At 44.2% G+C, this 72,089-nt stretch overlaps 1 protein-coding gene across 4 annotated transcripts; it reads right to left on the reverse strand.

Moving 5' to 3' along the window:
• Nucleotides 1-2,402: 2,402 nt before the first annotated feature.
• Nucleotides 2,403-47,134, reverse strand: PELI1 (pellino E3 ubiquitin protein ligase 1). Of its 4 annotated transcripts, XM_054195184.1 has the most exons (8): nucleotides 36,244-38,960; nucleotides 33,453-33,617; nucleotides 9,600-9,744; nucleotides 8,408-8,537; nucleotides 6,807-6,908; nucleotides 4,186-4,383; nucleotides 3,885-4,073; nucleotides 2,403-3,031 (listed from the first exon to the last, which is right to left on the reverse strand). In XM_054195184.1, the coding sequence occupies exons 2-8, from the start codon at nucleotides 33,505-33,507 to the stop codon at nucleotides 2,465-2,467; spliced, it is 1,386 nt and encodes a 461-aa protein (XP_054051159.1). In that variant the 5' UTR covers nucleotides 33,508-33,617; nucleotides 36,244-38,960; the 3' UTR covers nucleotides 2,403-2,464. The 4 variants fall into 4 exon arrangements, with proteins under 4 accessions (XP_054051159.1, XP_054051161.1, XP_054051160.1 ...); XM_054195186.1 differs by lacking the exons at nucleotides 33,453-33,617; nucleotides 36,244-38,960 and adding an exon at nucleotides 46,766-47,134; XM_054195185.1 differs by lacking the exons at nucleotides 33,453-33,617; nucleotides 36,244-38,960 and adding an exon at nucleotides 18,072-18,214.
• Between the last annotated feature and the right edge of the window lie 24,955 nt (nucleotides 47,135-72,089).

A 72,089-nucleotide genomic window follows, 5' to 3' on the forward strand; every position in this document is an offset into this window, starting at 1 on the left:
AAAGGGTTATCTTAGCCTAATGCTACCCAGAGGAACAGCCGGTTCTGCTGGGGCTGCATCTTCTTCTGCGGTGTACACTATCGGCTCCACACCAGCATCCAACACGGGGAGAGTACACCGCTTTCCATGCGCCTACCACCATCCCGGTCTCAGTCTGTTTTCACAATCATACTGCTTTGCAGCCAGCATCATGTCTTTTTCTGATTTTTCATATCCCCGTAGTCAACAAGATCAGAACCAGAGAAGACGCATCAATCCGATTTTGTGGAAGATGGAATCAAGAGCTCTTGGCATTTTACAAGAGCCCAGCCATTTAGTTAAAGAGAAGAGATGATTTAACTATGTCTTTTGAACAGGAATCTCGCCTTTGTTAACGTAGGGTTAAATATAAAACACATTGAAAGGTCACATCTGAAAGAAGCCCTTCAAATCCATGACTGGGACAACACGCAAACGCTTTTGAGTTACTTCTTTTTCTGTGATGTTAATCCACAAGTGCAGAACAGACCCCCTGCGTGACAGCAGAATGGCCATCTCCAGCCACCCTCCCCATCCCTCGGGAACAAAGCAACAGACAATCCCAGCATTCCTGTTTTTGAAAAGTGTTTACTCACGTACTTTGAATAAATTAATTTGCAAATAAAAATTAACCTACAGTATAATATAGTTTGAATAAAATGATTAGAACAACTACAATACAGGGGTTCCTTGCTGCATCAGTTCCATTAATTAATGCATATAATCTGGAAAAATGTCAAAATCAGTTATATTTCTATGGCAAGGGAGTAACAGCAGTTACTTGTACATGACAGCTAACTGAACTTATAATACAGGTTTCCTGACACATGCATTTCCTGAGTGAACCAAACAATATATATAATTTCTTTTTAAAAATGGAGAAACAATTGACAATCAAAGTAAATAATTCATGACATCTAAGCAACATAGGTTTCTCTTTAAACCAAGAAAATTTTAGAACGGCTTTGAAAGGAAAAAATTATAGCTATGCTATAAACTATAGAAGTTTGCTACTGTCAATTATACAGTACGGATTTTGAAAAAGAAAAAAAAGGTATGAAGCTGGCCAAAAAAAGCTCAACTCAATCCTAAAAAGGTCAGGTTTGTGTGTTTGCCATGAAGCACAGTGGGTTAGCAGCAAAGCTGGATGTAGTGCACTGGCCTTTTCTGGTGGATACAGAGGGAAAGGAAGGGGAGGGAGGGGAGAGCGGAGAGAAACCGCTAACTAGAGCGCATCTTGCGCAAGCATCCCGCACCGAGCTCTCTGCCTCCAGCCCAGCCCCAGCTCTCCCCTAACAGATCGCCAACCGTGTCAAGTCACAGAAGGGTGCCAGGACACAGACGCCCATCCCGTAGGTACCAGGCTTCAACTTTGTTCTGCGTGTGGCCCAGATGCGCACCGGCACCTCGCAGTGGGGTGAAGGCAAGCCCGTGAAGCCCGCGGTTCCCACGTGTCAGATGAAAGGCAGAGCATCCGACCAAGAAGCCTGACACAAGTTGTGACCACGGCCGATTCACAAATTGCCCCCTGCTCCCCCACATCTGCCTCTCCCCTCAACCTACCCCCCCTGCTAAAACCAGCAAGGAACAAAATGAGCCTCGTCTTTTGGGTTTGTTGATGTTTAGCATTGGGAAAACCCTCACAAATGTCACTAACGCTAAATAAAGAGATGTGTTAGCATGAAGGGAGAAAAAATCCTTAATCTAGACTAAGTTGCATATTCAAAGAGTCTGGTAAATATTCTCCTCGTAACCAGATCTTAAGTACAGTCCTACCAAAAAGACATTTTAAGAAGTCCTTCTTAGCTACCTTTCAACATGGTTAAAGCACACCTTTATGCCATCATAATTTGCATTAGCTTTGTTTAAAAAGCATTTTAACTATTCTAAGAACTCAGTATTTTAGATTAAAAAAGATTTTTCTACCATTTCCATCTCACGTCCTTCTCCATCCAGAACTACTCTACACATCCAATCGCTGGATGTAACACACTATGACCATGCTACTCTCTAAACATTCTACGGATTTTCAATAATAAAGATAAATAGAAAAGAGTTAATATACACGTCATATTTTACAACGTTTGCATCCAAGCTGTAAACTAATGTTCTTTGAACTATTTACCCTCCATATACAAAAAGAATGAAACAACTTTCAAACACTGTAGGCATGTGATTCAAAACCACTGAACGGAAGGCATCGAAGTTCACTCCACACTTCCTTCACCTCTTCAGAAGTAGTTATTAACTAAAAAAAAAAAAAAAGCAGGAGGTTTCCCCCTTCTCCCCCCCTGTTTCTTCCAGACTTTTGTTGTAACAAAAAACCCCCCCAAAATTCTTCATCTTAATGCAAACCAGCAAAGCCCAGAGAATACGAAAAACAGTTGGTTTAAAAATCAGAATCGCTTAGCTTATCAGTTTACTGCAGTCCTCGGTAACACGTGTGTTAGTCAAGAGGTCCTTGGAAAATGAGTCTGATGTAGCCTTGCTCACCAGCCAGCTGATGCGCACAGAACGGACAGGCGGCGTGAAAAGTGTGGGTACCATGAGGAAGAGGAATTTGGGACCAATAAGCAGTTGTCTTTTCTGAGCACACGTGTCCACACGGGCTGAACGCATGAGTTGGAGGTCCTGCATCCACATAAAATCCCGCTTCACATCCAAGCCACAGAGGCACGTAGGGGCCAACAGAGCGGCACATGGGACACTCCCGATCCTTGCCGTCTCTTTCCTCTTTGTTTCCCCAGTTGTGATAGCCATGCACGTGGCCACAGTTCAGATACACCCACGGCTGCTTTTCGTCTACAACATCTTTCCTCTTCATGCTGGGAAATGCCAAGGTGTTAAACCCCACAGGACACTGGGGCCTTGCTGCATTTATTTCCTGCCTGAGCGCCTCCAGGTGCTTGACAGTGGGAGTGCGTGAAAGCCCTTCCGCCGTGCGCCACAGCAGCGTTGCTCCACACAGGTCTATCAGAGAGCCATCTTGGAGCTGGTTCGTTTCGTTCTCAACCTGGTGATGGACAAAGAGAAAGAGACATGTCACCTAAGGTCACCTGGAGAGTAACATAATGCACTTTCATAACACAAATCGGCCTGGAAGACACAGACAAAATGTTTCAAGCAGCTCCTGACTGTCGTATACAAGACAGCCATAGCGTGCCCTGTGTCAGCTTCTCCCTCCTCTTTTTTTTTTTTTAATTAAAAAAAACAACCTTCTTGACAAGTCTTGTTTAGTCCTCCACCACATCTTAGACTGTTTTCTTCAAACACACCTTCACAAACGGCTTTCCTCTCCTCGTCAGCTGTCAGCCTTCCTAGCTAACTGCATCACTTATTTAAGTGTTCATGTAGCATTTCTTTTTGCTAATTGATCCCAAGTCATACCAAAACCAACCCCCTCCTGGAAATGTCATCAATGCTTTGGAAACAAGAGAAAAAAATGCAAAATGCCAAGTGGGAATGGATATCCAGGTATATAGGCATGTGTCAATAAAACTATAATTATTCTATAGAAAAGGAAATGCGTGAAAACCTTAACAGCATGAACTCAATCAGGAAAGTACTCTTTAAAGTGTGCTCATGACTATGACAGTGCAGATGAGCACAGCAGACTGGCAACTCAATGTAGGAGAGCAGTCTAGATCTGCAATTAAATACTAGTTTGCAGATAAACTCTATCAGTTATTCAGGTTGAGCAAGACACCTTCATGCATGGACATGGACACATAAGAAGTCAGCATAGCTAATTACAGAGGTGACTTCTACACGGAATGAGGCAGATTCCAGCCTCTGTTTATGCCCAACCACTTTATGGCTGTACCCATTTTCAACAGGCTGCATAAAACATCGGTCACTACTCTTACCATTTTTCCCCTCTGCTGAGCTGATCTGGTTTCACGGAGGCTGAACACATTCCCACACACAGATATCTCTCTCCACACCCCTGGCTTGGAGTCTTCTGTAAATCCATTACGGGGATGCATTACAAGAACTCCATTTGTGGTTAGTCCATCCATTTGCCCATCTGATGTCTTCCACTTCGCAGCTTTCTCCTAAGAGAAATCACATCAATGAAAACTTTTGATTTGGTTGAAGCAGAGCTATGAATTGGTTTAAAAATAAGCCTGCACTAAACTTGGAGGAACAAAGAAAGAGTTTCCTTACCCCAAGAAAGATGTTTTTTGAGGAGTCAAATCCCGCAGCGTATATTCTTGCTGTAAAAGGAGGGTTACGCTCGCATATGATTCTGCAGGCAAACCTTGATATAGTGCTCTGCACAGACTGCGTATCAGAATTACTCTGACTTCCAGGAACTGTATCTGTCACGACAAAGTCTATAGGACTCTCCGTTGACCGACCAATCTGGAAAGGGATAAAGAAACCCACAAACCCATTTAGAAGTTTGCCTTTGGGTCTAGAAATATTCACAAACTCAAAACATTTAAAAGTGATAAGAAAAAATCATGACATTCCAGTTTGAAGCATTCCCCTCCACCAATCTAAACTGAGGCTTCTAAAGCCTAATCTGAATTGATGAGTTATTCCATCTCCATGAGACCAAAGTTATTCTGAAGGCTGAGTACAGCCAACTGAAGGAAGGGGAAATAAAACGATGTAATTAAGTCAATTCTGAGACAATTTCCCATTGAAGTTCTTCTCATCAGAAAGGTTACACTCAGGTGAGCTGGACCAGCTGCAGCAGTGCCAAAACCAGCAAGGAAACAGTAGTTAGATGTAAGAAAAGTGATATTCAGTCACTTTGCACACCCAGACTACTCTGAATGATGCAGACAAGGTGGAGGTGTAGATATAGGAAAATCAGACTTTGTGAGCTGCCTCCCCAGCTCCACTGGGGCACTGAGAAGCAGCAAATCTGTTAGAAAAGACCAGGTACAAGATGTTTGTGGCAAGGAGGGGTTACATTAACATGCACAGAACACAACAACTGACTACAAACAGATTTTTCTAGTAGCCGTGCCTTCTTTTCTGGATGCATGTAAGAATAAATTTTGCAGTTCCACAAAACTCTAGTAGCTTTGATAGAATTCCACGGGTTTCACTGCTTTTCCAGTCAACTCATCTCATCCTTTTCCTTATAAAGCATGAAAAGAAGTTACATCCTAGAATGGTCTGGGTTGGAAGGGACCTTGAAGACCCCAATCCCCCCTGCCCTGGCCAGGGACACCTCCCACCAGACCAGGTTGCTCAAAGCCCCATCCAGCCTGGCCTTGAACACCTCCAGGGATGGGGCAGCCACAGCTTCTCTGGGCAACCTGGGCCAGTGTCTCATCACCCTCACAGGAAAGAATTTCTTCCTCATATTTAATCTAAACTGAAACGGGGTAGATTTAAAACTGTTCTCCCTTGTCCTATCGCTCCACTCCCTGATCCAGAGTCCCTCCCCAGCTTTCCTGTAGCCCCTTTAGGGACTGGAAGGGGCTCTAAGGTCTCCTCAGAGCCTTCTCTTCTCCAGGCTGAACAGCCCCAACTCTCTCAGCCTGTCCTCACAGCAGAGGTGCTCCAGCCCTCTGAGCATCTTCATAGCCTCCTCTGGACTTGCTCTCCCTCCCAAACATTCACGTAGCCAGGTTTAAAGCCCACTATTACCTTTCACTCACTTCCAGAGGTCTCAACAACCTCTTATAAAATAGCTGGTTATATTAAGATCAATTAACTGCTGGGCAGGAGACCCAACACCCTGAGGTGCATTTTGGTGAAGGCCGGATGAGGAGCTTTCACGAGACTGAAACTGCTTTGTCAGAATATATTTTTCTATTCCTTCTTAGGCAGGATAACGCATCATACACAGGGACTGCCGCTGGCGATTTTAGAGCAGCATACATGCCGCAGCACGCCGGAAGAGAGAACACTTACACAAACAATAGCTTATGCTGCAGTTAGGTCATTACAGCCCTTTTGCTCTGTTGCAGGTACTTGCAGTTGCACAGCAGCTTCCTCCACCACTTACCAACACCTCCTACCTCCTTAGATCCTGCAGTGGCGTCACAGCTAAATGCTGTGACAGCAAAACTCCTTGCCATAAATTAGTGACAACCACCAAATCAATGCAAGATCAGTTCAGGAATCGGAAGGAACAACGCACACAATAAAAAAAATCCCCCAAACAAAACCCTGCCTTTTGAGAAAAAAAACAGGAAACAATTATAAGATATGAGCGCACACCACAGCTGCAAATGTGTTTGGGGTTCCTTCTCATACACACAGGAACTGCAGCAAAGTTGCTCTGAACTGCCAGCACATCAGAATTGGGCCTCCTCTCTCCACACCTCCCAGTGCTTTAGACTTACTTCTGGGTTTGCTTAAAGGAGTTAGGGGGATTTTTCATATTAGTTGTGTCAAAAGCTTTTCTGTATTTTCACACTGTATTTCTTCTACCCTGTCTCCAGCTAGCTGATCCCAAATCCCTTCGTAAATGCTAGAAGCAAAGTTCCAGGTGCTTAAAAAGAACCATGCACTTTATTCTTCATTTTGCAAGAAGGGACTAGGAGACAGGTTACGTGACTTGCAGACCGGCAATCAAAGGCAAAACCATAATCCTGTGTATTAGTCACACAAAACCAGCTTTCACCTCTGACCAAGCCTAAGAGAGATGCACAGATATACATCCTTAGGAACAAACAGAATTAAATGTCTCTGAATAATAAAGCACAGAAAGCAACATATGCAAACTTTTGGGTCTGAAGGAAAAAGCCTGTTGAGAGGATGTCTTATTAGAAACAACCAAAAGTGAGAAGACATTTATATATCATATTGACTTCACATACCTGGAACATATCTGTGTTGCTGTCATGTGTATATTCAACTACCACTGTCTGGGCCCGAGACAAAGTGTAAGATATGCTGTGTTGGTCCTTATTACTTATTGCCTATGGAAAAAATGCCAAATATTATTCAACAAATGAACAATAACTCTGAATGCAGCAGCAAAGCAGAAAATATATATAACCAGGCTCTTGTTCTGCTCAATTAATGCATTAAGGCAGATGGTTGTTAGTGACACACCTGTAGTTAAAATTCACAAAAAAACAGTCCCAGCCATTTAAAAAGCTGCAGGATTGATTCAGCAACAGACCAAACTGGTCCCTTTACCGCTTGCTGCAACAAAATACACGTAACCAAATCATATTATTAGTCATGCTTCGTGTAAAAGCAATGCTGGCCTTGACACAAAAAAAAAAAACCCAAAACAACTGAGTGCAAAGGCTAAAACTGAATGTAACACCTTCATGGCCTTCTCAGCTTGAACTTCTCCAAGAGCAAAGTGAGGACAAAAAAAAAAAAACTTAGGGACTTCACTCTAAAAACAGGATCCCAGTTCACACTAAAATCAGTGATGATTAATAAGATACATAGACAAAAAACATAACAGGCACTGGTGGTGAACAGGGTAAGATGGGAGAAACTCAGCACAGGTTGCAGAAGCTGTATCAAAGTAATCTGGATTTCTAGATTTTCATTCTGCAACTACCTACTAGGAACTGAACAAACACTAAATAGCACTTACTTGAAGACCATAAAGAATTAGCAAAAATAAATGTTCCTTTCACAGATCTCCCAGAGATGTAATTCTATTACAGTAACTTTAGTCAGCAAAATACTTTTGATTTCAGAATACTTTATGCCATACCCTGAATTCAGGAATCAATATTCTTAAGTGTCAAGGTATTCAGGGCGTCAAGCACTTAACACTACTGTATTTGTTCAAGGGCCTGATCTTGTATTTTACGATAATGCCTTAGCTATAATATATTATATATAATAGAATAGCTATAACATATTAGTTTTCACATGAAATACAATTCAACTTCAGGACCTAAGCCCTTCCTTTACTGCTTCTTAATGGGAACTCTGAACTTGATTACAAGCAGTATAAAACGTGTCCTGCAAAACCCACCTGTCCTTGTCCCTGGGGAACTCCTACCCACCGGACAGAGTAGCAAGTGCACACAGAGCTGTGGCAAAGGATCATTTAGAAGTCAGCCCCGTGTGAAGAAAAGTTAGCCTTAAAGTATGAATGAGTGTGAAAACAGGAAGGCTAGAACAGATGTCTGTAGTGAGTTTGGAAGGAAAACAAAACAGAAAGTGTTTTACATGACTAGCCTGTGCCCTGAACATTCATGTTTCAAATATAAACATTTGTCTTTCTGCACACAGCAAGGACTAGGCATCAGATTTGTTCTTGCTGAACGGTTTCTTGCTAACCCTGACAGGTACCAAAAAAACCTTGGATAAATATGAACCATTCTTTTCACAGACAGAATTTCATGCTTTCTACATCATTTCATCTCAGCATAACAGCAGACTTCACTGAACTCTTTAGACAGCCCCAGGAGAAATAAGACTTAACTAGACAAATCCAGCTTACCTTTGCTGCTTGAGGGGTGCAGGCAATATGCACAGTGCTAGGTTTCACCCCATTTGCCTTGGGCCTTTTAAATAAAGCAAACCTACTTTTTCTTCTTCCTCTATCTCCATTTGGGAGAGACCCATTGTACCTATCAAAAAAAAACACAGAAAAAGAACAAAGTCCATCTTCCTGTGTTACTTAGCTTCTCAGGAGATACAGACCCACAGGAATTCCCATTCTAAGCACAAAGTCTTCTTAATTAGTATGGTATTAATAATTACAGATTTCCAATTAATCTATTTAAATCTGAGAATTGATTCACATGATATTGAAATATGCCCACGGAATTACAGCATATACACACACAGCCTGTAGGGCAAGGAATGCTACCCAGATTAACCTCAACACTACTATTGATAAGTGAAAGAGACTCAAGCCCCAAACATGAAAACAACTAAGGTTATACACTTCATGAAACAAGTAAGGTTATACATCTGTAGCTTTATCACTAAGCGATGTGATCACACAGTACATGAAATATTCTAAATACTCACCAACCCTGGTGGAGAGCTAGTATTTTAGAGAGTTTTGGTTGAAATAAAGCCCCATAAGAAACAGATATGCTGTCCTCTGAGACCCCAATTTAACCCATTAGAAAACCCTCAGACCCTCACTTTGATTGTGTCAACATAAATAGGCCAGCCAGCAAACTTGCTTTATTAAAATCTTCTGTTTGCACTTGAATATTATAGAGTCAGCAACCATATTCTTATAAAACTCCTTTCATTTTACTTGGAAGTTTTAGGGAACACCTCCTTCCACATTACCACATTAGTCATCTGTCTGGTCACAACCTGAAACCAATTTGGAAAGCCTTCACAAACTGGCTGCCTCTGTCATGAAACACTTACCTGGGAAGAACACAAGAGTCAAACCAAAACTTGCACCTACTCAGCTGTTTAGAGCTCTACCTCCATACTCACGCTGTCACAAAAAGCTACGCGTACTGCAGTACAGTGCCTCCCTGACATGAGATCAGCTACCAAAGAAAAGCTGATCAGTTGCACACTCATTAGATACACCACAAGAGAGGGAGTTCAAATGAGAGGTTGTGGGACCATCTCCCACAGTAACCTGCATTTTATCTGCTTTAAACGCACCCTGGAATTCTACCTTCATTCCCACTTCCAGCCAAGATACAAACACTTACCCTAATACAATCAGTTCACCATATTTTACTGGTGCTTTTGATGGATGATTTTCTTGATCAGGAGAAAACATGAGCTTAGCTAATGACTTCTTCTCAAATTTCAGGTCTCTGATCAGGAGTTGTGGCACACTTTTTTCATTATTTCCTGCAAAAACAAAGATAAAATTAAGTTAACACAGAAGACTGAAATCCATTTACTACACAAATCTGCACACCAATATGACACAGCAGGTACAATATTTTGTCTTTTCCATATTTTGGTTTTGCCCAGAACAATTTTAAAAACATACATATAAACCCACATCAATTAAGGTTGAATTGCCTGGAAGAACTACCAGGTCACAAAAAAACACAAGTGCATTTTGAAAGATTCCAGTATGGCCTTGATAAAACATCCACAGTTGTTTTCCTTCTAGTTTTAGCTTCCTAGTTTTTAGTATAAATGGTATATAGCTTCATTTAGTATTTTCAGTTCAACTATCAAGAAGTAGAGCCAGATAGGGATTAAATTTAAAGAAAAAAGCCACAAAGCAAGACCCGTCCATTAGCAAGAGAGGTAGAAGTTTTCATGGCAAGTGTCTGATTCAGAGCTTTCCACGAAATTTCTGGATTTGCAGATGGAAGGAAGTTGTACGACAATTTGATATCAGGTCTACCATACAAGTTTGGGGTGTGCAATATGATCTCTCATGTTTAACCAGCAACAGAAGTGATACAAACAGCTGCTTGAAGGAGATTTTTCTGAGGGAATTCCACATAATTCTTTATGAGAACAGTGTCCTAAAGTGCAATTTTTCATTATACTTCTGCTTTGAGGAACAGTTCACACTAGTATTTTTACAGCTTCTCATCAGTAACATTTCCAGACACCTCTGACCTACCCAACCCATCCCTGACCCATCTCCTGTAGAGAAAACCTTCCCAACAGAGCACTCAAAGAATAAAGCTGAAGCTAGCCTGTTTGAGGCTTTCTTTAACAGAGTAAGAATATTCCCTTGGTTCTTCCAAGTAAGTTTTCAAACCAACTCAAAAAACTATTAAGTTTGTTAGTACTGATAGTTAACATTCTGCCTTCTGTTCAAATACTCATCTTGGCCCACATAACATTTCTTATATCCCATCATCAATTTTTATCACAACTACAAAGCTGTATCTCCATTTTCTTCTACCTCAACTAGACCGTAGATATTAGCTGGAAAAACATCATCATGCAGATTTTATCTAGCCCATCTTCTGTACTAACAACAGAGAAGACAATGTAGCAGTGCTTGACACCCTGCTCACATTTGTTCAGAAGCTGATGCAAAGATTCCTTTACTGACCTGATCTCTACCCTCTCCTGGTCTTCTTTGCTCCTTCACAGAGAAGCTTGGCCTTCAACATCTTTTCTCAATCTACCCATTTCTTATTCAGCATGGATATGCTGATCCCCACCTGCAGTTAGCTCACGGTGCTATCTGAAAATTCAGCATGATCATTCATTGCCTTCTTATGTGCTACCCCACATATTTGGGAGGGCTTCACACAAGTACATGCAAAGACATCTTGCTATCCTCCAAACTTGCTGCAATGCCTGCAGAACACAACCAGGAGGCTAAACTAAAACCTTTCTTTTTTCCTTTCATTTCTCGTTACTTTCCAAATCACTTCTCCTTTGCTCTCAAGTCTGGATACTGTGGATTTCATAGTGCTTGGAATAAATTAACTCAAGACTGTCTTTGTGGTTAGTACACGTGTAACATTACAACGGTGTCCTGACCCACTGCTAGATGTGCAAGCACACTGTAATAAACCTGATCTGCGCAAAACTACCATGAAGTGTCTGTGTCCTGTCTACACGACAGTTACACCAATATATTTTTGTTGCATAGCATGCATTTCGTTTAGGCAGCTATCCTGGTTCAAGCCTTATGGTATCCATCATTTATCTGGAGCAGAAAGTGCCATATACTGATCCAATGGTCCCCTTCTGTCACACGGGAATAGCAACAGCAGCACAGGAGAGAGAAAAGCAGTATAGTTTGCTCAGAAGCATTTCTAGATTGCTGACCCACATGTAGCGGTAAGTTAACTGGGATGGTGAGCATACTTACTGTTGTAGGCGGGACCCGAGGTTTTGCCTTTAAAATTCTAAAATTAAGAATTTAAAGAAAACTTATAAAAAAGTGACCTTAAACTATCATGCCAGTAGCCATAACACATCAGAGATTGGCCCATTTGATAAACAGAGCCTCACAACATTAACAGTGTTGGCAATTTTCATGTCTGCTATGGCCATCTGGGGTCTTCCTTCCCTCCTGGCATCACAACCCCTCTTGGAGAACCACACCAGCAATTCTCTGAAGCCACATGCCTTTGAAGACACCACAGGGATGGTTTACTGACATTAATACTATAGCCAGATCTCCTTTCTGTAGTATTTCTACTTAAGTGAGTGTAAGTCTTAAGTATTTATCTCTATATTGATATAAGGATATAAATATACTTTCTATGAAGTATTTCTACTAATCAACTTCAGCATTTCTTGTTTTGCTTTATTTTAAAATCTTCTTGCATTACAGTTGCTTATATATTGTCTTCTAAAAACAGCTCCTAATGTTTTAATCTCCTCCCCAAATGATTAACCTATTTTCTACTTGTATATTGATCTCCTCAGCAGTGTCTCCCCTGCACTTCAGTTTTCCTCACATACAACTCATTTCATCTTCGTCATTGCATTTCACACGCAAGGCTTCACATTTCTTTGCTACAATACATAATGGTTGTCCTTTGAATTGGTGTTTAACAACTCAGAAGAAATACTGCTATGAAGTGTACAGCACCGCCCATTAGGAAATAGCATAGGACTAGTAAATACCATGACAGAGTAAAAAAAAGATTTGAATAGTATCCACCCAACACTATGGTGTTTAAAAATAAAGAGCTAATCCATTCACTTAGAGAAGGTGGGAAAGCAAGCATTAAAAATAACTTTTGCCATTAGCACAAGGAAAAGGTTTGGCATAGCTTCTCTTCTGTTCACCCAAGTGAACGATTTCATGGAAAGCTAAAAAATACATCTCCCAGCCACAGACGCAGCTTCTGAGTCTCATTAAAAGTAATTACACATGAAAAGTGAAAGAAGACTCTGAAGATTTAAGTGAACAAGTGGCCAGTAAGCTCCTCTTTGGAGATAGTTAAGCAGAAGGTATAAGAAGGGCCAACAGTTCCAAGTGACAGACTTCAGCAATGCAAGAAGTTAACTAGAACACCTTAATACAAGGAAAACCATCCAACATTAACACTCAGCTCCGCCCCCTTAATACATTTTTGTTTCACATTTAAAGAAATCCAGCCAAGTTTATTTTGGGACCAGCACATATGATGGAAACCCACTTCTTACTTGACTTAAGGACGGTTCAAGAATTAGCAATCTAAAGCCACCATTAGTAAAACAGTTTGCTCCTACATCTTCAAAGGCATGGCTGGAGTATTTGAACCCAATTTTTTTAAGTGTGTCTCAGAACGTTTATGAGCTGCACACATCACTTTCACAGCTACTAAAAGCCAGCAACTTCAAATCAAGCACACACAAAATTCAGAGACCCTAAAAAAATAATCAGTGCAATGTACATACTACTTCTCACCCAGTATGATCTTCCTGATGCACTGTACCCAAAAAAAGGAAGACTCATTTTGTTCCCAGAAATAACAAAGATTAATTATATTCTTCCAATGAGGTCCTGAAGACTAGTCCAAGCAAAATTTGATGTCTGCAAATAAAACTCAAGTGTTCTCCCACTGGAGAGGAGTCTAACGTGCTGTGGGATAACATCGCTGCTCCTGAAACAGAGCAGGCTTACGGATCATTTAAAGCTGGATAAAGCATTTAAGAACTTACAGGAGGGTGTGCTCTTGAGTTGAGAGGAAGGATCCACTCATTTATATAATGAGCCTTCTCTTGTAGAATAACCTGTCCAGTTTTTATTCCTAGAATACTACAAGAGTCTTCTTAAAAGTGTTAGGAAAGGCTAATTAAATACGTTACAGAGACAACTCGTCCCTGTAGTGCCAGTATACAATTAAGCAACCCACTGCTTGAGGAAAACACAGGCAAGTTAGCTTTTTGCCATGACCATTAATTTTGCAGCAGCATATCTGGCAACTGGTGGAGGAGGCTTCATTGAAGCAGGCTCTGAAAACCCAACCGCTCCAAAACTCCTCCAAGACCCTTCCATGGTGATGGGGAAAAAGTTGTTAATTACAAGATCCCACCCCATTCTACATTCTTCAAAAATCATAGATTTTTGCAAATCAGATTTGCTGGTAGCAGCAAATTTTCACCTCAAGATTTCTGCTTCTGCTACAGGGAAGTGACCAAAACCTGAAAACCCCTACTTGGGCACAGCCCTGTGTTATACAATATAATAATAGATTTTGTGAGTAAAGCAACTTGTACGCAGACAAAACCGTTTCGGAAAGGCATGACTTGATGGAGTAAGAGGCGAGTACAACTATTCACAGTTAGTGGAAAACCACAATGAGTACCAGTTAGTGCCTTTGAGTCTCAAAAATAGGAAACTGGAACAGGAAGAACTCATAAGCAAGTAATGCATTTTTATTCTTAACACTGGTTCCTCTGGAGCCAGGAGGAAGCTTGTGGAAGGTAACTTGCACAATACTGTCATGTGCAACTGTTTCGCGGGACAGGAAAGAGATGACATCTAAACCAAAAAAATATTTAAAATTTGTTTTAGGAACAGAAATCCCACTTTCTTGCAAACCTTCTCATTCCATATTCACTTGAGTCACAGAAGGCAAAGACTGCTATGGCAGAAAGCAAACCAGAGATTTCTGATGACATCTCTGTAGAAGGAAAAGCCGTATCATTGTACTGTCTCCTGTCACGTTCAAACACTACACTCTGAATCTGGAGGCAGATTATTCTCCAGGAAGACTCAAACTGTTCTTAAGAATAGACGAAGAGTTTAAGAGTCTGCCTGGTTTCACTGAACATGTCATTTTCAGTGGGGCACCTAGAGATATAACATATTTTGGTCAGTTTTGAACTATCAGCTTTAGCTTACCAGCCACCCTCAATCATTCGGTTGCCTTTTCTGATCATGAGACTCATACATGTCTAGTCTTTGGTGGCTTCTACAGAAAGTCTTCAGATCGTTTTCGCGCTCAGGCACAGCACCTTGTGAATAAGTTCACTATTTAGCAGACCAAGTGCAGCTTTTGGAATTGCAGCAAGAATAGCAGTACCTTAACAGTTAAAACGAGGCAGGGGGAGGGGAGAACAAAAATTCAATGAGCCCAAGCAGAGATTCATTAAACACTCGACTGCGAGCTAAAAATACTAGAATAAAAGTCTCTTTGTAATAAATTACCATCATTTTCTAAACACAGAGCCAGCATTATAGGCTGCTAGCAACTGTAGCTAGTGCCAGACTAGCCCTTTTCTAAAATACTGCATAAAAACCCACTTTCACAGTATAAAAAGGAGTCCTCTGTCAATGAGTATATTAAAATAAAAATATGCTGATTCAGATGCAAAAAATTGGATATTTTTTCCATTTTTATAATATGATCTTCTTTATATTCTATGTCTACGTATTCTAAGGTCTGGATTTTTTTGGCTTTTAGAAATAAAGCCCAAGACAGCTTGTCTACTGACATTTTTATTTTTATACTATTTCCTATTTGTAGTTCTCCATTTACTACCCTTGCAATTCTCATATCCAGCTCTTCCCTCAGCAATTCCGTGTTAAATCAGGGGGGATATGGACAAAATATAATCCAGCCCTTCTCACAGGTGTGCAGCAACAGGACAAGAGGCAACAAACAAGTTGCAACACAGAAAATCCTGATTAGCTATTAGGGAAAAAAAAAATAATCCAGAGAGCCTGTTGGATCTCCATTATTGGAGATATTCAAACCTCAGCTGCACATGGCCCTGAACAACCTGACCTAAGACAGTCCAGCCCTTTGCACGCCCAGCTTGGAGTAGGGGGATGGGACCAGACAATCTCACAACCTAAATTGTCCTAGGAATACAATTAATTTTAGGAAGCCCAACACAATTTTATCAAGCAACTGAAATATGCACCTTAGATGCGCTTCTGATCTGTTAGACATACGTTATGAGCAATACCATTACCAATGAAACAAAATTTTATCCTTACCCTCCTGAGATTTACATATTACTGTCTATAGCGTTATTTGGATTTTAAACCCCAGTCTGCTCTTCAAAGAAAGAATTCACATTGAATAGTGCAGTTACCTGACAAAACACAAGTAAGACCTAAGTTTGCCAACATCCATTTACACATTTAAGCTCTTTAGGACTGCAGTTTCCAATAGGCAATCTTGCAGCTGCAAGATGAGAAACCAAACTCCTCTGAGCACGTGCATAGTAATTCAGTGCTGCATATTCTCTTCTGTGGTTATGTCTCATCCCTTCAAAGGCAAAATCTTGACTTCCAGATTTAAAAGTCCGGAATATCAAAGTTAAAGTCACTGTGAGAGACAAAGGATCTATGCAGAATACTAGTCTCTCAAGATGAAGCTATTTCCAAGCATGGAAGAAGGAAGAGGCACTAAGTAATGAGAGAAAAGTGAAAAAAAAACCCCAAAGTAATTCCCAGCAGAGTGCCTTCTTGTGTGAATACAAATCCAGGTTGCCAGATTTCACAAACAATATCAAAGATATTACTGCTGATCTACACTGGTGCAAGCAACAAGGAATCAGCTCCCTGCATCACTACGTTTCTGAAAGCTGAGACACAGATTGAGATTCCAACCCAAACTATTTTATGATGCTATAAATGACTTTCTTCTACACAATGGTTACATCACCAGTGGAAAGTTACTCTCCTTTAACTGTTTTTCCTAGCAATCTCTTTGGTAGCTTTTATTAAAATAGTTTTTACTGAAGCAATCACTTGTGTAAAAAGAGCGCGCAGAACAGTATGTGTTTATGAACCCTAGTTTTCACACTTCCTCAGTTTCCAGTTAAAAACAAGCTCACATTTCCTTTACACACATACCTGGAACTTTAAGTTCTGCAGGTTTTAGACTCCACTTTTGAGATTAGCGAGATTCTGTCTACAGCTTGCATCCTTCACTACAGATGCACAGGCAAGGTATAGCGATGCAGCTGTTACGTATTCAAATTGCACTATCACAATCTGATCAGTAGCCCTACTTTACCTTTCCAAGCAAGGATAATTTTCTCCTTTCTAGAAAAGGGAGTTGTTCAGCAGCAAAAAGAAAAAGAAAAAAAAAAAGAATAAGCCTTGGGACTATGGAAAATTAGTGCAGCCTTTTGCTTTTGTATGGCTTATTAATTCTTTCCTTAGTCTATACTGTTTGCCTTTTCTTTTATAACCTCTGAATAAGCTTAGTCATCCAACTATACACACAAGAGTGTCTTATGATATGAAAGCACTGAAAATAAGACAAGGCCAAGCTCTGAAATGAGCAAGTAGTCTCTCCTGCACAGGATACCAAGCATGAAACAATGCAAACAACTATCTGCTGCTATGCCTTGAGAACATCTGTAAATTCTCAATAGAGGAGTTTTTCATTGTCATAAACAGAATGAAAGCATCTTTTTATCACAGACATCTGCCATTAGTAGGCTGGTTATCCTGGAAACAAGTCATGCAAGACTCACAGCACACCAAAAAAAAAAAAAGGCATGTTGCTTGTAGACACTTTCAAAAGAGGCACCAACTTGATATGCAAGAGCAAACCTACTGCTTTGCACCAAGGCTACAGCTAACTTTTTCCAGTCAAAGAAACAGCAGGTTCACTCGGCTTGGCATCCAGGTGTCCTGCTTCAAGTTCTGTTTCAGCCTCAGAGGCGAGTCTGAACAGCTCTCAGCAATTTTAGGGAAGACAGGAACAGCACTGTGAGGACAAGCATCCTTGTTCAATGAACAAGGCAAGTGTTTCAGAACAAGTCTTCTATTTTAGGCACCTATATGAAAATCTGTACTTTATGACAGTGCTCAAAAATAGCATTCCTGTTCAGAAGACAGAAAAAAACCCATCTAAGTGCAGGGGCCTGATTTCAATCAGACCTCCGTGAACTTCAGTCCCGTTATTCTGAACTGCTGTCGATGGGATGAGAATGTGGCCGGGCATATTAAACCTGGAAGATTTATGTAACTGCTAACGATCCACTTTGACAAATTGACAAAAATAAATTCTGAAATATTCCCCTGGAAAAAAATAAAATCATCCAGCATTTTTTTCAGTTACGAAAAGTAACAGCTGATCCTCCCCTGAGGAAACCACGATAGCCTCCTACAGGTTATAAATGATGTAATTCAGACTGTGTGTGGGAAGCTGAAAACATTTGTCTTTTAGCACAAGGTGTCTATTTTAAAGCTGTCACTGCAATATTATCTATAACCTTAATTAGCCGAGAAAGTTCTTCACCAGTTAACCCACTACATTTACATGCAGTCTACACCCCCTTACCACCCATGTCCTCCACGTCAGCTCTCAGATATACCAGTGACGAAGCACACATCCTCGCACGAGGCAAAGCTCCTCCGCTGACCGCCCCTGCAGCACGAGGTTCCAAACGCTGCAGGCTGGACTTGCTCAATCAGCTGAGCCACCTGTGAAAGTTATTCACACGAGCTACTTAAAGAGATTAATTTGCAGCTTTCTACATGAGCTTTTGGCTCTACTTGCACTTTGGCTGTTACTACACACTCTGGATGTTTTATTAAAAGGGGATAGTTTTGATTTCATACTCAGATTATCAAGTGAAGATTATTTATATAACCTGCAATGTATGAAGCCATAAAACAATATGACAGAGGCATGCTAATAGAACATTAAGTGCTCATTAGCCATAGCACTACCTATTTCCATCTTTGGGGAGTCCTTGTGAAAGTACAAGCAGGAAACCAAAAAGCTTTATACAATACTGGTACATGGCAAAAGGACAGTTCTAATACAGAGAACTTTGCAGTCAGGATCTTTTAAAATGATCCTCTTTACTGCCTTCGACAAGTTACACAGTATTACATTAAAAATAAGCAGTCCCAACTTTCACTGCAAGTCGGTGACAGAAGCACATCTTCCATATAAAGATTAGGAATTTATACCAAAACAGAGGCATTTTACTTTAAAAGGGGCCGCAACACAAATAGAGCTTTTTATGCTTTGAGGACTGAGCCCAGGCAGATCTACTGTCTGATACACCTGAACTAGAATACACAGCCAAGGACCCCGCGCTTGCAGAAAATCACAATGACTTCTTGTTCTACAGATCTGAACGTTACCATTTTGCTTTTTATGAGCCTCTGATTCCTGATGAGGTGCTTTATGTACCAAAGTATCTGCCAAATAGGTGTTTGTATTACACTAAAGCCTTTTCACATAGCATACTATATCATCTTGCAAAAATAGGAGTTACAAGTACATTTAAAGCCTTCTTTTGGTTTAGACAACACAAATAGTTAATGGCTGTATGAGACGTTCTCCTTGGTATGATTTTGTTAGGTAACAGTGACAGTTTCAAGGCATCTTTGCTCTGCACCCTGTAAATGAGAAGTGACTGGCACTTCTTACAAACAAGAAGCATTTATTATACTATGCACTTTGAATGTCTCTTCCGATTTTAGGTGGAAGGGCAGCCCACAGAAACACCGCCTGTTCTCAGGTTTCCTTCCGACCACATCACTGAACTATCTTTCAACTTCTCACTGAAAAACACTGCAATGAGGAGGCTTTTAGAAAAGAGACTGAAAACAATACAACACTAGAAGGGAAATGAGATGGCATGCAGAGCACTTACCGGTATCTTTTTGTCCTTTCAGTATTTCTACGCAGTAGAGAAGGAAAAAAAAACCCACCCCACTCTTTCAAGCTTGTTTAAAACCAGCCGAAATCCAACAACTCCTTTAAACCCCCAGCAACTGCCAGACTAGACTGAGTGCCTCTGCTCCGTGTGCTTTTACTTAAGCTGTGGGTAGCTCCTTCTGACTAAAGAGGGGCTGGCTCTGCCTTGCGTCAGCTAGGTAAACACCACCACGCCACACACCATTGGCTGGAGGCAGAGCCCGCATCCCGCTCGCCCCTCCATAAATCCATCCATCTCCCACCCCAAAAAGGAAAAAAGGAAGCAGAGGGTGTGTTGAGAAGGATCCTGCTGCCCAATTCCCCAGCAGCTCTGTGGATGAGGTTCTTGGAGAAATGCTGATCTATTTCCTTCTCTGCTTCTCTTACATAACTGTACCCATGCATGCTATACTTTTTTTTTTTAAATTATCACTTATTAGCCCAGCTAGCTTTCCTCACCTCCCACGCAAAAAGTGATTTCTTAATACGGTGAGAATTAAACCAGCAGAACCTTTTCAAGCATTGCTATCCCCGTTTTCACTAACACTGTAGAACTGGACACACAACACACCTGCAGACGCCACCTGTACTGGACTCCCATGGCCAATGATGCTGGAACAGCTCATTCTCATAGGATGCACATTTAGAAAGGCAGATCTGCACGTGCCAGACCAGATTCTGAGCTCAGTTCTTATTTCACTAACATCGAAATCACTGCATCAAGCCAGTGGGTGGGATAACTGAAATGTCTGAGCCATAAAATGGTGATCCAGTTACCACAGCTTCCAAGTTACCACCACCTCTCAGAATCGATCATGCAAACTCTCCAAGGCTGCTGCAAGCACAATACGAGGCAGTCGCTTAACATTTACATCAAGTTTTACGTCACAGTTGTAGCAGGCCAGGGTGTGCATGACTCATTACCCTGGCTCAAGCCATGTACATGCAGGCTGGCAGTTGACATCTTCAACTTCTACGGGTGGAGATTCCTCCCGTTTCTGCGGCTCCTTCTTCAGCTTGCCACCTCAATTTTGCAAGCACTTTAAGGACTGGTTTCCCTAATCTGTCTATGCTTTAAAAAGTTGGCTTACCTGCTCAGTTGTTTTTACAGCTGGATCTGTTTCCCAGTTCAGCTTATGGCACAACATGTAGTCGTACCAGCAGAACCAAAGGTGGGGATGGCAGTCACGTTACTCAGCAGCAGTCAAAGCTAAGCACTGTTGAACAAGTTTTTTGTTCATAATGCCACAGAATCACAGAAGCGTTTAGGTTGAAAGAGACCTTTAAGATCATCGAGTACAACCGTTAAGCTAGCACTGCCAAGTCCACCACTAAACCACGTCCCTCAGCACCACATCTACCTATCTTTTAAATACCTCCAGGGATGACAACTCAAACACTTCCCTGGGCACCCTGTTCTAATCCTTGATAACCCTTTCAGTGAAGAAATTTTTCCTAATATCCAATCTAAACCTACCCGGCACAACTTGGGGCTGTTTCTTCTGGTCTTAGCGCTTGTTACTTGGGAGGAGAGACCAACCCCTACCTGGCTACAGCCTCCTCTCAGGTAGTTGTGGAGAGTGATAATGTCTCCCCTCAGCCTCCTTTTCTCCAGGCTGAACAACCCCAGTTCCCTCAGCTGCTCCTCATAAGGCCTGTGCTCTAGGTGTATGGTAACACAGCACAAGTTGCAACTCCACCTAAGACAGCTTCACTGCTGAGAACAAGGCAAACACATACCTGTTTTCTCTCTCCTTGACCTGTACTCTACAGCCAACCTTCCCCTAAGCAATACTTGTAAGGCCGTGCGGTTACATGATCTTGTCACCTACCCGAAAAACTCAGCTGCAGAATTCCTTGCCTTAGGATATTCTGGATAATAAAACTGTACATAGGCTCAAAGACAGTTCGCCCCCTGGCTCCTATCATAGATTACTATGCACAAAGATACCACTCTGCTCCACAGAAGTGATTGAGCCCCAGGTGCTGAACACTGAGAAGTACCTGGAGAAGCATCGATGTACAGGTGCTCCCTTGTTCCCATTCTCCAGGCTTCTGCTTCTGGCCACCAAAGAGGACCTGCCACTGAGTACTGATCTCAGACAGCATGGTCATTATCATAGCTGTCAGATTGCTGAGCTGGTGACGATCTTAGGAAAAACCGAAACGCAACACAGAAGCCCCAAGTGTTTTAACCCAAATCATTTTGCTAATCTGTTTGTGGGTTATTCTGTAAACCCACTACACCAATGCAAGTGAGGGGATAGGAACCTTCTGAATCAACCTCATCAGTAAAGCTAGAGACTCATCAAGCCGCATCTTGAGATTAAAGTTGAGCCCTCCTCCCTGCCAAAAATTCAAGAGCCTCACTCTACTGGCACATGACTCCAGCTTTTCCGCTGGTAGCTTGCAGAACCTTAAAATGGTGCCATTCACTGTGGTGGAAGCGTCACCTAATCCCACCTCCCCCACCACCTTCATATGTTTTATATTTCATCCTGGCCTATGCAAGGTTGGCAGCTTTAAACAGGGCTAAGGGTTTGGTTTTGTGGGTTTGGGTTTGTTTTGTGTTGGTTTGTTGTTTGGGTTTTTTTTTTTTTAAGAAAAAACAACAAACAAACCACAAAACATTATCAGGCCTGTATTAGTATCACTTAACACACAGATACGGCCACAAGAGCACAAAAGGTGCTCTGTATTCAGGTATTTAACTGCAGTGATAAGTCACTTTGGTATGACCACTTCTACGCATTACTTTTCTCTCACAGGCATTACTTTTCTCTCACAGGCCGTAACACTTGAGTTGTACTGTTTCAGAAGCATTTAGTCTGAAAATCTTAAGACTAATTTGCTTCTAGAGCTCCTTTATTTTCTCCTCTTACAGATGCCACTGTTCAGAGTCCAGGTTAATAAGCCTGTGGATTACTTTATGCTGCAGACACCTATGAAGTTACAGAATGAGGTAGAAATACCTTCTACTGCCCAACCCAGCCTGCCACAGATAACAATCCTTATCTCTGCACCCCACCTGCCTTCCTATTAGTGACCCACAGTATTCTAGAGCATAGTCTTCTGCTACCAGGCAAATACACCACATAATGTCCTTTTCAGAGCTCACTGTCCCCATCTTAAAGCAGGTTTTTTGAAGGTTTGTTTTGCCCCTACCCACACTGCTGTGGCTGCCTCTGAACCTCACCCTGCAGAATGTGAACTACTTTGTTTCCCTGCCCTTGTTTACTCACAGCCATGCTCTACTCATCTGTTCCCATGTCAGCATTGTCCCTAACTTTTATTAAGAGGAGGGTTTAATGATTTCCACTCCACACAAGAACCGTGCTCTGCCTTGAGGACTGGAAGCACACTGTCACTAGGCAAGCTAACTGATTTTTTTTCTGGAGCAGAGATACTGCCGACCGTGCCAGACTAAAACAATGAAATCTGTAGCCCAAGATATCACTGCTAATTTCATGAAGTGATGCTTAACTGCAGGGGAGGTTCTTTCCTTGAAGTTGTTAAAGAAATAAAGGGCTGTATCGTCATGTTCTTCTATCTGACTCACAAGCAGATGCTGTACAGTTTGATATAATTGCGTGATTTCACATTGACATTCAAAATGAGCTTTGAAGAGGAATGAATTTCTAGCTATATCAGTTAAAAAGACAGCCTTGCAGATATGGGCAAAGTGCAATGCTATGTCCCCCAGCGTGCAGACAGCCAAGAAGCCCAAGCAGCAAACTCTTCATACTAGACTTAACCTGATCAGTATATTACTGCTAAATTTCAAGATGGCCATTTTAAACATGTTTCTGTTTATAATTTTATTTAACAAAACAGGCAGCAGGATAAAAACCCCACACAGGATGAGTGCTTGAAATTGTCTCATGCAGGGTACAGAGGAAAGGACACCCAAGGAAACACTGAGAAAAGAGAGCAAAACCATGTAAGAATAGGATCTACAGTGTTCCCAAGGGGAAAGTATATTTGTACACCCAATACGGAAGGCTGAACTTGCACTATACCCCACCTTAACTCTGTTTCCCACAAAGTCAGTGGCTGAACTCTGATCAAAGCCAATGATGTCCAAAAACCCCAAAAATATTTAATGTGTTGGAAAGCGTGAATGCTGTTAGAGGGTTCCCAGAAGTCTAACCCCAGGTGCATGAGTGAAGAAGAAAGGAGGGAAGATTACTGACTTGCCAGCCCCATTAATCTTTCATTGTGTTATGTCACATGTAATCTCTGTGCAAGGAGTTTCCATGTTATACAGTTAATAAAGTCATACTACAGTGTTTTAAGGAGGTTATGGAGGGCGAAAAGCAGCCTGAAGCCAAGAACATGGTAATTAGAGTATACAATAGAAATGTTAATCAAATAATCTGCAGGAAGAGGAGGAGGGAAGGAAATGACCTAATCCCTTGCACTACTGTGTGGTGCCTTGTGGCAAGAAATAAGAAAATTCTTGTAAGCGCCAAGCAAACAAAGGTCCATTGTTATAGCTACAGCTTTCAGAGAATGCTTTGCTGCATCTCAAGCTGCCGCAACACGAAGGGTAGACGATACTTTATAAACTCTTCCACACTGAGCACTTCTGGCAGAGGTGGGAGAGGCTCATTAGATTTGTAGGACAGTTGAGTAAGAGAGATCTAAGTAGAATCTCAAGTTCTTAAGGCACAGCAAATGCTCCTTCAAAGGGATCTGCCAACTCTAAAATGCCTGTCATCCAACAACCATGGTGATCCTTAGGCAACTGTGGAGCAATTCCTCGCTGAAGCTGCAGTAGCCTAGTTACAGACAGGCAACAAATCATCAACGCTGCAGAGAAGCATTTCCTGTGACACGAGTCATCCTTTGCCATCAGACAAACCTAATGAGCATTTCTATGAAGCCCTATTCCACCCTTAGATCTTTGTGTGCCTGCTCTTCAGGTGCACCAGGGACGTCCTAGCCCTTCGACTCTAGGACAGCACAGTTACCATCAATGCATATCCCCACCCTGCAGACTGAAAAACAATTGTTCCTTTGTCTTCAGCTTAACCTCTGCTTTAGTAGGCACCCATGGCTTTCAGCACTGTACTGACTCAGTACTTTCAACTTCCTATAGGGCAGAGACTTCATAAACAAAAATGCATGCAAGATTCCTCATCCTTCCACCAAGAACATATTTCATAGTTAACCTTAATAGGAGCTGAAGGAATTTCAGGCAGGAATAAAGAAATACCTACAGGACTGCTGGACTACTGACTTTTATGTGCTTATATGCTTCTAAGAGGCTGAGTCAATTCCTTTCTTCATAAGGAACTTCATAGGGCAATTCAGGAGGTCATTCAGTCCAACCTCCTGCGCAAAGCAGGAGTTGGCTTCCCAGCTCTCAAGCTATTACTGCAAGAGACTGGGAGCTTTATGTATGAAATGGCATCAAGACATGCATTCCCTCAGGAAATAGGAAAGGTGTACCAAATGCTGGAGAACTGCAGATGACAAGCAGTCTTTCAGACCAGTCTGGAGCTTCATGTTTGTTCACAGCCTTCCTATGACTGTTTGGTTCAACATTTGCTTAAAATAAAACAATTGGCAAAAATTACTGCAGAGAGCTTGCTGCAGCCACACCAAAGATTGTTTGGGCTGATTAAACACTTGAAAGGGTGAGCCCCACAGCATGCCCTGTGTTTTACAGCAAGCTTCTCAACAGAAATGTGTCCCAATAAGCAGTTCAGCACTGACACCACAGAGCTCTATTCACAGCAGTCATTGCCAAAATAAGGCATTTGGGAACTGAGCTGCTCTTAAGATGATCCTTCACCTGGCTGAACAAGAACAACCTGAAGCATCAGACATGCTGGATTCCTAAAAATCCAAGACTGATAGGATGATAGGTAAGGCATCATTCTGAAGAAAACACATTTGTTTCCCAAAAGGTCAAACTGATGTAAGCCATCTGCTAAGTCCGAAACACGCAGATGTAATTGCACCAGGCTTCTTTCCAAGACAGTCAACTTGAGTTTCTCAGGTACCTGGAAACTGTTGTGAAAAATTTTATTTATTTATTTATTTTTTTTAAGTTCTCCAGGAACATTTCTGGATCTTGAAAACTCTGCAAGCCAAATACCGTATCTGCAAGTTCAATTAACCTAGGCTATGCACAAGCACTTCCTCAAAGAACTTTTTAGCTGTAGTTCTGCATCCTTTGAACAGCAGAACTCAGATTCACTGAGCTTCAGGTATTACGGTTTCCCCTAAATGAAGAAAGGGAGGCCCAATTTGAATTCATTTCCAAGATGTAGTTTTCCTGCTTGCAAAACTTTTAAGGTACCTTCTAGCAGAACTAGCTGAACCTGCACTACCTGAAAGTTTTCATTCCCACAAAGCTAGATGGTTTGACCACGGGCTTCTTCAGGGAAAGTTAAGACAGACAGTCGCTAGAAGTACTAACACACATTTGCCTCACTTTCAGTGATGCAAAACATTTCACATAGATTAGCAAAAAAAGGACAGAATGTATTCAGTTATAGAAATTCAGCTATAACTGGATGACTCCCCACACTCACATTAAAGGTAAAAAAGAATATCCTAAGAGGGACAAAGTTTAAAGACTATTCAGTACAGTTTCTATTCAAACTCCTACATCACACAAATGGATATCTTAAAATAAGGCAAGTACTCTTTCCCCTCAGAGAGGTGGTGAAGCACAAAAGCCAAGTTTATCCAATAGGGTTTCTCTCTGCTTTATCCTGAATTCCTCACCATGGTGTTGGTACACTCTTGATATTCACCATTTTGAGTGTAGCTCACCTGCAATTCCAGTAAAAAAAAAAAGTGCTGGATAACCTCCACACAGCTCTCCTCACCTCTGCATGTGAATATCCCAAGTCTGTAGTTCATACCTGAATATTTTGTAAGTCACCGCTAATAAATGTACCATCTTACTATATTCCTCCTCCTCCTAACTTCAAACTTTGGGCAGCTTTTTATATAAGGTACAAAACCTGGCCCCTTCTAAACATATCACCTCCAGCATTTACATATAAAAGCATATGACCTACATACCTCTGGATAGCTGTCAGAAGTCTGCCTACTCTCTGCAAGCCAAGTGTCAGTTTTTTATAGTGGCCGGATAGGATATATTACAGCCACGCATAAATGGCTGGTACCTCAATTTCCTATATTTCTGACATTCAAGCATGTCTTTTTTAGTAATATTTTAAATAATGTTGTACAAGCTCAGGTACAGAACAAAGGTTACCTTCAAAAACAATGTAGGAGAACAAGAATTGATTACTTTGCATATGCGATAGGTTTCTAATAGAGGTATATTGATATATCTCCAAATACATTAAAAGCCATCTCTTAATGAGTAAAGTTGACTAGATTTTATGCTAATACAACTTGTATTTATACATAAACACAAACTAACTTTTTGCACAATGTAAGTTTCCAGGTTAGTCACCTCTGACAGACAGCAATTCAAACAGGACAAAGTTCAAATATCTCCTCCACCTCCGTGTCACTTACCTGTTCCTAGTTTGTTACCACTCAGAGAAAAAAAAAAAATCCCATGCTATTCAATAATACCTTTTTCTTTCCTTTATAATCCCATAGGCGGTGCATGATTTAACACTTCTAGAGAGGAGCAATACTTTACTTCCTACACTTCTAATCCAATTTGGATAAGAGGTTTGCTGCTTATAAAAATAAACAGGCAGTTGCACTTTTCCTTTACCTCTATGTGGGCACTAACACCTAACAACTAAAAGGTCATTCTCAAAGACTAGTAAGAATTCAGTGCTAGGGATGCCATCCTAAATTTTACTCCTTGGTTGAGAAAGGAATCCAGTTTCTTGTTTCCAGGTAGAAGGAGAGAACTGGTAGGTACTCTTGGCTCTTGTCACATATGACATTTGGCATTATTGTGCCAAATATATTCTCACAAAAAAAAAAAAAGCCAATGATAGAGTATCTCAAGCATGGAGATGGAGGTGTGCTACTTCTATAGAGACCCATGGGACTTCAGTTTGACTGTATGGTCCAGCTTTTATTAAGAGCTAAGAAAATTGTTATGTTTATTTGACTTACAGTGTCACTAGTTTCAAGTTTTCAGTTTGCTATTTATACAGAAAAATGTTACCTTCAAGTAAGTCAAGGTATCTAGCTGAATATGGCAACTTTAAGTTAGTTCAGTCTTCAGCTACGACCAGAGGAACTCTGGTAGAAAAATACTTCCAAGCATGTTAGTCATGTGATACATTTTTGAAAAACACCAACAAGTATTTTTGTACCAAGATAGTGGCATGTTTGTTTTTTAAACTAACCATGCTCTCTAGAATCTGCATTGCTTTTTGTCCTCTCACAGTATGTCACTGAGGAAAGCAGAATCATACAAAAATCTAGCATACAAAGACAAAAGTAGAGTACAGGGATACCGACGGTCACTGTGGCAGAGCACTCTTCCAGCAATAGTCAAAGCGTGCACCCATTGCTAGACAGCATTAACACGTTCAGCCAGGAGTTTCATGGACTGCCCTTGCTTTTTCAATGACGTTAACTCAAGTCACTAACCCCAATGAAACTATACCAGACAGACAGCAATTTGACTCTTAGTAATTGCACTAGTGGGGAAAGCGCTCCTGAAGACAAAAAAAATTATGTTCTTCCTTGATCCAAACTCAACAGAATTCTGTCTGAATGCAAACCTTCAAGATTTGGCCTAGAAATGGATAAGAATCCTAAAACTGAGGTTTGAGGACGCAAGTTCAGCGTATTTCTCATCATCCAATGCAGGTTTGCTTACTTCCCACATAATATTCTCAAGCAAAATAGCTCAATATTTTTTTCTTCTGAAAAACACACATGCTTAAAGCTGTATCCTGGCTAGGACCGATTCTCTGTGGATACTATATTTCAAAGTTACCTGAAGAAGCCTCAAAACCAAATGCAGCTGAGCAGTTACAGATTGGACTAGATTTAAATCAGGACACACATGAAAAAAATCTACATCTCTCTCCCATTTCAGGCATTTCTGACATGCAAAGATAAATGCAAAAGTACCTTAACACTCACAAACTCACTTTAGCTGTTACCTTGGCTTTGCACTTTGTACCCATAAGTATTGAGAGGCAGGCTTTCGGCAGTAAAGAATTATTCATTTTCTCTCAAAAAAATTTTTTTCATTCAGGAAATAGGAAACACCGTTGGGCAAATATACAGAAAAGAGCATACAGCCACAAAAAGTCACAGTTTTGACAGTACCATGACCTAGTAATTTTTAAACAGTACCAGACGATTCAGAACACAGTAGTACTGTACTTTACACAGTTCTAAAATCAATTTCACATGATTTACAGCATGCACTTATTTATTAACCAAAGTGACTGGTTAATATAATACAGACTTCTTCTTTTCTGCCTCTTGAGAAAGAAGCTTCCACTTTAACCCACAGTGTGCATGCACTTCAGATACCAGGGTAACTTCAAGTGTACCTCTGCTTACCATGGAAACCTTAAGTCCTGTTTTTCTAGTATAGCAAAGTTAACAGTTATAATCTGGTATGGAGGAGCTGTTTCACTTGCCCTTTTTTAGTCAGCTGTTCAGCGCAGAGTGATTCATTCCAAGAAATCTGGCTCTTCAGAAGTAATCTTTGCAAGTTTTTAGGGGTAGCTTGGCCCTCTCAAGACTGACATCATTTATGAACATCCCTCCAAATGACTAACAGCTGCTCATACTAAGTGGAGCGGTGCCTCATTCACGTGCATTCATAAAGGTTTGTGGAAGTCCTGCTCACATTCAACTTGCTACCTGTCATTAGTTACTCTCCTGCTTAAGGGGTCCTCATTTGCGGAGCAGAAGAATGCCAGACTGCAGCAGAGGGTACACACAGTCACAGGCAACTGAGTTGGCACATGTTAAGAAGTTACTACCCAGACTCAGCAGAGATGCCCAACCATGTTCAAGCTCCTGGACCAATGCAAATTCAAAGTAAAGAAAACATTTAAGCAAGACCATTCAAGCAATTAACTACAAAACAGACGTACTAAGTATTAGAACTACCAATACTGCAAAGTCAGGGTAGCCAGTTTGACACCAAACAATCAGAATGAGTTAGGCAAGGGGACAAAGGCTATCAGTTTGTCAGGCTGAGACAACTAATAGGCAAGCTGCCGCTTTAGCAGCATGGTCTACCTCCATGCAACTCTGCAGGATTTTTATCTAGACTTTCAAAAAATATTCAAGCATGCTCAGTCTCACTTCAGCAACTTCAACACCAGCTGTAGAAGTAATATATATTCTGTAAACATAAAGGAAAACAAAGACTTTCTGTGGCTTTGCAGCCACTGTTGTACTTAAACTCTTTTGAAAACTCTGAAGTCACTCTGTACTTTTAGCCTTCCACTGATGGAAGTGTGTGAACTCTGTGTCTCCAAAATAAACTCTGAACTACACAAATACAGCGCTGTCGCAAGCGCATCCTCCTTTAGCCTCTCTATAATAGTACTTATTCTGTAAACATGACTGCTAGGACAAAAAGATGGGAGATCAGTGGCAGCAAAAAACTCAAATGCTATCAACACTATAGAGCACTACCAGACCAACAAGAATGGGAGTGTATCAGCTCCAATAATTTTATTGGTTTCTGAGGTGAAGCATTTTAATTTTAGTAACCACTTCGAAGCTGACTGAAGCTTTTTTCTTGGTTAGAAGAATGATTCAATTTTTAAAAAATCCTTAAGAGAAGGACAGAAAGTGCAGGAGTGCAACTGTTCAAAGTTTCAGTCTCAAAACTGGCCCAACAAGAACCGTGGGTTAGAGCTGAGCTCCATAGCGCAGCGCCTGTGGAGCAAAGCACCACTCCTGGGAATAACTGCACATTCCTAGTTTTGCTGGACAGCTATTTTTTTACTGTTTCTAGCATTAAAACTAAGCATGCTCCTATTTGCTGGACTGGGATTTGAAAAAGTCCACCTCTGGGAATAACTGGGTTTGTACTTGTCCTAGGTCCTTCTTTTAAGAACAGGAACAAGTCTAACATTAAGGGGTGCATTAGGAATTACCAGGCTCTTTTTTATATCTAGACCTGTCTTTTCAGGTCACCCTCCCCCACTCCGCACAATGTTAATACGTTAATACAATCGCAATTAATGTGATTTCCATCCCAACATCCTCACACATTACTAACCAATTTTTTATTAACAGATTTTAATACCTGAGTTTCCCAAAAGTTACAGCATGGTGCTTATTCTTTAGCTTTTGATATAGAAGTCTGCCTAAAAATTAAAAATTGGATAAAGAGAAAAAGAAAGGCTGCAACCTCTCCCCCCAAAGCAATAGTGTTTTAGCTTTATACACGGAAGCAGCAAAACTTGTCTTTACCTGCAGAAATAAAGGTCCAGAATACAAAAGTCAAGCAAAGACAGCAGAGAACCTAACACAAAGGGGCACTGAAATATTACAATCAAAATTCCCAGTGAAGTGGCAGCCAACTGAAATCCAAGATCACAAGAAAAGCTTTTTGTTAATTAGATGCAATCCAACCAGAAATGCACAGAGTAATCTAAAACAGCTCCAGCCTGCAAAAGACTGCATCCTTTGACAAAGCTTCAGCCTTTTGGATAACTGCTTGCAAACTCAACATGCTTCAAAGATGGTTTTTGCTGTGGTACAAATGAAGAATCCCTAATTAAATTAAATACATATATACTTGCAGCCTGTAAGTTTAGCCCAGAGTGGAATACTGCAACAAGATCCTCTTCCTTAAGTGTCTCTTTAAAGTGTGCCAAAACCATTAGTTTAAAGGATAATCTAAATAAAGCCATTGTTAATAAAATAAAACTACATCATACCATGGCTGGAACAGCTAAGGAACTGGTCAGGGAGGAAGGATTATTTCCTGGCACAGTAATGTAGCAGCAGACTGAGTTCTCTCTCTCTTTTTATTATTATATTAAGCCTTCACAATGTTTAAAAAAAATAAAACTGAAGTTTGTAGCTCATCTGTTTAACAGATGATCAATTGTATTGAGCAGCAGGGCTTTGTTTATAGGTGCACTGTGCAAAAAAAAAAAAAAAAGAAAAGTAAAAGCATACTTAGCAAGGAAAAGAAACTAAAGTCCAAATTCTGATTTTGTTCATCTACCAGGTCACCTCACCAAACCTGATACCTGAGTCTCGTTATGCAGGTGCAAGTAAGGATTCAACTGCATTGAAGCCAACTGAATTAACCAGCATAAGCAAGATCGCTATCAGCCTACCTAAGCAAGACTGTACTAGAGAAGATCTGGGCTGGATGTGTAATTTAATTCACCACTCTGATTTTGGATAAGCCCCAGACATTCAGAATAATTGCAGTGCTGTCAGAGACAATGCTCAGTGTCAGTTATAGTATTTAAGTTGCGTACTGTTTGTCTGAAGAGATGAAGCACTCAAGTGCCAGATACCTTCTGGCTTCTGAAGCCACCAGCTTCAACTGTGTTCCACAACTCCTCAGGAATGACGCTCTTAATAGGAGCTTGTTGCAAGTATTTTGGCTTATACACGAGTACTTGAACATGGTAAGTCCTCTCTGACCCACCATATTTCATTCAGTAGAAACTTCTTCCTAACAGACGAGACTCTCAAATTGATAAACCAAAGCTCTAGCAGCTACACTATTATTAAAGCTCCAGACCATACTGTACTATCTGTTGAGCTTCACCTTGAAATGCACTGTCAGAGTTAAGTAACTTTGAAATAAGAATCCACTCACTATTGAAACTTCACAGAAAACCCAGAGGCACAGTGGAAAAAAAAAAAGAAATATACAGCATGAATCCAAGTCAGCAAACTCACGTGAAATAAATAATGAAGTGGAGTTTTCTATACTTAAAATGTTTTTGGGCTGCTAACCACCAATACTGACTGCTCATAACCAGTTTTAGGACTTTGTCGGTTTAAACAAAAATAGCAGCTGTTGAAGTACTGGTATCTTTGATCATGAAAAACATTATTATGATTAGCATCTCATGCCTATTTGCTCCAGTCCCTTGAGATGTAAAATAAAACTAAGAATTTTCAAAGTTACAATGCCAGAAGTCTTCTCACTATTAATCACACCCATTGTACTTGAGGTTGTACTTTTAATTTCACTAGCATTAACTTGGTATGAAAACTGGTCCAAGCAAAGAAAAGTTATCTTCTCACAACACCACATTATTACTTTGATGCAAGTAACAGCGAGAGGAGGCAGCAGCTGTTGTCCTCAAACCAGAGGACTAAGGAAAAAGAACAAGCCACAGATATATTCACAGACAAACCTACAGAAAGCAATGCAAGAATTTTCAGCCTACCACATCAGAAGGGTATACAGTCAGTCTAATGATGAAACTTAAGACACAGCTCCCTGAACCTCTTAGAAAACACCTGTTATTAAATTTGTTTCTCTTGGGTTAGTGAGGAAAGTCAGCTCATGGACAAACTCTGGTCAGCAGGTCTGGAGAAAAGAAGGGTGCGAGGCTGCACAACTAGGATCTGGGAAAGGAAGGTCTGTGCGTGCACAGACCAGGGAGATGAGAAGGCATCACTCTCAGCAGGCAGTAAATATTATTTCACCTCAGAGCCTCTGGAAACAACCTCCAGTAGAAATCCAACACTAGGGCACATCAAAGTACAATTTGGTACAGCTTAGCAGCCACCTCTCTAACATAATCTGCAGTTTTATAACAGCTAGAGGTAGTTGCTGTAGAGAGATGCTGTCCAATGAACAACTTAGAGCATTTGCTCTCTGCTTTAAAAAAAGAAAAAGTTTAAAGAATACCATTATGGACAGTAACAGCAAGACAATACTAATAGTTTGTATTGCTCTACACTTGTACTTCTCGCAACTAATATCAATCAAAATCTTAGCGGTAAATGAAAGGTCTGTTTTGAGGGAATTCTAGAAGTAGTAACTGAATTTTCTCGTCAAATTTTTCAGATAGGAGAAGTTCAGGTGCAAGTAGAAAAGTCTGTTCTCTTAGAACAACTGTGTAGAAGTAAACTCACCATGTCCAAGAACCGTGAGATTGTAACCGCACTTCCACTTGGATTTACGATACATAATCAAAAGCCACACTCGCAGAGGGAAAATGACCTGTTGATGATGGTGGCTGTCAACAATGGGTTCAGATCAGTTAGCTGCTAGTGCAGACAGGACAACATTTTTCAACACTGTGAGAGAAAGTGAGAGCGAGACCATATGGTTAAGCCCCATCCACATTAGCACCAAATGGCTAGCATCACCAATTGAAAACTGTCAGGTGGGAGAGGCAGAGGTGGGAAGTCTACCTGTTGCTCACTGCCACCATAAAGAATAGTTTCATAGAGGTTTATCAATGTTGGCTCACTGTCTACTGGAATAAATGCATTTTGAGAAAAGCACAAATAACATGTCTTTGAACACAGCATATACTTGTGTCCAGTCAATACTCCCAGGGCAGAATAACTCAAAAACTCAGTTGTTCAAAATTATTCAAGGAATTCAGTTACCAGTCGGTTTCAGCATGCTCCAGATTTACTGAAACTTAAAAACATGTTCTGGAATTACACAGGATAAGTCTAAGTTTTACTTTTACAGAAGACTGACTGTTGCAGGTAAGCATTAGACAAGTATTACCAGCAGACACCTTGCATGTATGCTATTGAAGACCGTGCAAAATAAAGGGATGAAAGAGCTGGCTTTAACTTCAAACTACCTTCAGTAAGGTGAGCTGGACCAGATGATCTCCAGAGTTCCCTTCCAAAATAAATTAATAATTCATTGTCAAACCTGGCCACTAGTGCAGAGGCATGAGCTTCGCATACAAAGGCGGAAGCACTGCATCGCAGAACTATTATTTATCACCTATTCTCACGACCTGCAGGAACACCTGCACTTAGTTGTTACCACTTTCATAGAGCACATTCTGTGATTAAACAATTTTAAGGCAGCATAAAATACCACTGCCTGCAAAGGCAATGGTCCTGCCTGCTGCCCTGCATTTAGATGATGTAAGGTTTTTGCACATCCATGGTGTCTCCACAAATTCACACCCTGATCTCCTCCTTAATTTGATTTACTAGGTTCCATGAGTGCACCTGAAGACAGGAGAGGAACAGAGAGCTGGGACCATCTTTCATGTGTTCATTTCCAGAATAAGAGCAAAGTTATGTTTTTTTGAAATGCATGGACTAATTAACAGCATGATGACAGGAAATAGGGTTTGTTCCTCAGCAGCACTTAAAAGCTGTGTTTAATCTTCAGAAACAAGGGAACGTAACCACTCCTATTTTTAACTTTGGAGCTAATTTTTGTTTTCTTTATACTTACTCTTCTATTCAAGTTATTTTGTTCCTTTAGGTAACAAAAGCTACATTCATCAGCAGAAGACAGCTTAGTACAGCAATAATCTTATTAGCACGCATATTGAGTTAATACTAAGCTTATATGAAGGGTTTTTGAAAATAAAGCTTGAAAACAAGCACAGTAACAGCAATAAACTAAAAATTTCAAGCTCTGTCTCAGTTACAAAAGCAGACTTGCAACAACCCTTTATTCTGTCTTCATTGGGTTTAGTCAGTTTCTCTACGTTTCTCCATAGGACAAGTTTTCTATTACGGTTTTTGCTATGCTTGGGGGTCTAGGACTTGAGAGAACTCAAGAGAGAAAAGGAAGACAAGCACCATTAGCCTACTCAATTCTGCAGCAACATGTAGCACCAATCCCTCTTACGAGGAACACCAAAATAAAAATTACCAAAATTCTTTTGAGAGACAAAAGTGAGGCACAGTTTATCTGCTAACATTAACGCAAGTTACTTCCGTAACCAGTTTCCATAATAAAACTTGGGGTATACTAACATTAACACATCTTAGGGTCTAGTTGCAAAAACCAATAGTCCTTCCACATTGGTCATTTGATCGCATGCTGGGAAAGCATCTTCTAGCACTGCTTGGCAAAGTTAAACTGCAGAAATTGAACAGGCCACAGCAGAGACTCCAGCACCTCTGCTAAGTTGCTATGAGAAGACAGGAGAAGGACATAAAATACAGCTTTTGAAAACTGCGGGAGAGTATCTGAAGATCATCAAAGCTTAAGTGATGCTTCCAAAGACTAATCACCATCCTTAAAATGGAGTAAAATCTGAACTATAGACTACGGCTGAGGACTGGATAACTGCAGTTAGACTTAAAATCACACTTAATCCTTTGGCATAAGATTTAGGCCTACAAGAAGTACTGAGTGCTGTGGTTAAGCCTATAATAAAGACTAACTAAGAATTCCCACATAGCTCAATCACAATTAATGAGTATTAATGGAGAGTGTAGAACTCCTTGGGATTTTAAGTCTCTCTGTATCAAGACACCTCTCTTCCTCACTTAGATGCATGTCTTCTAAGACCTGAGCAACTTTACTCTAGCAACACTATCAGAAGGTAAAGCTGGAAAACAGAAACCAAAACAAGACTGTCATTTAATAAAAGGAGGCTCAGTAGGAGAAGTAGAAGAGGCAGAGGGGGAAAAGCCAGGCTCCACCGAGTGTCATGCCCTCCACACAATGGAAGGGAATCCTGCTCCACACTGAGGGCTATGCGCCACCTGGCCAGAAGCCATGGTTAAGCACAACTACTTGGCCCTGAGGGTTGAAAATAAAAGATGAACAGCCAAAATATGAGGCCAGCAGATACAGCTGTCAGGCAGGGATCGGCAGACCTGACGACTGTAGCGTTATGAATGCTCCAGCCCACGTTGGTTGGCTGTTTTGCACTATGCCCTATTCTTTCCCTCAGTTATTTCCTTCCTCTCTTTGTTTACCTACCGTAACTCCTGTTTGTGCTCTGTTTCTCTCCCCTACCGCTTCCCATTTTTATCTCTTCAGAGTCCAAGGTCTTATGGGCATAATTCCATTCACACGTGATACGAGCACTGCGAAATGAAAGTTCACATCTTTTGGCATGTTTAGCTGATTGTAATAGCCCTTTCCCATCTCAGGTTTTTATAAAATTCAAGTTTCTTGAAAGACAGTTGATAGACTCTGTTTATAACACCACTCTTAGTCACAGCATACCAGTCAGTATTAAAGACAGGCATTCACAGCTAATGCAGTGTGCTGATTTAGCTTCTATAAATGGAGAGTTTGGCCATTGCAGAGATGTCTGATCTACAGCTCTCACTCATATAAACAGTCCCTAGCCACACAAATAAAGACTGTCAAGAGCCTTCTACAAATTCCTGCAGGGAAAAGAAATTAAAACAATAGCAGATTGGATGGAACAGCTCTAAGAAAAATCAATAATGGTAGCTGTAAAATCTAAAATTAAAGTAAGTCTGGTTTTGATGCTTTCAGTACACATAGTACATTAAATTTGGCATAAACCCAATGGAACATGAAGTACTTGTGGACAATGTCTGCCAAGAGCTAGAAATATAGCACTTAGTCTTTAAAGAACAAACAGAGAGCCTCAGACCGTTTCTACTTTATGCATCTGAAAAAAAATTAAATCAAGGTGATCTTTCCGAGGGAACATTTGTATTAAATCTAATTGGTGTGCTTTGTGCAATACTGAATTGAGCATATGCCGATTGGCAGAGAATCAGTATTTTTCATTTTATAATCCGTTGCACTTGTGACAAAAGGTTACGAACAGATGTTATACCTCTCCATATTCCAAATCACTGTGCTTTCCTCCTTAGCAGCAGGCTTGTGCCTCAGATAAGCTCTGTACCTGGTCCTTGGTCACGCTGACACTTCTAAACATCCGACACAGTGGAAGTAGAAAAGAAGCATGGGAAGCATGAACCCAGAGAACTAAAGCTGCACTATCAGCTTTTTCACCCACCTTCACATTTGTTGGCACTTCATTAGTTTACATGCCTCAGAGCAGAGCAAGATTTGATTAGTAACTGAATACTAATCCGCATTTCTGTAGCAGCCTCCAAACATTAGCAAATTAAGCATCAACACACCTGTGAATTCCTTACCTTTATTTTAATAAGGACAAAAAAATAGGGAGACAAGTCTAACACCCATGTGGGGCTTTGGAGACATCATCCATCATCCCAGCCTACAGGTTCCTCTCCCTGCCACCTCCCATACACTGAACTCCTAGTTGGACAGGGAAGTGGAGCGCAATTCTGGCTTTATTAGGTTTTCTGTTATACATGGAAGGGTTAGAACATGCTTCCCCACATCTCCCAGGGATTTAGAAGTGAACACACCCCTCTCGTCTTTAAGGCCTGCATGAGGTGCTGGCACAGCTGGCAACCCTGCCTTGGGAAACTGGAGAGCGAGAGAAGAGAAAACAGGCGATGTTACACTTTACATCTGCGCAGAGTGAGGCAAGAAGCTTCTCATGCCATCTCACTCCACACGTAAGCCAAGCACTATCTACATCTTTAAAACCTCTATTTCTTGATGACTGAGGCTTTGAAATATATACCAAATGGCCAGACAAATCTGACTGTTAATCGTCAGCAGCATGCCTACAATACTTGCTGTTGTGGACTCGAAGAGATTGAGAGATACCAGATGCTAGCTACACGTCCTTACTGGCATGGTAAATAAGCTCTTCAATTCTCCTTGGGATTGGTTCTTCTTGGCTTTAAGGTAAAAGTTAACTCTTCCCCCACCTTTTGTATCAGGCTCCTATCTCTGCTCCTGTTTAGACACTGCCACCTTAAATGAGCTCCTCCCCAAAGTTATAGTAAGTGACAGATTGCAGGAAAAATGCTTGTAACACTTTCCCTCTAGAGGTAGGGGTTTCCCTTGCTAACTATGCATATCTGAGAACAGTGAAGTATGAATAGTTATTTCAATGAGGAAAAAAAATAAATACCGTATCTATATTGGCATAGAAATTCAAAAGCAGTTTCTATATCTAAGTCACAAGTGGCTTATGAGCCCCCACATTTTACTGCAGCATCCTGGCCTTTCTCAGTCAGCAGTGAGAGGTTGAAGAACCTACTCTACATTGACATCTGTCTCTGAAAGCCTAAGAAAAAGCTAATACACTGGCCACAGTACTGACTGTAAGAATACGTACATATGTAAGAAAAAAAAAAGAGTGGTTAAAAATAAAACCTACTCGTGCATTTATCTGTTTGCATGATCAAGTTGAGTTCCTCAACTTCAGCAGGTGGCTGACTGCCCCAACAGAATAATGCATCACTTCTTTTAAAAAACAAAAGACAAAACCAACCCAGCTGCTACCCTCACCATGGTACACTCCAGCTCTCTGCAACAACCTTGAGGAGCTTGCAGAAACCTTAACCAACAGGCAACAGTTTATGCTGCACCAAAAGGGAAGGCTCTACTGGAATAATATTTCACATCCACCACATACAGCACCAAATGAATGCTAAAACAACTGATGTGGGCTATCAGCAACATAGGAATTACCTTATTAAAAAAAAATATCAAAGAACAAAGATGCGGTATGATGGATCCACTTACCACAGGAATCAAGAGGAGACGACTTGGCTGTGAAAGTCATCTAAGTACACAGGGGTGATCAACTGCCTTCAGGTTAACATGCACTGCAGTATAATTTGTCTTAAACTTGGTCGGGTAATCCCAGGGTATGAAGTGCACAGTTATATATATATGATTGATTTATACATATATAAAAACATATGTAATGCTTTAACTCTAAGGGAAGGAAGCAGTCCTCATCTAAAGTGTCAGCACTACCATCACAAATTTGTCTAAACATTATCACATGATAAAAAGAACAAATGAAACTCTCTAAGAGCCTACTTTTGGGCCTTCTGCTTCTCTGAACTACTTATCTGAAAAACTGAAAAAAATATCTAGCTCTTTTCCCTGTTAAAAAGCCATTTTTACTGATTGCCCCCATAAGTTTCAGGGAGTTTGAGGTGGATCTCTCACAGCTCTTTGCTGAAGGTGCATTTAAACAAATATCCCTCTAACAAACACAAATACCAGGTGTTGAAGTTTTGACTACTATCTTCTCCCCTCTAACTATTCAACTTCTAATCATCACTATTGATGTTAAAAATATTTTAACTTTACAATGCCAATCCAGTGTGAGAACAAGCTGGAAACATTTTCTGCGTAAAAACAGAGATGGCCTTTCCATGTGGCTTTAATGCATTCTTTTAAAGCAGAAAAAGATGACAAAAGAGTAAGTCACTTGAACGTACCAAATCATTAACAGGTGTACAGCAAGCAATATTCCTTCCCCTCTCCAGCCCAAGTTTACCAGTTTCATACATGTTGGCCATCCAAGCCTAGACTGTGTCCTAGGGCTAAGAGTGGGCCACCCGCCACCCAAGCACAGAAGACAGGTTGTACTAGAGCATACCTAGGAAGCTGTGCATAGACTCGTGCCACTTATGGGCATCATACACCCTTTTGCGGTGTTCTGAAAGCGGCATTCCTAAATCTGAACGCCATCAAAGTTTGATCATGAAGATGGAAATAGCAATATTGACTGAACAGTCCATAACTCTGGTTTCACATACATGAATAGTCAATAACTCTGGTTGTTGACTCTTCCAGAGTTTCCATCTGGTAGAAACTCTCCCAGTTTCTATCAGAAGAATTTTGTCATGCTTATTAAGCATGTTATATTTTCTTTCCTAAATTCAAAACAGCATGCTTGCCCAGTAGAAAGGAACCAGATACCCTACCTGCGACACTAGCTAAAGATTGAGGCCCCTGCACTCTCTTTCACTGCAGAGTAGAAGTTCAAAGTCATCTTCCGCTGGCCTCGAAATACAGCAGTGATCTAAATGCAGCAACTCAAATACCTACGTGCATTTACTTTCTTCCATGTTGAGCATTCCTCAGAGTATTTAGAGTGGCTCAGGGAAAAAGCAAACCAAAGCCAAACAAAGAAAAAATATATTAGTGGGAAGTGGCGGAATTGAAATATTTTTAGAATTAGCAGTTTATCCCAAGAGGTGCATTAAAGAAGGAAAACGAGCAACAAGTTCTTTAAAAAGAAGCAAATTACTTTATAGTAAGCCTCCATGTGTGATGCATTTTGGATTTTTCCCCTAACCTCATTCATACCAAATAAATAGTTCAGCTACACAATATGACAAAAGAATCATTACTTATTTTCCCAGTTGAACCTTGTGTTAAGCCACCATTAAGGCAATATTTATTCTTGTAAAAATATTGTACTGAACTACAACTGCTTCAGACAAGTGGAAAGGATATCAAGGTAGCATCAGGCAGAAATCTCAGTATACATTTTAACATTTAAGAGAAGAAGAGCCTTGACATTTCTTAGCAGGAATTCTTCAGGGACCACTTTTATCATTGAACGTGAAGAATTTGTCTTAGGACAAAGAAAATACAGATGAAATAGTCAAGTTTGCATGATTTTAAAATCAAGTCTTTACTATTTAATGCTGCGCAACCATTAAAAGCAGAAGGAATTGAGGGCAGGGAAAGCCGGCACTTTGGGGCAGACCTGTAACTGTCAGAGAGGCATGATCTTCACACAAGGAAAGCAACTACAAACACATGAAACTCTAAGCCTAATTTTGCTACTAGTTTAACATTGTCTTACAGCATCCCAATTGACTTGACGGTTAAGGGGGCCATGTGTGCAGGCTACAGTGGCACACTAGTTCCCATACCTAAAGCCCACGGTTCCACCTAGGTGCTTTGTGTGCTGCCCCAGCTGTGGCTGATCATTTCTGGGGCAAAAAAGACCAGCTGGATGGAAACATTTCAAGCTGGATCTAACCCGGACATGACAGTTTGGCTGCCCTGACCCAAGGAACAATTAAGACATTTGTGTTGTTGACATAGGTCAAGGGGTTACCATCCTAGAGGACAAACTGGCAGAAGGGAGGGAGAAACTAACTCAACAGCTGCTACTTTCCAGTTGCTCGCTTCTCTGTTCAGACCAACTGCCAGACAATTAAGCAGGAGCACTGATGAAGCAAGCAGGACAGGGTGAGATGCTCAAATCAGATCACTAAGTTTGCTCTCACCACACCTCCAGAAACTTACAGGCCTTGAGCTCCACCAATGGCAAGTCTTAAGAGTCATCTTGACAGACAACAAATCAGTCCCTTCAAATTTATCTTTATCCCCAATCTTGCCCATGAAGTAAGGAAAATAGGTATCCCAGCTTAGAAAAGAGTATTTTTAAGTGTTTGTAATGAAGCCCAAAGGGTTCACTATAGTTGCAGAAACATTGTACACTTGAAATACAAGTGGCTAAGTACATTCAGGCAGATGAATCAATTGGCAATGGAAGCAAAAAAACAATGATGGTCATCTACTTGAAGACAATTTTGGCTAGGCAGGGTTTTGTTATTGTTTTTCTGGTTTTAGGCGGGGGGGTTGGTTGTTTTTTGTTTTGTTTTGTTTTTTCCATATGCTCCTCAAGTCCTAGCTCCAATAAACTATCCCCCCAAAGAACCTTACTTGACCAACTTGCTCCAATCCCGTATCTTACATTAAAAAATATTTTATAGATGCTTGCATCTGACTCGCTCAAAACCTCAATCAATCCACGAAACAGCATCCTCTAGTAGCTATTCAGACTATCAACTACCCTAGTAATAATAAAAAAAAATTCTGTAGATCACTTCTTGTTTAAGTCTATTCAACTTCAGCTTTTCCCTACCTTCCTTACTGTTTGTTTCTGCACTAGACTTGTCTACAATGCAGAGCTTCAGCCACTATAGCAGATGTTAGACTCACAAATGGAAATGCAGCATTTGGCGACAAAAAGCTTTTCTGCAAAAATACCATGCTTATCTCCCTGAACACCAAATATGTAAACTAACAGCAAAAGCTTGCCTACAACTGAGACTTTGATTAACTTTTGTCAATCAGATGGTGCAATTGTTCCCTCCAACACATACATGCCTACCCTATCTAGTATAGGCAGGCCAGCACCCTCTGGCCCAAATATTTCTGTACTATTAAAAAAAAAAAACTTCCCCCAAAAGCAACGCTTTTCCCCCTTCTAAAAAACACATTTATGCAATTAATCTGCTACAAACAGGGTCGGCATGGAAAAACATCTGGTTGACATAGCTGTATAGCCAACATCAAGGGAGATCAAGAGCATTTTGAGCCAGCATGACACATATCCAAAGTCTTCTACAACATACATGAACAAGGGAAGTATTTCAATGTGTGAATCAAATGAATCCTCTTCCCAACAGGAATTTAATTAGAGGACCAGGGTAAGAGGTTTTGACCGCTCCTACTCCGACAACTGCCATGTACCTCCAATTAGACAAGTAAAATTATAGGACACTCCCAATCCTGAAACCACAGCCAGAAGTGCACTGCAAGTTTCAGTCCACTCTGCTCTCAAGCACATGAGATCCCACCCCAAAATTCAGCTTTTATGTAAGTAGGTACCATGGGTGGCAGTCAAGTCTCTATGATTGAATTCAGCAGCATGGATTAAGAAACAAGGTCAGCAGATTAATTTTTATTACCTATTCATGAACTGAACTGTGCTCCTGCATGGCAGGGACTGGAGGATACCATCAATCTTTAACCAAACGCTGTGTTCAGCCTGGGTCAAACAAGCTGCTGACCAGTTTACACTTGAGCCCACATCCCAAAACACAACCTCACAGCATTTACACCCAGCACACCGGCCAGGAGACGTTGCTGGAGCTAGACTGGTATTGATGACCACCTACCTTCAGCACAGGCTGCCAGCAGAGGACAAAAGCCTTTTCCTGTAGAGCCCATAGTTTCAACTTTTTTACATCCGTTCATGACTATGGGGTTATTCCAGAAAGGTCATTTTGAGCAGCTAGCAACATTTGGTACTCCAGATCACATGATAATGGGTCAGCAGAAGTCATCTATGGCATAGGGCTCACCTAGGTAGCCAATATGCTGTGCACTCACTCATGCAAAGCATTTAAGTGCCTCTTCCTACTCGAAGCAACATCTCTTTTTCAAATCAATATAAATACAGGATACTTCGTGAAGAACATATTCATAGTGCAAGGCTGTAATTTTTCTGCAAATCAAGTTACTGTCAATAGTTTTTACTGCTTTCAGGATACAGCAGCAAGACGGTAGAGCTTGCTTTTTTTTGTAGTATAAGGAAGATTTCTAGCATGCCAAAGAACTTTTTTAACTTGGAAAGCAGGTTTTTGAATACCTCAATTCAAACATTTTAAACAAGAAACACTTAAAATCGCTTGTCACTATTAATTGCCACATCCACTGCAAAACTTTAAGTCCACAAAGAACACATCATGATGCTACCCTATTGCCCCAGCCACCACACTGGAGAGCCCGCAGCAGCACTGGGAGAGGGAAGTCCATCCCACAAGTAGTCCATGGCCTCCAAGGAGACACAGAGCCACTTCAGCTTTGCCCAGCTGACACAACTGGCACCTCACACGATGGGAACTAAATTGCTATTTTGCCTTCTTCCCCATGACTCTTTCCATCCAGGTAGACTAACTGTGCCCAATTAGGGATGCAATATTAATTTCAGCGGAATCGGAGGACTATAGCAGGAGTATGAACTTTACTGCTGCGTCCTGTTAACAGGTAGATTGAAAGCAAACAGAAACTAGATCAGATGGAAACATGCTTACTTTTTTCCACCGAAACTCTCTCAGCAGTGTTTAGTGGCGCTCGACCTACTTCCTACACCATCTCTTTGCTGTCACTTCCTTCGACAGTTTGTCAGCCCGCCTGTGAATCTGGAGATTAAGGAACGAATGCCTGGGAAGCAAGAGAGCTGGACTTCTTCCTCTTGATGCCACCTACAGTCAAAACTTTTACGATCTAACCAGCAAGGCACACAGTGACCAGCTAGCAACAAGTACCTCCAATTATCGGCATCCTGCAGGAATTCCTAATCAACTGTGTAATTTAGCTTACAAGCGTGCACTTAAAGGTGACTTTGATTTCTCATGAAACACCCTCATTCTTCCTTTTTTAGCTCAGGGCATGGATTAGCATCTACAAACAGCTTTGGGTTTTTTGCTTTCCTGTGTTCCAGAGTTCCTGTCTGAGAAGACATTTTATATCAAAATGTACTTGTAATTAGTTCCTTCCAAATGAATAAGAGCTTTAAATACCACTGGCTCCAAGCAGATGATGCTCTATTTTGCGTCTACAAATACACAGTCTCAAGCTATAAATCCTGAAGTGAAAGGATCCTGTTTTCCATGCCTAGTTTCTTAATAGAAACCGGTATTGATACCAAAATACAAAACGGTTGTAGCAGACACACTTTATATAAAAGTTCTGCTTTAACTGAAATACTAGAAGTTACCCAAAACTTTAATTTCCAAAATGAACCAGGTCCAGCATGGTGACTTGCTGCGTTGAGAAATACATTTCAGTGTTTGGTAAGAACGGAAACATTCATTAGGCACACTTCACAAGACTATACTCAGCAGAACACAGGTGCTCCTACAGGTTTAATTCATTTGAAATAGGAGACGTCTCAGCTTAAGGTACCCAGTAGGTGCCTACATACAACTAAAACGAATTCCTAAAGCTTCCTGCCTGGTCATTCATACGACTTCAAAAGGAGCTAGGGCACATATCTTACACAGCACCAAAAGGGTCTAATTTTCCAACTATGAGTTAAATTTTCTAGAAACCAGGCTTTCTCTCAGGGAGAAGGGGGGCAGCAGAGAGGAGGGGGGGAAGTGCCCCGTGTAGACATCTGAACTTTGGCTCTACATTACTCACTCCAAAATTGTTGGCCTAAAACATCACAAAGCCACACAGACTGCACGGCAACACACGCAAACAAAAATCTTGGCTAAAGCTTTCACCTCCACTAACCAACCGGCACCTTTTGGCATAAAAAGCGACGGAAGATGTATCATCAACAGGTCATCTATCTGCTTCTTTGTAAAAAAAAAATATCAAAAGCTGCTGAACAGAAACCGGAAACTGCTTTTTTTTCCCCCTAGCTCTCCCTCTGCCCCCGACGCGTGCTCAGAATGGAAAAAATAAACCCGTCGTCCTTCGGATGCAGAACCTCCAGCTCTGTCTAGCTGAAACACTTTGTAATTTTACCAAGTAGTGTGTTTTCAAGGCAGCAGGGTCCCAGCGAAAACAAATGGGTGGCCTTTAAAACGTAAGGCCAGAAACACAAGCATTACAGCTAGGCTGCTTTTTGCTTGCATGTATTCTAGAAGCTGCATTTTGCAGAGGTGGAACAGCTGCAGTTTTTGAGGGGGTAGTTTAAAAACAAAGAATAAAAAAGAAAAAAGCTTTTCAGTATAAAAATAAAATAATTGCTTTAAAATATCATTACGCCTTTTAAGAAGAAAAAAAAAATATTATTTAGCTGAAAACACAACTGCTGCTCCTTTCCCCTGCCTTTAAAAAAAAAATCTTCTCTATGGCTGTTACAGGCAGAAATGTCCCCCCTGCCATTAGCTCTTCCTGAAACCGCATTATTTAACTACGTGAAAAAAAAAAAAAAAAAAAAAAAGAAGAGTGAAAAGAAAAACCCGACGAAAGTTGCGCTGGATGGCAGGCTGCTCACAAAAGAGCCAAGGCGGAGGATACGGGAGAGAAACCTTCCGATTCCCCCCGGCAAGAAGCTTAAAATTAAAAAGACACAACTTATCTACCGGCTATCTGGATTCTTCCAGAGTAAAACGGCATCAGATTTGGAAGAGCTAAAGGGGGAGGGGAGAGGGGAAAGAAGCAGCAAGCTTTCCCACCAAGATTTTGCAGGTTAACAGCAGCAAAAACGAAAATCCCCCTTTGTTTTGTTTTCACCCGCCTGCGTGCTGCTCCGGCACAGGGGGCTGCGATAAATGGAGCCTAGACTTGGCGGGGGGGTGGAATCTTTTCTCCTCGGAAAAAAAAAAATAAAATAAAAATAACATGACCACCGCCAAAAAAACCCACCCCTCGTATTCAACAAAAACCTCGGAGTCCAACTGCTGACTTTTTTTTTTCCTTTTTTTTTTTTTTTTTTTAAAGTGATGTTTTTCCCGAGGGCAGGCGGCTCAGCAGCCGCTCCATGACAAAGAGCTTCCCCGGCACATCCAGCCCCACATCGGGGCCCGGCCAAGTCCGGGGTGGGGTACGAAAGGAGAAAGAAAAAAAAAACCACACAGCACAAAAAAAAAAAAAATCCACTCACCACCCCCCCCAAAAAAGACAAAAAACTCCCCAACCCCCGGAAAAAAAATAAATAGAGAATTATTTTAAAGCCAGCAACAGCAAGACAGCCCTGCGGAGGCGCCGCACAAAGCGCGCAGGGCGGCGGGGGAAGAAGGGGGGGGGGAAGGAGCCGGAGGAAGGGGGCAGCCCCCGGGCGGGCCCCCTGCCCGCCTCCCCCTTGGCGATACGGCAGCAGCTCTGTCGCGACAGGCGCGATACTCACCCCAGGGAGGAAGGAAGCAGGCGGAAGAGGCACCTCAGGCCGGCAGCGGCAGCTCCCCGAGACGAAGGGGGGAAGCAAGGAGCTGGGGGGTTAAAGGGGCAGCCGCCGTCCCCGTCTCCTCAGGGCGGGCGAGAGGGGAGGGAGCCTCCGCAGCTCTCCCCGCCGCCCCCGCAGCGAGAGACAAGCTGGGAAGCGGCGGCAGCTGCCGGGGAGAAGAAACGCGATGGACGCCGGCTCTGCCGCCCTCACCACGGCCCCGCCGCCGCCTTCCTTTGCCCTCACGCCGCCTGGCCTCAGCGCCCCCGGCTCCCCTCGGCTCGGCTCGCCTCAGCACCGCCCGCCCTCTGCCTCGGCCGCCGCCGCGCGCTCGCCCAGCCCACCGGCGGGGGTGGGGCCCGGCGGGGGCGGGGCGACGCGTCTCGCGAGGACACGCCCCCTTCCCCGCCCCGCGGCATGATGGGACTTGTAGTGCCACCCCCTGCGCGCGTGCTCCGTACGCGTATACGCTTATATAGACGTGCACGTGTGTGCGTGCACGTGTATGAGTATCTTCGTGTATCGTGTATGTGTATATACATATGTATATGTACGTGTGTATGCGTATATACATGTGTATGTGTATGTGTATGTAGGTTGATGATTGGACCCGATGATCTTAAAGGTCCCTTCCAGCCTCGACGATTCTGTGATTCCAACGTCCTATATATATGAATATGTATATGCACAGGCACGTGTATATATGTATATATGTGCATATGCACATACACATGTATATATGTGTGTACATGTCTGTATATATGCATATATGTGCATACACGTACATACATGCATATATCTGTATATATGTATGTATGTGTATATATAAGTGTATACATCTATGTCTGTGCACATGCATATATTCTTGTGTATATCTGTAGATGTACGCACATGCCTATGCTTGTACATAAATACGCATTTGTGTATAGATAACGTGTATGTATAAATATATAAATATGTATATGCATACGCACATGTATATATGCATACGTGCATGTATATATCTGAATATATATGTGTATATATCTGTAAAAGCACACATATATGCAAATATCTGTATATATGTATGTATTTGTATATATGTGTGTATATGTATGTATATATGACTGTATGCACATGCGTATATATCTGTGTATATATACAGATGTATGCACATGCACACACATATATTTCTGTATATATAATGTGTATATGTATATGAATATGTATATGCACATATATATGTATATATGTGTGTATATATCTGTCTACATGCATGTATATGCATATATGCATTTATATATATGTATGTATATATGCGTGTGTATATGTATGTATATATGTCTATGTCTATGCATGTGCATATATTCTTGTGCATCTATGCAGATATGTGCACGCGCCCACACTTATACATAAATATGCATTTGTGTATATATAACACACGTATGCATATGTATATGCATATGCACATGTGTATATCTCTATATATGTGTGTATGCCTTTATATATCTGTATATATATATCTGTGCATAGTCTGGGGTTGAGATGCTGCGAGTGCTCCCCCTTCATCCAGGGAAAGTTGGTTTTCCCAACATCTGTGCACATTTATAGATCTCAGTCCATAAATGGTCCATAAATGGAGCTGGGGTGCTCGCGGTGCGGCGCTGGGGCAGAATATTGGGGATAGATGGCGGGGCAGCCGTCCCCCGCCAGCAGCTGCAGCCACAGACGCATTTAAGGCTTGGGAGCCTCTCACTCAGAGAGTTTGGAAGAGGAATGGTTCAGCTGACGGATCCCTTACAGATACAACAAAATCCAGAGGAACCTGCACAGGCTGGAGAGTTGGGCCCGTTCAAACCTCATGAAGTTCAACACGGCCAAGTGCAAGGTCCTGCACCTGGGTCAGGGCAATCCCAAGGATAAATCCAGGCTGGGCGAAGAATGGATGGAGAGCAGCCCTGAGGAGAAGGGCTTGGGGCTGTTGGTGGATGAGAAGCTCAACAAGAGCCAGAAAAGCTGTAGCTGCCCTGTCCCTGGAGGTGTTCAAGGCCAGGCTGGATGGGGCTTTGTGCAACCTGGTCTAGTGGGAGGTGTCCCTGCCCATGTTAGGGGGTTAGAACTAGAAGATCTTCAAGGTCCCTTCCAACTTAAACCTCACTTTTGCCTCTCTTCTTTGCCAGAGGGAAATAAATAATCCTGGATATCATCAACCATGGCGTGTTGCCCCAGTCCTCTCCATATGTCTTGCCATGCGCATGGGGGTGCTCAAATAAATGTATAAAAACGTATTTCAAGCAAGACAGGGAGATAGGTCTATATCACAGGCTGCTCCAGCAGTACTGCTGCTGCTGACCGTCATACCGATTCTCCAAGAGCATTTGTTTAGACAAAATATATTCCTGGAACCCTTGAAATACTATTTCAGCTGGAAGACCCTTCTAGCTGTGGAAAGAAAGACTACACTAATTGATCTTCAAACTTTCTTTTATATAGCGGGAAAGAAATAAACAGATTTTTAAGGTAAATGGGGAATTTTACCACCACATCACTCAGAAGAAGACGTTGTCCTGCCCCAGCATGACGCAGAAAATCAACAGAGGTGCTTTCCTTGCCATCATATTGGGAGCTGCTGGAGAATTAGCAAGGGTTAGAAATAATTAGTGGTGCTGGGCTGTGTAAGCACAGCTCCACGACTCGTTAACCTGAGTTTCATTGGCCCTGGGATTTTTAAAGAGAGATTAAGAGATATAACTCACGGCTCCCAGATGATAAGCACGAAAGGGTCAGGGTGATCATCTTTTCTGACCTCCGGCACGTAACCAGGGGCATCCCAAAAATAGCTTTTGCCTCAAAGGTGCATTTCTTTCAAAGAAGTGTGGACAGCCGAGATAAAAACAGCCCTGATGGTAAATCCACCCCTGCTTTTGGCTACCGCCGCAAACAAAGCCCGGTGTTAAAACTGAGCTCTCTGCTGAGCGTTTATTGTTTTGCCTTTGGATTTTCTACAACTTCGTTCTCCGCGCTCAGTAGCCCCGTTATCGCTGCTTTATTTCTAACCCAGGTATTTATAGCCTTCTGATCAAGGCATCCTTTAATCTCCTCTTGGCTGAGCTACCGATACCAGCATCCCCTAATCCTTTGCTATGGGGTAAATCGTACCGTGGACCTCCAGCAGGAACAAACCCCCCATTTCCCCATAGCTGCTGGAGGTGTCGCTTCCAACCTAAACCATTGTATGATTCTATTAGGACAAGGGGTAATGGCTTCAAATTGGAAGAGGGTAGATTTAGATTAGATATTAGGAATAAATTCTTCACTGTGAGGGTGGTGAGACACTGGCCCAGGTTGCCCAGAGAAGCTGTGGCTGCCCCATCCCTGGAGGTGTTCAAGGCCAGGCTGGATGGGGCTTTGAGCAACCTGGTCTGGTGGGAGGGGTTGGAATTAGATGATCTTTAAGGTCCCTTCCAACCCAAACCGTTCTATGATTCTATGATTCCCATGGGACACAACCACGGGCAAGTCAGGAGCACGCGTGTGGGCACATGGGAGGTGGGTGGAAGGTGACGGCAGTGTGGGGGCGTGGGTGGAGAAGCTCCTGGCATGAGCCCTGACACCAAAAGCCTGCTGGGTCCCACCTGGGAAGGAGCCACATCTCTCCTCCCAGGGACCTTCCCTGGGATGAGGGACAAAATTGGGGGGAAAAGGGATGGGGAAGAGGGTGAAGGATAGATGGAATGCCGCCACAATCACAGACAGACATCACGCTGGGATGAGCCTGGTGCTGCCTGACCCCTGTGAGCTGCTTCACGTGCTCGGAGCTTTGCGTGTAATGAATCACTTGCCACATATGTGATGTAACATGACGGTGTTAATAGATCTCATTACTATCCAATTTACCGGGGGAAACTGAGGCGTGAAGAGGTGAATATTATGCCTGGGGCGTACTGGGGCTAGATTGCAGGAGACCTCACGCTGCCATCCCGTGCTCACTTTACTAAGCCATATAGGAATTAGGTGCAGCTGTCAGAAGCACCCATGGAGGATGCTGAGGAAAGCCTGGGTGGGAGAGGATGAGCTCGGCACTCGTGGTACAGAGCCTTGCCCCTAACATTCGTGACCTGACACAGCAAATAGTCCCTCTTGCCATGACGAGTGGGATCCCATCCATCTCCCAGGAGCTGCTCCGGCTGCTCTCCCCCGCTGCGCTTTTCTGTAGTAGATGATGTGTTTGTTGCTTGGACCCTTGGGAGGCTCTTGCCTGATTTCACCCAGCCATGCTGCCCTCTTGCAGAAGCCGAAGCACCCATGAGGGATATCCAGTATCCCAGCATACCAGCATCCGCATCCCCACTGCAGGATGAGTCCCAGGTGCCAGAGGTGCTGGAGATGAGCCTGGCCCTGTCCTGAGAGACCATCTCCAACAGGACCAGGGCTCGCATCCCATTGCTGACCCTCCAAATTAGAATCTTCATGATGACCACCCTTCGATGGATTTCTGTTTCATGAATTGGCCCGATCCTTTCTTAAATTCATGGGAGCGTTTGTCCTTCGCACAGCCCCCTGGCTCAGCCCTGCTTGCCGTTCCCTTTCTCATCTCCATCCTGCCTCAGGGCTCCTTTCTTTCTCAAATGCAGTTCAGAGGAAGCTTAAGAGACAAACCAGCTTTACAAAGCATTCCTTTTGTAGGAGGAACAATTTTCAGAAAGCTTTTCTTTCTCCACTTAAAAAAAAAAAAAAAAAGAGGAAACAGCTGAGTGTGGTGGCTGCTTTTGGTATTTCCTTATATTTAACACATGTCTTTTGCTATGGAAGAAGAGCAACCACCACTCAAGGCTTGCCCTCCTCTGTGACATGCCCAGAGATCTGGAGGAACTGGTGCTAAAAACTGGGTTTCATAACTCAGCTCCCTGCCCACAGCAAGCCTGGGGGCTGGTTTTCCCTCTGATCCTGCCACATCCCCTTGCCCCGTAAGCTTGTACCACTCCACAGTGAGACAGCAGGGAGCTGAAACATAAAAGACTCAGTCTTTTGGGGGAGCCAGGCTGGCCTGAGGTGACCCAGCATGATGGATAATTGGTTGGAGAAAGGAGGGTAGGTACGTAGAGCATCACCTCTGCTGATCCATTGTGTTTTGGGCCATTTTTTCCCTCCCGGCACTGAAACTTGGAGCTGCCGCCTAGCAAAGGGGAGCTCTGATATCATCTTTGATATTTTAACAACTATTTTCTGTTTTCTGACAGCCACATACTGTTCCAGCATTCGTGTCAAACAGGCTTTCTGAGTCAGATGCAAAATAAAGCGACACATGGTCCCCTCTAATGTTCCCATCAGAGCACGTATGGTTCTGTGATCTCACTGCCACGATGAAGAAACAGTAAAGGCTCTTGGCCAGGTTTCTGTGCTGCTCTAAACTGCGTACGGCCCCAACGGCAATAGCTCGTTCATTCTGCACTGCTCCTCTCTATATTATTAAATGAAGTGACCCCGAGCCAGAGTGGCTTGGCTGGGCTCACGGCCACGCTGCTAAACACCCTGCGTCCCCAAAAACACATGGCCAGTCCAAAAGTCCTCCTCTGCTCATATCCAGATCATAGAATCATAAAATCACAGAATGGATAAAGTTGGAAGTGACCTTAAAGATCGTCTTGTTGCAGCCCCCCGCCATGGGCAGGGACACCTCCCACCACACCAGGCTGCTCAAAGCCCCATCCAGCCTGGCCTTGAACACCTCCAGGGATGGGGCAGCCACAGCTTCTCTGGGCAACCTGGGACAGTGTCTCATGTCCCTCAGAATAAAGAATTTCTTCCTAATATCTAGTCTAAATCTCTCCCCTTTCAGTTTAAAACCATTACCCCTTGTCCTGTTGCCCCACTCCCTGATCCAGAGTCCCTCCCCAGCTTTCCTGTAGCCCCTTTAGGGACTGGAAGGGGCTCTAAGGTCTCCCCGGAGCCTTCTCTTCTCCAGGCTGAACAACCCCAACTCTCTCAGCCTGTCCTCACAGCAGAGGTCCTCCAGCCTTCTGAGCATCTTCGTGGCCTCCTCTGGCCCCGCTCCAACAGGTCCATGTCCTTCTGCTGTTGGTGGCCCCAGAGCAGGAGGCAGCCCTGCAGGGGGGTCTTCCCAGAGCGGAGCAGAGGGGCAGAATCCCCTCCCTCGCCCTGCTGGCCACGCTGCCGGGGATGCAGCCCAGGGTGGGGTTGGCTTTCTGGGCTGCTGCACATTGCCAGCATCCACCACCACTCCCAAGTCCTTCTCCTCATGGCTGCTCTCCATCCATTCTCTGCCCAGCTTGTAATTGTGCTTGGGATTGCCCCAACCCAGGTGCAGGACCTTGCACAGATCATCTTCTAGACCTGGGTTTCCAAGTTCAACCTGCCTGGATACTTCACCAAGTCCTCCCCAAAACCTTGGAGATGCCCCTTTTTCCTGGTGGAGAACCTGTGTCCCCAGGTTGTGTCCTCATGCCTCTCTAAACCAGCTGCCTCCCCAGGCTGTGAAGTGGAGGTTAGCATCACCTTCCTCATCCAGCCTGTAAAATTCGGAGGGATTCAGACCTATACCCAAACAAGCGTCATCGGGGACCTAAGCTGCTGGGACCGAGCATGATGACATGATGGGCGGCTGCCAGTGCCACGACGTGCTGCTGTGCGTGCCTGCATGGGTAATCACCGTGGCTCAGTGCCATGAGCTCTGATTAAATCATTAGTCAGACTTCAGCCGTGTGAAAATATTTGAGATTACAAGTCAACGCTGAATTCCTTCTTGGAAGGGTTAAGCAAATCACTATTTAACGCTGGCTGACAGGTGGTCGGAGTGTGTCAAACACCAGGCGTGATGCTGTAACCCAGAGCGCAGCCATCACCCTGATCACCAGGTTTTGGATTCTTTGAAATGAATGTGCTAATTCCTCAGGCTCATTACAAACTCAGCCTTTGGTCCATTAAGGACTCAACATTAATCACGGTAGAAAAAATGAACCGCCCTGAGCCCGGCAGCCAGTCCCTCCTTTTCCATGCCCAGCGGTGGGGATGTGCCCTAGCACCTGCGCTGCGCTTCGGCAGGGTAAAGGGGTGGCTGTGCAATCATTCGCAATCAATCAGGCCGATCGTGTGTGCCGATTAAATTATCTTCTTCCACCCGTTCTTAGAAATGTAATTTGCTTTAAGTTAATAAGCAAACACCTACCCTCTCAAGGCATATTTGCAGAGATGTAAAATCAAGGGGCACTTCATAACGGTGGAGAGGAGGGAGGGATGGAGCTGCTGTACTGGCACCGTGTCTAACGAGGATGCTGCTGGAAGTTGCATTGCAGTCGGCCACCACGTATCAATCCCGCTGATGCCCACTAATTAGCAATGAGGGACAAAAACTGCAGTCCTTTCAGAGGACCTCCCTTAGAAGAGGAGCTTAAGCAGCACATGAAGCCTCCCGCTGTCTCTCCGCTGAGGAGGGGACGGCACCCTGCGGGCTCTGGTGTGCATTTCATTGCTTTTCCTTGCAGGTGGGCCTAGAGGGAAAGTTTGTTCAGCATTTGCAGTGATTTCCCCTCCCAACTGAAACCCCACTAGGTGCAGTCAGCCTTTCAGCAGCAGCACCCCAGGAGCATCCCGCCGGTGGCTCAGGTAGGAGAAGGTGCTCAGCTGCTGCTCAACCTCACAGCGGTCCTCCCATGGACCATGCAAACACACATCTCAGCTTTTCCGTACACCCACACCCATAATTAAAGTCTTTTTTTTGTTTGTTTTTCCTTCTCTTTCTTTTGTTCTTCTCTAAAGCAGGATCTCTGAAGTTGTTGGCTGGAAGGACATCAGCCCCGTGCATTTTCCCAGAGAGGAGGACACGGCAGCATCTCCCCCTCACCCAACCCATGACACAACCAGCAAAATGGAGGAGGCAGGTGTCGCTTTAGCAAGGCATATTTAAATGTGTAATTAGGCGAAATGAAAACACCACGCATTGCTCGTTAGAGCTGGTGTATCAGTCTGGAGGGTGAAGTAATAAGAAAATCAGCACATAAACATCAGCTTGTGAGTGCTCCTGGTGCCCATAGGACGGGTCCGCTTCACAGGTGACCTCCACAGTCCCTTTTGCACATGAGGAAACTGACGCAGAGAAAAATGAAGGGGCTTGGCCCAGAACACCATCAGCTTTAGGGCCAGCACAGGAGCATGAGCAATGGACATGCTAAGGTGGTACCTTACTCATGTTTTAAAAGGACTGGAAAGCAGTGGGCACCCATAACACCCATCTCCCATCCAGATGATTCAGCCTCCTCTCTCGTACCCTCCTTTGAGAGGACCAGCCACTGTCCCCTTGACAATTTACCACTTAGAGACCAGTCCATGCCACGTCCAAGTCCAGGCCGTCTAACCACAAGTTAGTTGAAGAAACAAAGCTGCTTTTGAGTTCTCAAATGCCCTGAAAACACACAAAACCACTGATGCCTATATATTTTTGTTTGCATTCAATATAAGCAGCCAAAGCTCTTTTTTTTTTTTTCTTTTTCTTTTTTCTTTTCCCCTCCGCATGTTATGGAAAAAATCCTGTGCTTTCTGTCTGGGAACTCATATGCCAGAAAGCCCGTTGTAGCTATGATTTAAGCCACATGAGCTGGCTGCGTGGTAACAGAGTAATACTCTTTCCTCGGCTTTCCCACACAAAAAATATGATTAACATGGTGTCTTCTGGCTGGTTGAAGGCTAGCAGTCCAAGGCAGAAGTTAAAGGGAAGGAGGCCACCATGGGCTCTGTCAAAACAAGGTTTTGTTTAATCATTGCTCAAGGGGGATTTGAAGTCAGGACCTTATTAAAAACCTGCCTGGGGCCAGGCCAGCATAGACACCTTCAACCCTTCCACCCATTATGAGGGTGGCAAGATGCCTACAGCAAGGCTCACGGTGTCATGGCTGTGACTGGACCCACCAGATCTCCTCTGGACATCTCCAGTGCTACCCAAACGAAGGCTCAGACACCACCGGTGACGTGGGTACGTCTTGGGGGGAGGAACTGAAAGGCTTCTACTGACTTCAGGACAAGGGGCAACGGGCACAAACTAGAACACAGGAAATTCCATCTCAACACATCGTTGTGTTGAGGGTGGAAAAAACATCATTACTTTGAGGGTGCCAGAGCACTGGAAGAGGCTGCTCAGAGAGGCTGTGGAGTCTCCTATGGAGACCTTCAAAACCCACCTGGATGCATTCCTGTCCAACTTGCTCTAGGTGAACCTGCTTTGGCAGGGGGGTTGGACTAGATGATCTCCAGAGGTTCCTTCCAACCCCTAACATTCTGTGATTCTGTGACTGCAGAGGAGTTGGGCAATGATCTTCAGAGGTTGTATGCCAAACATTTGAAATCTCCTATTTTCTCCATTTAATTGAATGGTCTTGTGGGACAGGGCTGGCATAAGCTCTTGATCTTTCTTCTTTAGACCAGGCAGTACCCGTTGTGTTTGTCCCTTCCTTGGGGTCTGCATCTGGATCCTACCACTGGTTTGGGATTTCTTTTTTGCTTTTAGGGACATTGCTGGATTTTGAAGTCAAGACTTGGCTGTTCATAGCCGTGTTTCATTCCTGGACTGATACAGCCAATACCAAATCCCTTTGCTTTCAGCTAAAAGATCAAAATGTTTCCTGCCACTGCACTTTAATTTGCATTTACCGTCACTGGACTTCATTTGATGTGATCTTGCCCTTTCACCCGGGAAAAAAAACCCTCCTGAAGCCCCTCAGTTTTACTTGGGCTCGCCTGAAGTAAATCACTGTGTGGAAAAAGCCTTGCTCTGAATATTATGCAGACGACAAAGAACACTGCATCCCAGGCTGGTGTCTGCGGGCTTGGGGAATGGCAGCTTGCTGCAACCCAGAATGAATCAGAGCTGTGAAAGCACAGGCTCACTAACAGGAGGCAGCATCCCACCTTCCTAGCAAATGCTCAGCCCTGCCTGCCCACCAGTCTGGGCTCTGGTGGCTCTATGAGGTCCTGCATGATCCTGAGGAAGATGTGGTGATGTTCCACCCACCGCTGGTGGTCTTTGCCAGGACCCCATCACCAAATGGCCTCTAATGGCTTGGTGATCAATGGCCCCTAAAGCACGTTGGCTGTGTCTGCGACAATAAAATAACCCATGCCAGAGCCTCAGCATCATTTTGGACCAGGACAATGAGCCCAGGCGTGGTTAGGAAACTGCGTGAGCCAAGGACCACTCAGAGAAGGCAGTTTGGATGGGGCCACCTTGTCTAGGGCTCCAGGAGACTTTGACAGTGGTGGTACATTGCCAGCTGGCCTCAGGACCAGGAAACCACCCAGGACACAATTTACTGATATATCTGATGTCTTTGAGGCTTGATGGTGGTCTGAGAGCCACCGGTGTAACCCAAGCTCACCCTGCTTTCTCCATGCCAATGCTCCTTGGCAGGAGTGACCAGTGTGATGTCCACCAAGCCAAGGTTCACGGCCATGGGAAACAATGCTTTCCCAGCAGGAAAACTAGGAAATGGAGGGAGAAGCATGCTATTTTTTTAAAAACTCATACCCCACTTGTGCGAAAAGGGGAAGAGAAACGAAACCATCTGCTTGTGGAGCACCTCGTGAGTCACTCAGATACTAAGGTGTGGTATCACAGCCTGCAGAGCTCGGCAGGTCCACCCTTGCTTCGCTGCCTCTGCGGCAGCAGCCAAGTCATTTTTCAGGACTGGGTGTTGACACTGTTTCTGGGTACGGCTGATCACCCAGGGAAGATGGGCTTGCTCCAGGGCCACCCGGCAAATCCCGATGGGACCGAGACGTGCTCTGACGCAGCCTGGCCATGCCAAGATCAGCTGCTGCTCAGGCTCTGGTGCCGGCAGAAACCATCACTTGTCTTGCTTTGGTATGGGGCATCCGACGGTGTTGCCTCGCACCACCAGATGTACCAAAGGGAAAACAGAAGCAACACAAGCAAAGCATTGGAGAGGCCAAAAGGAGGATTTTTCTGGCTCCATGCTGGTAGCAAAGTCGGGCTTTGACCTCTGCGAGGCCAGGAAATGTAGGTGCGGCGTCCACGCCTGGATCCGGCAGCAGGAATTTTTCCCTACATAGCAACAGTTGTTATGTAGCAATAATACTCGGCAATTTCCAAGGCACTTGAGAAATATTAATTAATCTGCACATCAGCCTTGTCAGGTAGGCAGCTAAATATTTTCACCTGTGCTTTGCAGCTTGGGGAAGCAAGACCCCAAAAAAATGAAGCAGCTTGTCCACGGTCACGGCAGGAGCAGCTGCCAAGATGGAGGCAGAGCTCAGCAACTGGATCAGGACAAGAGGACTGATGGAAAGGAAAACCAGAGGAAAATCAGCACGCCCATAGGTAGCGCATCAGGAGATTCAAGGGAAGCACCTAGTTTTCAATCCAGCAAAGCAAAGTCCTCATCAGAGGGACTTTGCTGCTGCTGGCATTTCGCAGCTCAGTTTAATTTTCTTAATCACTTCAATGATGACTCCTGACATTCACCTTCATTAGCCACTGGCGGCTGCGCTCAGCTGCCTCGACTTCAGAGCTATCAATGTCTGCTTTAAATAACCCATGAGTAAAATCATGTGGGAGACAGTGTGTCTGGGCTCTCCTCTGGCACAGCCTGCATGGAGGTGGCTGGGAATGCAAGACTGAAGCCAAAACTGCAGTTCAAACCTGGCTGAGCATGGGCATGACCTTTTTCTGGATGTCTTGGGGTGGGGAGACATTTTCCCTTTGGCACTGAGGGTAACGACTGAGTGGAAGTGGGGAGAGGAGGAGGAGGATGTGCAGGGAGGGCCAGGTGAAGTCAAGAAGTTCAGTCCATGGCACCGTCTTCCCAGTTGGCTTGGGAATGGTGTCATTGCTACATCTCCTGTTGCATAAACACACAGCCGATGCCATAACCAGGCTTCAGCCAAAGGGTATTTTTGCTTCAGCACCCATTTTCCCCAAACAAACAGAAATTCAGGTCACGCTAGGGGTAGTCACATCGTAAAAGCAGGGGGTGTGACAGCTGGAAGGGCAAAGCAACAGGCAGGAGGGCACGTGGTGCCACAGCCACCTCTTAAAGCGTAGGGCTGCATGGCCAGGGAGCAAAGCTGGACCCTGTCCCACAGCCACGAGAGCGACCGAGGCCACTGTCGCAGTCACACCGACCTTCCTGGCAGCACACTTTACTGACCTGAGACCAGGGTGAAATGTCGAAAAATCATAAAATCCCAGGCAGATCACAAGGCAATTAGGTGCTGTGATGCAGCTACTTTGTTTTTTCTTCCTTATGGTATAATGTGCTGTTTAAAGCTTGCGATTCCCATTTTCCTGGGTACGCTGCCTGGGGAACAGAGAAACAAAACTTTCAGGGATGCCATGTGTCGAAGCAGAAGAATTTGAGCTCTGCAAAATAAAAGCAGAGAGGTGAAGTGTTCAAGGCCAGGCTGGATGGGGCTTTGAGCAGCCTGGTCTGGTGGGAGGTGTCCCTGCCCATGGCAGGGGGTTGGAACTAGGTGATCTTTAAGGTCCCTTCCAACCCAAACCATTCTGTGATTCTATGATTTTGTGCTGTTGCTTTGTAGTTTAACATGCTGCAGCAATGCTAAGTGCCATTTGTCACTCTTATCTGAGGGATCCCAATTATAATCCCCGAAAAGCTGAAGAGGATGGTGATTCCAGCCTGCTAGCAAGCAATTTCCCCCAACACTGACCACGGTCCAAAAGCCTTTCTCTGCAATGTTTCTTTATGAAGGTATTATTTTGCAAAGTAATGCCCACAATAAATCCACTCGTGCGGATTTTATTAGCAGGGGCCAGTCACTCATTAACTGCTCTGGCATGCAACCCTTCTTTAAAACATAGGAAGGCACCTGTTTACAGTTAAGAATAAATAAAAAGCATAAGGCTTTACATTGTAAAAGCGGCATCATTTTAGCAGGAGTGGAGCTGGTCAATGTATCGGGTGTGAATAAGGCTCTTTGTGCCTGTGGCTCTCCTGAATGCCTGGTGTGATGCTGCGTTTATGAATGATGCTCCGGGTACGGCAGAGCTGCCGGGGGGTGGTTGGACACTTAACTCTCATTGCAGCTTTTCTACTTTGCCATGTGATGACTTATGGTTTAAAAAAAACAAACTGAGCAAGAAGTGAGACCATTTCACTGTGAAGGATGGGTTTTAAGTATTCCTGCATTTCATTCAACCTTTACAATTGGTGTTTTCTTGGCTGTGAAAGTACATGGAAAAAAAAGGTAATGTTAAGACAGTGTTCTTCGGGAAAGAGATGGCCCATGGCAGGTCCTGAGTGCTTATCCCTACCTTGAAAATCCTTGCTTTGCATCAAGTTAAATTTCTCGGGGCTGGCTCTGACGTGCTGTATCTATCTGCTGTGTATTTTGGCTGGCTTCTCGGTTGTGCGCCTTGGTTTTTGCTGTGGCACGCAACACACGGTCCCTTAGGAATGCGATGGGCTTTTTGCACTCTTAGCGAGAAGGATGTTGTCACTGCTAAACCCTCCCGTGTAGCCACAGAGGTGATTCCGAAGGCTCCTCTTGGGGAGCACATCCCCTGGGTACATCATGTACCCAAACCTTTCGGTGCTGCCAGTAAAAACCAGCAGTCGTACTGGTTTCCAGGCTGCAGCGGAGGCAGTGGCAGAGCAGCGGGCACGTGCAGGCACCGCTTGCAACCAGGCGACGGTGAGGACAGAGCAGAAAGGAGAAAACCAGATTTCATTTTGACCGCTGGCCAGCGGGTCCGTTTGTGGCAGGGCAGGGAGGAGAGGAGGCGGCATCCTCCCGGCTTGGCCCTGGCCGGGAAGGATCAGGGAGGGGAGCGCCAGCATCGGGCTCATCCCTCCCCACATGCTGCTGCCGAATCCAGCACCCTCCTCCCAGTCCCTCGTCAGGAAAGGGATAAAAAGAGCGGGGGGGAAAGCCGATGGAGGCTTATAAAATCCTAGTTTCTGTATGTCTTCCCAAATATGTATACAGATTTTGATACAACAGACACACTATTTTTAGTTTCCTTTGGGGTATGTTTGGGAGCAAGCCCTTAACTGTTGCTGTGCTGCTATAGAAACCGTATCCATGTACACTGACATGTTTACAATTGTTTTAAACGCCATAAACTTTCAAGGGCAAAGTTGAGCAGCTTATTTCCATTAAAGTCACTGCCCTGGTGTGGCTTTCTTTTACATTTATTAATTTAGGACCCTTCTCAGCTTCATCCGACCCCATGGAGCTTTCGTTCCGAGAAAGTCTTGCCAAGCCCTGGCTGCCATGGTGCTTGGCAAACCCGGAGCAGAGCGGCTGCAAATCTGGCTTGGGGAAAAGAAAAATGTTCTTGCTCGCTCTCCCTGACCTCAGCTATAAGAGGGGTGTTTAGCAGATAGCAGGGCGCTGGTGCAAAGCTCACTTTGCAAGCGGAGTCGCCTCTGCCCACTGCCTCCCCGCGCTACATCCCGGAGCTGGGCAGTCACTGCAAAGGGTTGTTCCACCTTTGTGGCCAGCTCATATCTATCCGGGATAGCAGAGCAGTGGCCTGACTTAAAAAAAAAAAAAAAAAAAAGAAAGCACAACAAACCCTACAAACCCTTTTAGTTTAGCCTTCGGGAAGAGAAAAAGCTTTTTTTAATTTATTTTTCAAGATTTCCTAAAGTTAGCCTTTTCGCTTTGAAGTTACAATCTTTCTCCTACAACAAAGATTAGAAAAAGGGAGAGAAAAAGGTGGCTGTTTTTCCAACATCCCAGGTGGGCAGCAGATGTGAGAGAGGAATACCACATCCTTTCCCGAACGTGAGATGAGATGCTGGATGAGGAGTGCAGCTTTCACCCCATCCTCGAAGAGATGGCCATCATCTGCAAGGTGGGTCAAGGGTGCGAGTCAACCTGCCCCTGGAGCACCAGTCCCAAAATGACTGTGCCAGGACAAGGGAGCTCCATCCGTGGCCAGGCAGGGATGGAGGGCGAGGGACACCTCGGGGTGCCTCAGCACCCATGGGAGCACCCAAGCACACATCCCCTCCTTCCTGAGCCCCTGTTGCTTTGCTGCGTTGAGCTGGATACTCTGGCAACAACGAGACACTCACAGGTTCAACCACACCAAACTGGTTTTCCCTGTCCAGGAGCATCCGCGGCAAAGCCCGAAGCAGGATTTGGCCTCCAGGGTCTGTTGTCTGCATTAAGCGCTGCCTGTTTTGGGAGGCGTGAGCTTTGAATTTGGTCCTGTAAAGCTCTGTAAGTGCTTTGCTAAGCTTAAGCCGGGTTTCCCTGAGTTACCTGAGGTCAGTGGGAATCAGGTGTACATTGAAATAAAGGAAACGATTGGGGCTTTGCTCTGAGTTTGCTCCTAACACCATTTAACGTCAGCATCACCTACTTTGCCTCTTTCTTGTGCAAATATGCCTGTGCTTACCTGGTTATTATTTGTCATTTCATCCCTGACACGGTCAAGTATTTATGTTTGCTAGGTCATGCAATACAGAACAGAACCAACAACCAAATAAGTAGGATCTGCAGCAACACCCAAACATGTAAATAGAGGCCCATGTCGATGGTTAGATGTGGGTTACCATTTGCCTGAGCCAGCAGTTTCACCCTCCGAGACTTCAGAGGATGAGAAAGTGGCCATCCGACTCAACGTCTACCTTGGTGGGGGACCCTGTGCTGTGTTGTGCCGTGCAGAAAGCCCCAGGTGAACTAGCTGACCCCCATATGACCCTGATGGGGCAGAGGCAGTCACGGTCATGATGCTCTGGCCCCTGGGAGTTAGAAACTACAGAAGCTAAAACTCAGATTTTGGCCCAACGGCCAGTTTCTGAGCAGCTGGATAATGGCAGGTTATCTTTTATTGATGTGCTCACGGCAAAGCAATTAAAAGTTGGCAGACAAAAAAAAACAAGAGCTTGTTGTCTAAAGAAGATATTTGCCTGCAGCTGGAGTTCGTACTCCCCCAAAAGTCCAGGCTGTGGAGGCTTTGTAAAACCTTTTAGACCCTGGGATGTGCCACCAAACTCATCTTGGGAGCTGCTTAGGGGGGGAAAAAAAGGCATGAAGAAAAGGATGCTCCTGAAGGTCCTGTCCCCAGCTGTCATGCTGCGGGATCCCCTTACACAGCAAACCAGATAACGGTTGCCAGTATCACCAGCAGGACAAAGCCTGCCCCTGCCTTCTTCTAGCCCACTTCCATGGCCCAGCGACAGGTCCTACCTGATGCTGCACTGCTGCCGCATGAGCAGGGCTTGGTAGTATTGCAGGTGAACCAGTCTCGACCTGGGGAGTTTTGACTTTATTTATTTTGCTGCCAGTTAACACAAACTTCTCATCACCCTTTTTGGATACAGAACTGTTTGGGTGCTCAAATCACCTGGTTGGGTGATCATGCGTACATTAATTTGGTGCTCATGCACAAATTAATTGGGTGCCCATACCTGAGCTAATCAGGCGCTCATGCATGAGTCATTTGGGTACTCATGCATGAACAGAAAGACTACTCATGCGTAAATTAATCAGGCACTCATGGGCACATTAATTGGTTGCCCAGGCATGGATTGTCTGGGTTCTCGTGCAGGCCTGACTGTGTGCTCGTGCATGAACAGGGTGGGTGCTCATGCATGCACTAATTGGTTGCTCATGCATGAACCTATTGGGTGCTCCTGTGCGAACTAGTTAGTGCCCGCAGGTGAACACAGTAATCCCTGCAGCTCATGCTCAACTCGTTCCTCTCCTTGAAGCTCATCCTGAAAAACTGTTCGAACACAAATCCATTACCAACTTTACTTTCAACATTGTCATAATCTTCACACACATCAATTACAAGCTCCACTCTTCCTCCCTGTCGACCAGACGGAGGGATTAATAGTGAAGCAACCTCTGTATACACTCACGAAAATTTCAATCTAGTGTTATCAGCATCACAGTTGATATCACATCACTTTTATCTGTTACAAGCTCCACGCCTTGCACCACGGACTACTAGATTGTCAGGGTCAACATTATCAAAGACAAAATATACGTACTTTTCATGACTTCACCTCTTGTCCCCGAGGAACAGGCTGGAGGAGTTAATGTTGTAAAAACCTGAATGCAATACCTATTGCAAACTTCACACCTTGCTCCTGCAAAACGCTTAGCCAGGAAGGCCACAGCGGTCTGAAAATATAACCATTGCAAACCCCACCCCTCGCACTTATTACAAGCATCAGGCCTTGCTCCTGCAAGACAAAACCGAGGTCATTACGGCAGTTTGAATATAAGCCCATTACAAATGCAACAGTTTTCCCCTCTGTGACCCCAGAGCCCTGCTCTCCCAAGCCACCAACTTCATTTCTCCTGCTCCAGCTCCCCAGCTCAGTGCTACGAGCTGCTTGTTGCCTACCAAGGTCCTCCCTCTTGCACAGAGCACTTGTTAATGCCTCTTTATGCTCATGTGTAAGATGTTCAGGTGCTCATGTGTAAATTAATTGAGCACTCAGGCATAAATTATTTTGGATGTGCTCATGTATAAGTGAATTTCATGCTCTTGCATGGATGGAGGAGGCCCGTCTGTTTACACACAGTACGGGCAGAGGTTGCACGGCAGCCAGCCTGGCACAACTGGCCACATCAGCAATGGGTCTGCCTTTCATTTTGGGCCCTTTGGCTTTTTTTCCCCCGCTCCTCACGGTGCTGCATCTGCAAGCACAGCCCTGGCATCCCACAACTTGCACTTTAGGTCATGCTGTTGGTGTTTCACCGGCTGCTTTTGAGGCCCAGAGTTCCTGTAACCCCCATAGGCAGGTGAGGGAGGCACTAGAGGGGACTGAGGTATCAGCTCTTGGGTTATATTTTCCGTGGGCACATGGCATTAGTGAAAAACACTACACATTGCTAGCAAAAGACAGAGATTTGGCAACCCCAGTGCCAGCTCTGGATTCCTTTAGTCACGCTAGTCAGCATCTTGCTTGGCAGATATCAGTGCAGACCCTCGCTGAGTCACGACGTGGCCCCTCATTGGAAGTACCGGGGTATAGAAGCAATGCCAAGAAGCTGGAAGAGGATGGGAGCTGGATCTACCCATGTTGGTCTGCACCACTCACATACTGCTTCCTTCTGGAGCTTGTCCTCCAGCCTGGACCACAGCCAACACTCCATCTGAGGGGCTTGACATCTGAGCCTCTGTCAGTGTGGCCTGATGACACCACCCTTTGGTGGTTCCTCAGCTGCTGGCTGTCCAAGAGTGTTGGGGTTGGGACATGGTGCTGAAGTCACCACTGGCCTTCAAAGGTGAGGAATTGTCTTGCTGACCCAGAGATGTCTCTGGTCCAGATCTGCTTGGTTTAGGAGGGTGAGGGACCAGGAGAATTGGTCAGTTAACAAAAAGCTGCTGTCCTTCCAGAAGGACAAGCCAGCCAAATTACAGCAAGGAGTCATTGGCACCAGCAAAGTTAGGGGTGCAGGGTGGAAACTCCTTGAGCCTTGGTCTGCATCTTCTTGTGAACTGTGCGTGATGCTGGGCACGCTGTTCTCAGTGAACAACGCAACACAACAGCTAATTCCCTTAATCCCTTCAGGCCGAGCATGAGCTAAGACCTTCTCCAAAGGGCAGCACTCGGTCGGCATCACAACTGAGCATGCAGCACAACTTCCAGATTTGTATGTCTGGTGACAGCACTATCAGGAGACACTCAGCCCACCCTATTGCAGATACAAACACAGGGGGCCTGTATCTGAAAATCAGAATCATTTCAAAACTGGGATTACCAAGCACAGCAGGGAAGTGAAATTATCACCATGGAGAAGTAGCCTTCAGTGCAAAACATCCCAAAATAATTTCTTTTATGGCTCTGAAAATGGTAAGTAAACACATCACATACATAAAGACATCTTGTGGCAGGGTTACTCCATGTGAATACCCAGGGACTAATTCCTCCATATGTGAATTGCTCAACAAGTTGCACGTCCTCATCTCAGCAACATCTACAAAACCTGCAGGCAGAGAATTTGGGTGTGCTCCTGCCTGATGCCACCGCCACCTGGTCTCCAAACTCACCCATTTCAACAAAATGAGGTCTTTGGGCAGTTTCTGAAAGCCTCCCCCATGAACCCGCTGAGGAGAGCCATCGACAAGCCTTGAGGACCACCTGGTGCGCCATGGCAGGATACGGGCCATCCCTTGCCCCCAGCCACTGTGCCCTGTGCAGAGGAGACTTTTGCTGCCTGGCAATGGGCATCTGGGGACAGCTGACCATTAGGGATGGGTGAGCCGAAAATAAAGTGATTTTTTCACTGTATTTGAAGAAAGCAGCTCTGATGGGGAGAGAAGGAGTTATGGTGAGAGAGGGAAGTCTGAGGGCAGGCAGGGATCTGCTTCCCATTGCAAAAGGCAGTGGGAGGGGGTTGCTTTGCCTGAAGACAGGATTAGCTGGCATTTCAAGAGGAGGTGCCTGAGGGAAATAGTCGATAGGAAAATTCACATGCTTCAAGCAGGTACTGAAGTTCAGGGGCGATTTTCATACACCTCTGAAATATTTCCTGTTTGACAAAGCCACGGTGAGTCCCAACAATAACCAGAGGAAGAGGCCAGTGCCACCTCGTGTGGCATCCCTTCAAATAGCTTGGGAAGGGTCTTGGGGAAGGACTTGGAGGTGGCCAGAACAGGTATTTCTTGCTGCACCTTCTTCTCAAAACAAGGAGACCTCTTCATACAAGTTGATGCACACAAACACCTGGAGACCAGGCAGGCCTGGTAATATTGCATGAAGAAAAAAGCATGATATGTGTAAAGCGCATGTAAGGGCTTGCAAAGCAGTGGTGGTGGCTATTTACTTGGAGGCCACTGAAAGCTGGAAAATAATAGGGCTGTGAATGCCAAAATAATTTGCCAGGTGGGAAGAGGAAAACTTAAATACTCTGAAGCAAAATCCACCACTGAGGGGGGGATTGAAGAGCCCTGTAATAGAAGATGAGACTTGAAAAAATGTCTGTGACCCCAGGCAGGTGGTCCCTGCGCAGGCTGGTGGGTCTCGCTGCTGGTCCAACACCAAACTTAAAGCGCAAGCCGTCGGGCTGATCTCAGCTGCAATAGCAGGAGAGGTGCTCCAAATGACTTTCACAAGAATCATAGAATCACAGAATTGTTTGTAAGATCATCAAGTCCAACCATTAGTCTAACGCTGCCAATTTACCACTAAACCTCCCCTGGTACAACTTGAGGCCGTTTCCTCTTGTCCTATCGCTTATTACTTGGGAGAAGAGACCACGCACCACCCTCACCACAACCTCCTTTCAGGTAGCTGTAGAAAGCGAGAAGGTCTCCCCTCAGCCTCCTTTTCTCTAGGCTGAACACCCCCAGCTCCCTCAGCTGCTCCTCACAAGACTTGTTCTCCAGAAACCTCACCGGCTTCATTGCCCTTCTCTGGACACACTCCAGCACCTCAATGTCTTTCTTGTAGTGAGGGTCCCAAAACTGGACACAGCACTTGAGGCCTCCACCAGTGCCCAGTACAGGGGGATGATCACTGCCTTAGTCCTGCTGGCCACACTGTTTCTAATACAAGCCAGGACAGGATGCTGTTGGCCTTCTTGGCCACCTGGGCACACTGCTGGCTCACATTCAGCTGGCTGTCGACCAGTATCAAAAAGTTATCCCTCACAGCCTCCTCAATGCTATCCATCTTTCCACCATGGAGGGGGCACCATTGATTTTCATCCTTTCCTTTAGGGAGGGAGGGCATCAAGATGCACTTGGCACTTGCTATTACTAGACCTTAAATAGATCTGTCCTGCCGTGGGATGTCCACATGTTCAATGGCAGCTCTCTCATTCCTCCTGCCTTTGCTGAAGACTCTGAAACCATTTCAAAGCAGCAGTTCCAGAGAACAGGCTGCCATTCCTCATTGATTTAAGAGGGCGCCTGAGCACGTGTCCCCCCCTTGCCAAGAAGCACAACCGCTGAACCACCCAGCAGGACAGGCTTCAAAATATTTTTGCGAGAACTCTGGCAATAAAAGATGCATGTCAGGACAGCAGATAAAACACTTAAAAGGCAATAGGCATTGAGTTGAGATTGAGTTTATTGGATAAAACCTCCCTGACTGCAGAAAAACTCTCTGGATGCTCGGAGCCTCTTCCTCCTCTTCCTCTGGTGCTGCAGGAAAAGAACCCACAACTGCCGTCTTGGACCTGGTTTAACTTTTTTGATGCAAAAAAAAAGCCCCATTTTTTTGTTTCACCTCAGCCACTTGTGTATAATTTGAAGCAAAGTGATTTCACTCTTTTTTCCAAGTCATTTAGCCCCTGAAAACCAGTTTTTCCCTCCTTTTCCATTAGGATTGAAGTAATTTTTAAAAGCAAAGATATTTTAAAAGATTTTTTTAAAATGCTTTAATTGTTTAAAAATGTTTTAATTTTAATCATATGTCTTTTCAAAATTGCTTTATTATGGAAAGTATCAATACAAGGCATGTAGCATGACAAAGAAGGCAAAATGACACACTTTGATCATTTGGGGGTTTCTCACGGAAACTATTTGCTGGCCATGGCCCTCTTCTGCACGCTATTCAATTTCTTGAATACCGAGTTTTGCCCTGACTTTGTTTTTTCCTGAAACTTTCCTTTCAGCTAGCCTCTAGCACGGCAGCCACTGTGCCTGTGGGGCACAAATGTCAGGGGGAGGCATAAGGAGGTTTTGGGGAGCCCTGTGCTCCATCAGGGGGTTCCCCTGTTCCTTCAGCCCACCGAGCCTGGATGGCTTCTTTCCCCGCTCTGAGCTCCGGTGTGTATGTGTGCTCATGTGTATATGGTAAGGCAACTTAGTGCTTTCTCAGAATGAGCAGAAAGATTTACTTGCAGAAAGGGTTTCAGAAATTTTGGATTAAATCCTACAACCTGGCCCCAGGGTCCTTTTGGCTGGGAGCAGAGGGGTCTCAGCACTTTGTAAAGCCAGTTACCTCCAACCCCTACATAAGGCTGCCTGTTGAAGGAGCCCCACCTGTATGAAAATACACCTTTGCCATAGGGTCACCTTTCCATCTCCTCATATACAACCCCAAAAAGAGGCTTTTTGTTGCTCTGATGCAGGTGAGACTCCCCTTTCCCCCAGGCTAAAGAGGGAACATTGGGAAATACAGCAAGATTTGCATGGATTTAATATAGATATAGCCACTAAAATTCTGCAATGCAAGTTTCCTTGTGCTTTCCTTGTCCTGAGGGGCAAAACCAACCCAGTTAAAGCTGAAGGGAACTGACGAGAGCCACATCCCTGGTGCCCCAGGAAACCATCGCCGCTGCCTGGCTGCTCCCACTGGACTATGGCAATCCCGTAAAGGCCAGGTAATACAATAACGTCATTCCCTCAGGCCCCGGTTCAGGAATGTACTTAAGCGCTTGTTAAACCTTACGTGTATACTTAAATCCCTGAGGTTTTATTCCCTTAAGCCCCATACGCTTTCTCCACACGCTGAGCTGGGATGCTCATGCGTAGGGTGGGAAAGTGTTGCTTCAACCAGCTTATGCCTCTGATATGGGATCAATACCTGAACGGAGCATGTTTCCCAGAGGACACTGGCATAGCTTTTCTACATGAAAGAGAGCAAAGTAGGCTCCACTCAACTCTTCCACTAACATGATCCATCACGGAGGATCAGGCCACAAACAACTGCCCGGGCATTATTTATTAGAGCAGGCTACCGATATTAGGCGCGGGGCCAAGAAGGAGGGGGAGCAGACGGCAAAGAGGACAAAAATGTAATATTTCTTAACCTCCTGAATAAACGGACATGAGAAAGAGGGAGCAAACAGAGTGTCTGGAGAATTTATGCCTACAGGAAAGACATCAGACATATGTTTTTTATAAGTGCTTTCCTACTTCTTAGTGAAGGAAGGAGACGCCTCAGTATAGTGAATGACCCAGCATTTCTCTGCTTGGAGATGCTGGAACTCCTTAAGAGACAAGCAGGTCCCCAAGCACTGCTGGACCAGTGCCCAAACTCACCAAGCACTGGGCTGCAAGCCGCTAGCAAGCAGCTAAGGCTTTTCTGCTGAGTTTTCAGATGCAATGGCAGAATGGGAGGTGAAAACCTTACCACTGCTGTTCAAAGGCAAAGAGAAAGCCAATGGTGAAGCTTTCTGCTGGAAGCCTCACTCCTGCTGTGGTCACAGGAGCACCTTGGGATTGAGAGCAGCCCTGAGGAGAAGGACTTGCGGGTGTTGGTGGATGAGACATGCAATACGACCCAGCAATGTGCGCTGGCAGACGAGAAAGCCAACCCCATCCTGGGCTGCATCCCCAGCAGCATGGCCAGCTGGACGAGGGAGGGGATTCTGCCCCTCTGCTCTGCTCTGGGGAGACCCCCCTGCAGGGCTGCCTCCCACGCTGGGGCCACCAACAGCAGAAGGACATGAACCTGTTGGAGCGGGGCCAGAGGAGGCCACAAAGGTGCTCAGAGGGCTGGAGGACCTCTGCTGTGAGAACAGGCTGAGAGAGTTGGGGTTGTTCAGCCTGGAGAAGAGAAGGCTCCGGGGAGACCTTAGAGCCCCTTCCAGTCCCTAAAGGGGCTACAGAAAAGCTGGGGAGGGACTCTGGATCAGGGAGTGGAGCGATAAGACGACGGGTGATGGTTTTAAACTGAAAGAGGGGAGATTTAGATTAGATATCAGGAGGAAATTCTTTCCTGTGAGGGTGGTGAGACACTGGCCCAGGTTGCCCAGAGAAGCTGTGGCTGCCCCATCCCTGGAGGTGTTCAAGACCAGGCTGGATGGGGCTTTGAGCAACCTGGTCTGGTGGGAGGTGTCCCTGCTCACGGCAGGGAGGTTGGACTAGATGACCTTCAAAGGTCCCTTCCAACCCAAATTATTCTATGATTCCATGATTCTTTGATCCTAAACCCCAGCCCATACACGCAGGTGAATCACGCCGTGGGGACCCTGGAGGCAGCAGCCTGTCCCCAAGACGCTGTAGCAAGTCATTGCCCAGTGAGCCCTGCTCATGGCACCACCAGCTCTTAGCTTAGACACCTGAAAACCAGCCCCTGGTCTCCATCAGCTGCGGCAGTGGTGGTCCACAAGAGAGGGACGAGAGGAGCCTGCAACACCAACATGCTGCGAGGTGACAGGGAGTGATGCAATGGTAGAGTGGCATTATTCTTAGACTTAATAATATAATATTAATAATTATTAATAATATATAGTTACTTTTATAGCTGACTGAAGCGTTCAAACAGGGGGCGAAAATTCTCCGTCTCAGCAGAGAATTCGCTATTTTTTCTTGAACAGAGCAACTTCTGCTGCCACTAGTGCTCCAGGGCTTGGCTGACGGTGCTGCAGCCTGGCTGAGGGGGTGCTGGGTGGGACGCTGGGGGCTGCAATGGGGGCTGCCTCCTCCTAGCAGCTCTGGGTGCATAGCCGGGGTATAGCACAGCTACAGTTCATCCCACCGGTGGGCTGGAGAAACAGGTCACCGGGGTAGAAGCAAGGATAAAAAAAGAAAATAGGGGTACAGGGAAAAAGCAGCACTGGGAGGTCTTGGTGTACGGTTTCAAACAGCTTCGGAGTAGCTGGAAATAACCGGAGGGGCCTGTTTCTAAACAGCTTTGTGCAGCTTTTTTCTTGCATCAATGCAAAACAGATTGGGTGGGAGCAGGGGAAGCTGGAGAAGGTGGTGGGTTGGTAGGAAGAGATGGGGAATGGGGATGGTGCGGGCTCGAGTTGGGAGTATTCCAGCTGGGACCACCTTCTGCTCCATCTTTGGACAGAGACAGAGCCTCACCCCAGATCCCTATTGGGCACCCAGAGCCGGTTATCCCTAACTAGCTCTGAAGGAGGACTCACTCCCACCCTTTAACCAAGCGGGGGGGTCCCTTTTGGGTGCTGGAGGTCCTCTCCCTTCCCAGGCATCCTCTCTCCTCGCCTGGACTCGCACCAGGGCAGCAGGAGCCGGCGCCGCCACTGCAGAGATGCCCAGGCACGATCAAAGCGCTGCAACACGGAGTTATCTCTGTGCACATTAAGGACCAGAGAAGCCTATAGCATTAGTGCAGTGAACGCAAATTTTGGGTCTTTAATTAGCCAAGCAAGGATACGCCACTCTATCTTTGAAGCAATCTATGTGTGTTTAAAGGGAAAAAAAGGGCTTTGAAATCAGAGACTCAGAATAAGAGAAAACAGAGCTCAAAACCACTGTGTTGCTTATTGGCATTGCATTGAACCCGGAGTATTTTTGGAAAAGAAATCCATCCCTACTGTCCCTCCTTCAAGAAATCAGTTCTTGGAGGCATCAGGGCTCATGTTCATAGGAGGGTCCAGCTTGCCATGGCATTAGGAATTGCAGAGCAAGTAGATAGGGACGGAA

This window comes from Rissa tridactyla, chromosome 3 (assembly GCF_028500815.1).
Source record: "Rissa tridactyla isolate bRisTri1 chromosome 3, bRisTri1.patW.cur.20221130, whole genome shotgun sequence".
NCBI lineage: Eukaryota > Metazoa > Chordata > Aves > Charadriiformes > Laridae > Rissa > Rissa tridactyla.

Bases quoted from the DNA above. Each gene is read 5' to 3' on its own strand.
- PELI1 (XM_054195184.1), bottom strand. From the start codon at position 33,507: ATGTATCGTAAATCCAAGTGGAAGTGCGGTTACAATCTCACGGTTCTT. The intron at 8,538-9,599 runs GTAAGTGTTTGT...TTTTTTTGATAG, and splicing joins GGTGAACTGATTGTATTAGG to GTACAATGGGTCTCTCCCAA. The intron at 4,074-4,185 runs GTAAGGAAACTC...GATTTCTCTTAG, and splicing joins CAAAAAACATCTTTCTTGGG to GAGAAAGCTGCGAAGTGGAA.